At 50.4% G+C, this 70243-nt stretch overlaps 2 protein-coding genes and 1 long non-coding RNA gene across 4 annotated transcripts; 2 read left to right on the top strand and 1 right to left on the bottom strand.

Annotated features, from left to right (window-relative positions):
- Positions 1–20459: 20459 nt before the first annotated feature.
- LOC136291778 (uncharacterized) lies at positions 20460–21847 on the top strand. Its single transcript, XR_010721717.1, has 3 exons — positions 20460–20509; positions 20648–20780; positions 20887–21847. It is a non-coding gene; the product is annotated as an uncharacterized lncRNA (long non-coding RNA).
- Positions 21848–30911: 9064 nt separating this feature from the next.
- Positions 30912–49503, top strand: SYNDIG1L (synapse differentiation inducing 1 like). Of its 2 annotated transcripts, none has more exons than XM_066188496.1 (4): positions 30912–31053; positions 42739–43203; positions 44454–44591; positions 46155–49503. In XM_066188496.1, the coding sequence occupies exons 2-4, from the start codon at positions 42775–42777 to the stop codon at positions 46311–46313; spliced, it is 726 nt and encodes a 241-aa protein (XP_066044593.1). In that variant the 5' UTR covers positions 30912–31053; positions 42739–42774; the 3' UTR covers positions 46314–49503. The 2 variants fall into 2 exon arrangements, with proteins under 2 accessions (XP_066044593.1, XP_066044591.1); XM_066188494.1 differs by lacking the exon at positions 30912–31053 and adding an exon at positions 38824–38887.
- Positions 49504–55584: 6081 nt separating this feature from the next.
- On the bottom strand, positions 55585–62819 carry VRTN (vertebrae development associated). The gene is made up of 2 exons (XM_066186902.1): positions 62808–62819; positions 55585–59378 (listed from the first exon to the last, which is right to left on the bottom strand). The coding sequence occupies exon 2, from the start codon at positions 59375–59377 to the stop codon at positions 57350–57352; it is 2028 nt and encodes a 675-aa protein (XP_066042999.1). The 5' UTR covers position 59378; positions 62808–62819; the 3' UTR covers positions 55585–57349.
- Between the last annotated feature and the right edge of the window lie 7424 nt (positions 62820–70243).

Here is a 70243-nt window from a genome sequence, read left to right as displayed (position 1 = left end):
TGCAAGGAGAAGAAGCCTTTGTCTGTTGTGACTGGAGGCTCCAGGGCACATCACATTAACCTCAGGAGAGAGGGATGTTCTTGCAAGGGGGGCAAGCTTTGACTGTTGCAGGAGGCAGCACCCATCAGAGAATTAAGGATGAAAGGCAATGTTTATCTATTTTGTGTGTGACTCAGGGGATACAGGGCACAGAAAGGAGGTATATGCTTATGATGCATCTAGCAGTCCACCAGCCAGAAGTGCTTTTGGCCACTGCTAAAATTTCTGCCTCCCCCAGCCACTGAGTCAGGAAAAGGACAAAATCTGCTGTACTTTGAGCAATTGCACACAGCTGTTCCTTAAGCCAGTTTTCATTATTCTTGTTCTAGCTGGCTTGACCTTTAGCTAATTCCTTTTATTCATGGTCTGATCTTGGTTACTGAGAGAAAAAGCTTGTGTTTTGCACAGTTCTAGCCTGACGCTCTCCTACATCTGCCCCACTAGTCTTTATCACATGCTGAAGCAGAGGATGGTGAAGCTCTGTCCATTCAGAAATCAACATGGAGACAGGTGGTCTTCACAGCCGGTCAGCCATGCAAGGCTGGTGCTGCTCAAGCACAACGGTTTTCCTTGCTGTAGGGGATCATACATGACAAAGAGCTGTCACAGCCTGGGTTTGTGTTATTTCATCAAAAGAAGAACAAAGACCAGCGAGTCCTCTACATTGCTGAACTTGCAGGATTTCACCCTGGAAAGATTACTGCCTGGACACATTGCCAGGGTTTGGCTGGGAGCTATTGCTTGAAAGACACTGAGAATGTTCTCATGTTCTTTGTGATGTGGGGACCTCTTTAGGTGCAGAGCACTGGGACAAACTGTGGTTTGCATGGACAGAAGCTTGCTGGAGTATATCCTACTGGTGCTGGACCAGGCTGGCTTGGCCCCACGAGGTGCCATGGTAGAGGGTACAGAGGAAAGTTTGCTGTACATGCTCTGTTTGCAAAGCAGTGGCTGCCCTCTGCTGTGGGGAGCTAACCTGCTGTACAACAGCCTGAGAGCAGAAAACAGCCTCTTCCTGCTGAGGGCTGCTGTGGGCTGTCGAGTTTGTGCTGTGGGCTAGGACCTACAGGAGGTTTCCGTGTTGGCTCAGTCATAGCCCTGCAGCCGTGGCTCAGAGCTGCACAGCCACAGTAGCTTTAGGTGCTTCCCCTCCTCTCAACAGCAGCTGAGCAGCCACTGACTGAGGGAGTGGCAGGGCCCCTGTTCAGCTTCTCCTTGCCATCCTCTCCTGTGCCCAGGTGAGCATGTGGGGCAGGCTGTGTGGCTGGCTTCCCTTCAGCTCCCTGTCTGTCCACGCATGATTGCCACAAACTTCAGACATGGAAGATTTGTATTAAATATAGAAACTTTAGAGGGAAGAGCTAGTAGCATTTGGAAAAGAAAATTCAGTACCTGCCTTTGGTGACAAAGGCAGAAGTAATGGGGCAATGCTATTGTTAGCAGAATTTTATCTACCAATGTCTGCCAAAGCTTAGTGGGGAGCAGGAAAGCAGTTGAACTGTGTGGCAGATACCTTGGCCTCTTAATAAAATGTTTCCCCCTGCTGCCACTGTCCTATGTTCCCTGATAACAGGCACAGGCCAGAAATAGGACTGCCATGGTGAAAGAATTTACTTAATCCTCTTCAAGCTAAGCAAAAATGTATCAGTGAAGAGCCAATTCATAAGGTAGAGCTGAATTACATGAAAGAAAATTGTGTCTGCAAATCAAATAGAGCTCAAAGCATTGTGAGAGAGCACAGGCGAAACAGGATGGTTTGGGAGAAGGGGGAACAGCCCAGAGAGATGCTTAGAGGTGGAAAGCAGCAGGAGGTATATGCTGAGCCTCCCCCAGCTCTGCTGTGGAAGCACAGTCTGGTGGGTGGATGAAGCTCTCAGAAAGTGGGAGGGCACTTAGAGCTGTCCAGGTATTGTAAGAGGCAAAAGAACCTGGTAAGACGCTAGAGACTCAGAAAAGACAAGAACTGGTTAAGGGTTGGTGTATATGTAGAAAAAAAAGAGGGGGATGGAGGGAAAAAGAGTAGGTAGATAGACCAAGGGAATGAAAGGCCTGAGGAGAGCGTGTGCCCATGCCTGCTGGGCACCTGTCACCCCAAGATACAACTGTTGGGAGTGCCAGATCCATGAAGTCACTTACCTGCTCTTGTCTGCATTGGCTGAACTTTGAATGGCACCAGTCTGTGCAGAACGACCATCAGCAAACTGAAACTGCCGAAGTCTCAGGGGTGAAAACCTGCCAAAGGACTGGAACATTACCTGTTTTTCAAGAACTGGGCCCCACTAGCCTGGAGAAAAGGCAGCAGATCTGAAAAGCAAGGATGCACAGAGCCTTGGTGATTGTTTTATATGCTTAGGAGCAAGGGCTAGTTCTCCAAAGCAGTAAAGGCTCCTGTTGTATCCTGTATGGGTTTGAGGAACAGACTTCTGCTGCTTGAGAATGCCTACTTCTTTAGTATCCTGGGCTTTGCAGGTAGATGTCCTTTTGATCTGTGCTGGGTGAGGTAATTTTACAGGGCAGTAGATGAGACCACTCCTTTTGGGAGACTTCCTAAAGAGTGAGCCCTGGGGACAGACAGGGAGGTCCTAGCTCTCCTGGAGCTGCTCTAAACACTTAAGTAGTTCAATGGAACAGCTTATTGAGAGAGTTGTTTATCCCAAGGCAAAAGGAGGGCACACTTTGCACAGCATGTTCGATGCTGGGCACAGAGAGGTCTCACTTACTGCCTGAGCTCCTCACTTAATGATCAGATGTGAAGGGCTTGCTACACATGACCCTGCCAGCTACCTCTTGCCCAGAGGGACCTGACTGCATCCTTCCAGAGAAGCTGATTTATGTAACTTCTTTTGGAGTCTGTGCTCCTTTTGCCCCCTCTCTTCTTGTTCGTGTTTTTCAGATACATTTGATTTATACATGCTTGTTCCCTTCCTCACAGGAATGAGTTTTGGTGCGTGTCAGTTGCATGAAAGAAAAATTTATAGAGCAAGCTGCAGAGGAAAGCAGCTGGGATCTTTCTTAGGAGAACCGCAGTCGTTAATTATAGGAGTCTAACTAAACCTCAGCTCAGGCAAGAAGCATTTTCTAGATTTCCCTGCTTTCTTTTGTACCTTCCTGCACAAGTTGTCACATCAAAGTCAGGATTCAGGAACGACTGAAAACAACACCCACCTTTTTACATAAAAAAGGGATGCTGAATGCCAGGGAGCAGCTCTCTTTCTGGCTCCCTCTTCTCACAAACTGGTGTGAGGGGCACTGCGCCACTCCTCAGCAAGGGCTGCAGACAGCATTTGTCTGTCCCTTGGGCTTGCTCACACTTCTTCCCTGCCTCAGGCAGCATGGTGATTCAGCTGCTACCTTACTAAAATCTCTCAGGTCTGATCTAAACACCTGCTTTCTCTGCCCAGCTCAATTCTGTGCAGGCAAGCCTGTTCCTTGGGACAGCAGGTTTCCCAAGAGTACATTTGATTAGTGGAGTCACTGTAGAGCTGGGTATCTGGGTCCCAAACATCTTCATGTGTGCATCGCCAGCAGCACTGGAAATGCTGTATGAATTTACCCCAGGGGAAGAGAGGGAGGAGACATAACCTGGCCATCCTTAAAATCCTCATGCTTTTTATCCGTGTGCCTCTCTGATATGTTTTTGGCTGATGATCCCAGTACAGGCCATAGTATTCAGAGACTGCCTACACAGATAGCTTGTCTTAACTTGGCCAACATGACCTTTGCTCATGTCACCTCCTGATCTGTAATGCTGAGATAAGAGTATCAGCAGGAGTCTGTCTGCATTAACAGCTAAGAGATACTAAAAGGAAAGAACTGGGAACATACCTAGGGTAGATAAAGCTGGTTTAGTGTCTTTGACAAAGAAAGTTGCTACATGTTTTCCTCAGAGTTTCACAGGGCTGCCAGGACAGGAGTGTGCCTAAGCAAGGGCACTGTCATCAGAAGCTGATTTTGGAGCCCCAGATGGATGTTCATGGCCTTTTGCTGGGGCTTGGACAGGGGGAGAAAGGGAGGCACTGGCTCACTAATTAAGAGGCATTCTCTCTGCTGTCTTTCAGCTGCTCAAAGGGGAAGGCAGAACCCGTGCCTGATGAGAGCCTCTCGCTGTGCTGAGACCCCTCTTAAAAGCTGCTAAACATTAAAAAAATAAAAAAGAAAAAAATTCTGTGAGCACTTTGATAGTCCTCACAAGAAAGTGAAACAGAAGAGCCTTTGGGCTGCACATAAGAAAACCTCTGTATATTGGTAGGGGAAGAAAGGCTGGTGAAGCTGAGATCTGGCAACAGTTCCCAGCTGGTGAGGGAGGTGCTTTTCTGCTGCAAGCTCCTTTCATGACTGATGCAGAGACAGAGAGAGGAAAAGCACAAAATCCTCTGTAGGCAATAACTAGCACCTCAACCCCCTCTGGGGTGTCAGTGGGATGGGGAGGCTGAGACAGTGCTCATCCTCTGCCTTCCTGTAGGGGCTTGGCCCTGGGCTCACCCCAGCAGAAGCACCCAGCCTCACCACATCATACCTCCTCCTGCGGGACCCCTTCCCACTGCGGGAGCCTCCCAGCCAGGCAGCTTTCCCCTGACTCGCATCCTCCCGGGTTTCCATAGCAATCGGTGGTGGCAGCTGTGCAGGGAAGTCAATGGAGGGAAATGAGGGTTTCTTCCTGTCCTGGGCCAGCTGAAGGCTGGGAGAACAGGACCATCCTGATGCTTCTGATGAGGGTAGCAACACTTAGGCTGCCCCAGCTCACCCCCAGCCAGGTCAGGGACAAGAATGTGATGGGAATGCACAGGTCCCAGGGCTCTGCAGGGCAGGTTTTGAGGGACTGCATGCACCCCAGAGGCAACCCCACACACACCCTGCCCTGCTAGAAAGCTACTGATACAGAACTGATGCTACTCCTGATTTTTTGTCTTCTTCCATAGCCTCCACGTCTTTCACTCCTCAGCCTGCACCATTTTTTCTCCCTTGGCACACTGTCAGTCAGTGAGATCAGAAATTAATCTTTAGCTTTAATGGAAGACACTTTGGATGGAGGCAGGGAGGGTGGAGAGTGAAGCGGTACAGGCAGCCTTGACAGCAGCATTTTTATTTCCAGGATGCTACAGGGCAGTGGAGTAAAACCTCAGGGAGGGAGAAGAGGGAGGGGAATACAGGTATTCAAGACAGTGCTCCAGCACAAAGAGAAGGAGCATCCTGGGTAAGTTCCCTCTACTCTTGGCTCCGTGGGGAGACTAAATTTCATCATCTGCTAACCTATCCCTATTCCTCCATACACAGGAGGGGAGGAAAGGGGAGACCTGCCCATGCAAACCAAATGGAAAACTGGAGGGGGTACTTGCAAAACATAAAATGAAAATGTTCATTTGAACCCCAAATACTTCATATTATTTAACTTTTTTTAAAAATTGAAAGATAGGTTACTTTTGAAATGGAACTGTCATGTTGAAAGAAAGCCAAGCCACTTCTTTTGTAAAATGCCCAAACATAATGTTTTGACATTTTCAGGAAAAAAATTGTTCCATACATTTTTAGATAAATCTTGCTACAAATGTGTCTGAAAAGTTGGGCATCCTGAAAACTGCATTTTGAGGCAAGCTTTGCATGTGCCAAGCATGTTTCACATGTTCCTGGGCACAACTCAGGCATCTGGAGCACAGCAGTGCGGGGCAAACCCCAGAGAACTGGACAGGGAGCAGAGCTGCTTGACACAATTTGGGCAGGTCCCATTTGTGCTCAGGGCAGCTCCATGTGGCTGCCTTGCAGTTTCCCCCTGACCCAACTCCCACCAGCACTTCTCTGCCTTCAGTAGGAAGCATGGCACAGGTACCCACAGGACGATATGCCTGTTCCTGCTTTTGGCTCAAGCCTCAGCTCTGCTGTAGGGGTGAAATCTGGGGCCCTGATTATATTTGTCATATGATAGGGGGGAAAGGAACTATAAATAAGCTAGAACCATCCTTCAATTGTTCATGCAGCATGGTGAAGGAAACATAATCTAGCATAATCGTGTTCATAATCAAGGGGAACCTTGGAGAGCTTGAATGCAAGATTTATAGACTGGAGAGAGGGGAGCAGGCACAGACACCAAATGCTGTGTCCTGTGTAGCCTATTGAGAGATTTATGTGCTTTTCAGCAGCAAGATTAGATGTCAAGTGGAGATTACCATTTACAACACAGTGTGCCACTGCAGGTTGAGACCTCTGGTGTCACACAGCACGTCTGGGCTGGGCACCGGCTTCAGTATGGCTTTGACCATCCACACGCCTCTCACCAATTCCCACGCCAGGCCTCAGCAGGTTAGAGAGGCTAAGGGCACAAGTCTGGGAGGAAATTTCATAATTGCCCATGCCAGACCAGGCTGCACTGTCTGGGGCTTCTTTTGAGCTCAGTAACACAGACTTTTACAAAATATGTCCTTGAGTTGGGAGGGTGACCAAAGCTGGTGCCAGGCAGAACCCTCTGCTGCATTTCATGGCTTACATAGCTTAAAGCTTGGCTGTCACAATAACCTGTTCTGGCACACTGTGAGACCCGAGAGTCTCTGACCTATTTCCATGAATTCAGTATTTTCCTGTCTTCACTGCTTCGTCTCCTGCAGCCTGGAGGAGGGAAAGAGAGGCTTGCTGGAGGACGTGTTAGGAAAATACATCTGCAAAGGTAAGAGAGAAAAAAAAGCAAGCAGCAGTTGTGACTTGAGCTGCCTGCAAATCCCTAGAGGGACTGGAGGACTGCTGAAAACATCTCCACTGAAGCACCTCACTCCTGAGAATGCCTTGTGTCACTGCAACAGGCTTGACACCAGGACGCCCAGACCAGAGCCCTGAGGACCTCTCAGCCTTGACAGCTGCCAAAGACATTTTCCTTAAGCCAAAGCAAGTTTCAGGGTTAATATCCTTCCCCTCTGTGGGGGCTGAAAACATTCCCCAGAGCCTGGTTCCTCCAAATTAGGCCATACATAGCAGCAACAGATAGTGATAAAGTTTTGTCTTGGGGCACAGGTCTTCTCTGTATATATTCCTGCTTTAATACAAAATAGCTCAAGAAATAAAGTTGTTTCCTGCCTGCAGCCAGGGCCAAGGCTCCTTGCAGCACCCAAGGACCATGGATAGGTACAAGACAGCCCCTGTGGCAGCTGTGTAGTCCAGAAAAGACAGATGGAGCTGCACTCCCGGCCCGCCTGCCTCCCAGCACCACTGCCAGCAAGCTTTTCAGAAGAGAACTCTGGTTGTTCTGACATTTAGAATAGATTAAAAATCGTTACAGGTTCTTCTGGAACATTTTAGAAGGTGAAGCTATTGATTTAAAAACTCAACATCAGTTTTGTGAGAGTTGAAACCTTCCTGGTTTCCACCTGTGAACACCAGTGCCTGGCCCTGGCTGACAGCAGGAGTACATTTATCACACTGCTCTCTGTCCCTGTTTCATCTCTGCCCTATGCACTGTGCAGGGTTTTGTGATGGAGCATTTAACTGCCCAAAAGCCTCTCAGTATATGAAGGTGGCATGATCAGCTAGGGACTGGTGTGTTTTGAGGTCTAAAAACAGCACCGTGGGAACCTGCTGCTCTTTGCTGCCTGGTGTTGGGAGCATTTTGGATGCTCCTGGATCCCAAGGACATGCCACCTTAGCCAAACCACTCCTATTTCCTTCACAAGGATTGCCCATAATGCAGGATGCAACACTGCCAATGTTTCCTAATTGCATATCCAGCTTACACTGTGGCAGGCTAGAAATTATTTTTATTTTGAAAATATATTTTATTAAAAATCTATGAAAATTTTATTCGCACCTCACAGAAATATGCCTGTAGACACTGGCCCCAAATTGAGGGTGCCAAACTCCATGATCTTAGGAATGATGTTGTGGAAACTGAGAGCACTGTCTGTATGACAAGTATTTGTGCTAGCAGAGAACAAGTAGCCTGGGTCTCAGCGCTCCACATGTCTCCTCCTCCTCTGTCCCTTGACTTTTTGCACTCAGAGGATCCTGTGGTCAAGAAATTTCACACCTGCTGTCATTTATATCTCCACCTGACTTTGCTGCCTCAACCTCAGACGTCATTTCCCCCAGCTCAGTGTAGCATCCTGCTCTGGTTCATCATGCTGATGGCAATTAATACCTTCACTGGTTTCACTCTAAGTACAGGCAAAGGTCCTTCTCTTCATGCCTCCTGTTCATACTTGCACACTCACCTACTCCAGCTTTGGTTGCAGAGTTGGAGGACTGCACAAATTTTCCCCAATTAAGCTTTGCCCTGTTAGATGCCAGGACTACTGAGAGCAATTTGTTCCTGTCCAGCTGGCCTCTCTAGGTCATGAAGGACATCCATCCTACCTTGGTGAGTACACAGACTTGCTGCATACCTTGGACCACTGCTGAGGACAGAGATGCTCAAGCTTATGTGCCCCTGCCATGGCATGCATTTGTATTCTGGCCCACCTGCAGAGCTCACTGTGCTGTGCCACAGCCCATTTCACATGGTGTGTGGCAACAAGACAGCCAGAAAGCAGTAGAGACTTCAGTTCCAACAGAATTAGGCAATACTTCCAGCAAAGACGTTTTTGTCATGCTGAGGTGTGAAAGACATCACAAAAGTGCTGCACATCTGACACAGGGTGACAGCAAACTTAAACACACCCATGTGCTATGATGGCTTCAGCCTGACTTTGATTGTCTTTATCAGTCTGGGTGTTTTGCACTTACGATGAAAGAGCAGTGGCAGTGAGGTGTCAGGTACCACCAGCACAGGCAGCAAGGGCTTGGGAACCCCCTGCCCTCCAGGTGCTGAGCAGGAGGATGAGCATCACACACTGCCCCAAGCCCTCATGTTATGTTCATTGCCAGATGACAGCTAGCTGGCATGACTGAGGTCCCCAGCATCCCTGAACTCCTCAGTATCCCCATGCCCACTGACAGCAGCAAGTCCCTCCTGTGGTGACAATAATGCAGCAAACTGCAGGAGTGCTCAACCCCTCAAACTTCTTTCTCTGTCAGCAGAAGTGAAATGAAATTGCCTCTGCTGCTGGCTCTGGAGCTAGCTCATATCTCCTGGCCCTTAATCAGGGCAGATATGAAATTTCTTATCTGTTAAGTAAAACGGTGCTGCACTTCAAACCATCCAATTATTTTTTCCAATAAGTGTGAGTGAGGGGGCTGGCGGGGCCGGCTGTGGGAACTTGTACTGACAGCAGTGTGCTGGCAGAGAAGGAGCCCTGCCCTGGCAGGCACTTCAACCCAGAGCAGCCTGCACAGGATCAGCTAAAAACAACCCAAAACACATATTCTCCTGGGTTGTGCAACCCAGGAAGGGGCCTGGGGTGGGCTGCTGTGGGGGCAGGCTGGCAGGCAGGTCCTTTGAAGCTTGTTGCCCATCACGGTGGTTTCCAGGAATCCCCCCTGCCTCGCGGCCACTGCATGGTGTCTCTCCCTTTGGCCTGGAGTGTGGGCTCTGCAGGCTGTGGGCTCACTGCTTGGCGCTTGTAAAGCAGGGATAACAGGTTCTCTGTCAAACATCAGTCTGTCTTCAAGGCCAGCAAAACTGTAATTGAAGACCTGCCCAGAGGAGACCCATGCACCTCCAAGGGGATGCTTATGCTCAGCCCCAAAGCCTGAGGATCACCTCAGGAGACCATGGAGGCCAACCCAACAGAGACAGCAAAAGTCAAAGGCAGTGAAGCAGCTTTCCCATTCCGGATCAGAACTGAACCCTTTCCAACAGCATCCAATGCCTGGGTCACCCAGCTCAAGCATTTCTCCATTCCCAGAGGGCAACTATCCACCTTTTCTTTCTTCCCTCTTGGAAGTCAGCAATAGTGTGGTTAGGTGTGAAGAAGGATCAGAAAAGCTGACCTTGTCACATGTAGGATTGACGTGTGGGCACCTGGAAACTCCAGACAGGAATGGGGGCACAGAGAAAAGGGAAGTATCAGAAGAGGAGGAAAAAAAAAGACAAACCAGAAGGTGGGAGAAGGGACACAGGAATCCTGCAGTAAGAAGAAAAGGGGGATGAGCCAGAGAAAGAGGTCTTGTAGGAGAAGAGAGGGAAAGGTAGCAAAAGAGAGATAAAAATGAGACAAACGGAATTGCCACAGAAGAGTCCTCCCTGCATCATCCAGCTTGAAGTCACACTGAGAGGCAGGTCTAACACCACTTTACTCAATGTGACAATAACTGCAGCCTCCTGCCATTTCCCCTGTAGCTGTCTCTTCCTCTTAAGGCACATGCTATGTGGGAATAAGTCCTCCTTTCTTTGGCACTCCTCTGCAGGCTGAGCAAGCTCCACAGGAGAAGTACCCAGAACTTGGGCTCTACAGCAGTGAGGCTAAAGACAGGGACAGCACTGTCAGCCACTGCCTGGACTTGGGTTCTCCTTGATGGTCCTTAGGGGCTCAGAGCAGCCCCAGCCAGGTTTTGCTTCCCTTCATCTTGCACGTCACTGTTACATTTGCCTGGCACATCCCTGTTCCCCCAAGTCCCCTGCATTGCTGCGCCCCTTTCCCGAGCTGGTGCTCCCCCATCCCAGTGGCTGTGCCAAAGTCAGTCCTGGGGTCTGGTTCCCAGCTCCTCTAGCCCTCATGGGATCAGGGTGCCAGTCCTCTCTGCAGTCTTATGGATCCCTCCCAGAACCTTGCTGGACCCAAACAGTAATTCAAACAGTAACCAAAGCCCCTCTTCTGGGGAGGTGTGAGCAGGCACCAGCCTCAACTTTTGCTGGTGAGCTCTGTATTTCCTAAAAGAGTGATGATGGAGGCTTCAGAGACTGGAAACCCTGGAAATCCCCTGCAACAGTAGTTCCTACGACAAGCACCTATACAGACAGGCCTTCACACCAGCAGCAGAAAGAGGATGTTCAAATGGAATAGGGGAAACAGTTCCCAATAACTGTGCTGCCCTTCTCAAGCCATCAGACTGCTGCTCCACTAGGTCCATGCAGTTGCCTGAGAAGATGAGCAGCCGAAACACTGGGAAAGTAGAAGTTAAGCCTCAGCTTCATGAGATGACAGCTAAAATTTACTCCAACTTTCCAATAATGACAATAAAAAGTGCACAATAATTTAATGCAGTTCAGCTGTTAACATGCATACCATCCCCAGTTAATTGGGAAACTGTTTTGCAAGCTTCTGCATTAGCAAGAGAGGAAAGAGAAGCTCATTCAAGGCAGAGAAAGTTGATCTCTATCTAACTGATAAAAATAGAAGGTGACCAGTTTTTTCTCTAACCCTTTGAATTTCTTGCTTTGATTGAAACAAGGAGGTTTTCCTTTCCAACTGAGATTGTGGGGAAGGTTTTAGGAGAAAAACCTCCCATCTTTGCTCTCTGAAATAAGGAAAGAGGGTAGGAACTCTGCTCTCAATGAGTAGCTCCTGTGTAATGCTCAACACTGAGTGTGAATCAGCCCCATCAGCAAAACCCCTATTTAATATCTGTTGCTCTCATGGACCAGAGGAACAAGCACCAGCAGACCACCCTGGAAAAGCAGCCCTGTTCCTGAGAAAAGTAAAACTGGGTGATGCAGACTTTCACCATGGTGATACTGGTTCCCACCGTTTTCTAAAACGTTTTCTTTATTTACATGTTAGTTGCAAAGTGGATTTGCTCTTGAATCCCCTGACTGAGCAGCAGTGAAATTAATACAACAAAAATGTGGCTATGTAGAGCAGTTCTCCACTGACCCCTCAGCCTTCCTCTGATGGTAGTCTTTGAGTCTAAAGAGGATTAATTTGGTTTCCTTTCCCATTAAAGAGTACAGCTCCTGCTCACCCCCTGCATGCCAACAGCAGAGCTGAGCTTTTACTGTGTCCCACCTAATGCTGCAGACACTGCCTGGATGAAAAAACAGGCTGCAGAAAATCTAATTTTAGGGAAAAGGGAATAGGTGGCTCCTGATTTTCTGTGATGAAACTTCAGCCAAGGGTGCTCATCAGAGTCAGGGTCGTGCATCATCCCCAATCTTTTAATACCTCTGGGCACTTCACTAAAGCACCTCACAGGGATGAAGGATTTTCTGGAAGGAGGATATAAGTGCTAAAATCTGTCTTTAATATCTGGATGTGGCTGTTTGAGTCACAAATGGACTTCATCACTTTTTTTCCCTCTCTTCCTTTTTTTTCCCCTCATTACTTTGTGACACATTTTTAAAGCAAAAACACCCATGTACACAAGGGAGCAATTCAATATCTTGAAACCTTAGGCTAGTGTCCCTTGTGGAAGAGTGCTTTACATCCTGTGCACTGACTTTATTTCAGACAGAAACCCCATATTCGTTATGAAACATAATCAAACACCTATGAACTGCCTTGACCCAGACAAAACAGACAAAAAGTGATGGAAACATCCCATTCCCCTGAGAGACCAACCCCTAAGAAGATCTAAAACACATGCATCCTTCCAAAATGTCTCTTTTTCAGCAGTTGCTGGTAAAGGTCCTTCTGACATGACATTTCAAACAATTGCATTTCAGAGCAGCCCTGCTCAGGAGCACTCAAGGGAGGAGTCAGTCCGGGCTTTGCTTTAAATAATGCATGTGCCGGTGACCTCCTCTTTGCCAGCCTGGCAGTGCTGTGTGTGTGATGGCCCTTTGATGCTTCTGGCAGGGCATCCTCCTCTAAAAGAATTGAGGACAGAGTGTAAGAGTGTCTTCATCAACAGGGAAAATTGCATGCAGAGAATTGTGATCCTAAATTTTGAAAAGGAGACTTATAAAGAAAGAATTTTTTAATTAAGAAAAAAGAAAAAAAAAGAAAAAAAACAAAACAACAACAACAACAACAACAACAACAACAAAAACCAACAAAAAAGAAAAAAGAAAAAAAAAACACCAAAAAACCTATGTGACTTCTGGCTAGTAGCCATCCCTAGGTAATTCTTACATTAGGAAGTCTGTGGGCCTAATGCTACATGCTAAGACCTCTCCTGCTGTGCTTAGAGGCTATTCAAGCCTAACACACATTCTTCCAAAAAAAAGGATGCTGGCATGGTGGACAGCCCCAGCACACTGACTGTCATTATCTCTCACCAACCAAAAAAGTCTTTGGCAAGGCAGCCAGGGCTTCCTCCTGCCAGCAGCAGGGCACAGCAGCCAGCTCAGAAATGGTTCATCCTCCAGCAGTGATGCTGAAGAGCTGGGACCCACATCCCATCCTGGTCAGGGGGATGATCCTCCCAGGTCTCCAGGAACCTGTGTTCATGGGCAGGAGCTGTACTCCTTCTGCTGTTTGCTAACCAGTGGGGGTTTTGGGAAATGCTAACCACTGGCTTGTCACTTTGACAGCAATATTTTCTTGATGGCCTGTCGACTGCTGATAATAGCAACATCCTCACGCTTAGGAAAACAGGTCCCAGCATAATAAACCCCATGGTCTTGTCTAAGGTTGAGTGGGGGAGAGAGATGAAATTGAGTCATTACTGCTGCAGATTGTTCAGTGGAGTTGGGGGCACATTCAGCCAAAAGCTGGTGTCTTGTGAAGGCCCTAATCCCCAGCTTTGATGGGCCTCACAAACACACCATGGCATTGATGAGGTCTTGGGCTGGGGCAGTGAGGTGTGTGAATCTCTGACAGCAGAAAACAAAGAGGAAACAACAAATACCAGTGTCCTCTGTTGAGAGCACTGAGGAGGGGCTGCTTCTTCAGCTGCCATGATGGATGATCAGGAAGCACTGAGGCTGGTGCAAACTACTTTGGAAAGCAGATCCAGGTAATGATTCTGCACACCCCAAGGAAGCAGGGTCAGGAAAAGATAGGTCTGGCATTGGGGGTAGAGGTAGAAACAGGAAAGCAGGTGAAGAAATCTCTGCTCTGCCACCTGTACCACAGAGCTACAGGGGAAACAGTGCCATAAAATGCAACCTGGTTACGTACATTCTCACAACACTGGGGACTTCCCAATGATTCAGGGTAATTCTGCTTTGGCGAGGCAATGGCTTTGGTCAGAAACACCTCTCGTAGTAAATTGTGTCTTATCTGCTGAACCCCTTTGCCTGTTAAGACTTCCACTAGAGTACAAGGTAAATCAGTGAGTGAGAACATGCCCATGGACACAGAAAATAATTTTCTGAGGGATGAGAGTGCATTTTAAGGGTAAGAGAGACAATTAGTCCAACCAGCCATGGAGATCCAGCATCAATCCTAATCAAGTCACCTATTCCTGCTGCAGAACCCAGATGTAAAAGTATCTGGGCTAATGTGTCCTGCCTTAACCTGGCCCCAGCTTCAGACACCCATCTTTCTACTGCACTGATCCACCACAGGCTGGCAAGAGTTAATGTGGGGGGTTTTGGGTTTGTTTTTTTTTTTTTTTGTTGTTGTTGTTTTTTAACATGACAGACATGTCTTTTTCTACTTGCCATAAAATGCTTCAGAGGAAATCCAGAGACCACACAGTCTCTTACGGTCTATACAGACTTTGAATTTTATGGGCTCTGATCTATAATAAGGGCTCTGAATTAGAGAGCTGTTCCCACTGTGTGTGGAGGCTATTTCTGCTCCTTATAATTGTTTCCTGTGCCCCATGATGTCCATGACTGTGTTCACATCAGACAACAAGGAATAAATGTAGCATCCCAGGGAGAGAAGTGGGGCTAGGAAACTGGAGCTTTGGGTGTGCAACCTTGAAGGAAAAGAATGGGCTGTGTTATAGCTTCATACACTCTACATGCTTGTATCAAATAAAAGAACTGCAATACAAGATAGCCTCAGAGCCGTAAGAACAATGGAGAAACCCATACATTCAGGAGAATTACCTCTTTTTTATATATTGGTGCAAGTGGCCAGGATTTCAGCAGAACAAAACTGTGCTAAGCCTAGATACAAGACCCCAGGGAGTGAGCAGCATGGGTCCGTGCTTGATGTTTAAAGCTTTGAGAAGCTGGACAAGAGTAAATGGCTGGAGCCTGATAGATATTAAATAAGGGTCCTGAGAGCCTGGGTTCATCCAGACCCCATGTGAAGAACTGTGGCTTTTGGATTCACAAGCAGAAGTATCAATTTATCAACTTTTTATAGAGAATTTGATTTATGTGAATGAAGCCACTGAGCCTCCAAACTGCAGTGTTTGCTTTTATTCCAGAAATGCAAGTTGTTTGGATACACTCCTTTTTTTTTCCACAGGGATTCCTGATACACAAAAGAAAATCTATTTTCCACTTTTTCATTTCTCCCTACAAATATTGGGTAAAGCTAGCATGACTTTATATCATGTAGTTGAACCAGCACTGACCTGCTTTTTTAAGTTTGCCCTCTTGAGAAGACATTAAATTTCTCACTCATTGCAAATAGACAGAAATGTTGGATCTAGTTGTCTCTCCCTGATTGGGTATCCACACCCTTGGACCACTGCCATGAAGATGACCCACCGTGAGGACAATCTTCCATCCTCATTTCACATTGTGCCCTCGTGGAGAGCTGTGCATGCTTTCCACAGAGGAAGGAAAACAGAGGACTGGACTATGTGCTCCTCAGAACCAACACAAGAACAACCACTGGCTTTGTGGATCTCACATGTGGTGGCCAGGTGCCCAGAGGCACTGCAAGAGGAGTGGTGGGGAAACACTGAAACAAGAGGCCACTCCTTTCAATGTGGTGGCCTCCTGAACCAGGTCATGAAGTTTTCTTTCCATCTACTGAAGGCACTTGCTGCAAAGCGTGTCTGACTCAGCCAAAACAGGCCATGGGTGTTGGCAGGCTTCAGTTTGTAGCACTCACCTTGGAAACTGTTATGAAGACAAATGGTACATTTCACATCAAATCAGCACTTTAGCAGCCAGCAGTGGCTGAGCAGAAAGATTTGTTCAAACAATGAAGTGAGCCCTGTGTTCTTCAGAAGGAAGAGCATCTGTTCATGAATGCTTGACTAATTTCTCATTATCTTATTGAAACAGCTTATACCACTGGAAAAGCATCTCCAGCATGGCTAATGTTCAGCCAACAGTTGGTTATCTGCTTGATTTACTGAGATCATCAAGAATGACACAACCAGTGTAAGAACAGGTGCAGGTATTTCAAGAGGAGGGACAGCCAAAAAGCACTTAAAGAAGAGAGGTAACTAAAATCCCCTCCTTTAAAGCAAGGACAACAGGATGAACAGGAGCAGATCTGGTGGCTCTGTGGGCCTGGCCTGTAGCTATGGCCAAGGTGAGATGATGGGCTGGGTTTGTCCAGGAACTACTTGGATCAACTTCTGATAAATCTATCTGTTGTCTGGAGTCTGAGTAATGAGAAGGTGAAAGTTTCTGTGAGGCTTTGTGAGCTCTGTCTGCCTCTCATGGCATTTGCTATGATGGGGTCATATCCATTGCTGTGTTCATTTGCTGTGTCAGATTCCCTGCTAAAGAGCTACTCCCCTCAGTTTTCTGCCGCAGGCAGTGTGCTGCAGCCAAGGTCCAGCCTTGGAATGGACTCCCAGTGAGTCAGCCCTCGGCCACCTCAGCAGCAAGCTGGAGGCAGAAGAGTGTCAAAGTTTAGGCTGAATTTCACATTGCAGATTCCAGATTTGCAATGAAAAGTTTGCTATTGCTTCCAAAGGGAGAGTCAAGCTCAGCTATGGTTGGTCCCTGAGGCCAGGCCCCTTGAGTGATATTTTCCATCACAGCATAAAGGGAAAGCACTCTGCCTGTGTCCCTCTCACTCATTACAGAACCCAATGATTTGTTTCAACTTCTCCATCTGTGTCACAGAGATAAAGCAATTTGCCTATCACTGCAGAGCACTTGGTGATGGCTGGGTGGAAAGCACTCCAAATCCAGCCCTCACCTTGCTCCAGCTGTAATATCACAGCTTCCAAAAGGAGCTTCGCCGTGGGAGCTGGCCCTTCCTGTCATCCTTCATCACTTTTGCATCTGCTTGCATGGCGTGGATGCTCCCCAGCCAGGCTGGATCTCTGCTGCTCTGGCTGTAGGAAACCTGGAAAAATGAAATATGCCTGGGGTGTGAGGGGAGAGGGAAGGGACAGGTAGGAAACCGATGCCTGCTATTTTCACATCTCGGGTCTTTCATCATCGTTATAGCTGTAAATGACAGTATACAGTTTATTAAGAGATAGAAGTAAGGAGGAAGAAGAGTGGAGAGGCTAGAAGAAGAATACAAGAAGAGGTAGAAAGTAAGAAATAAGAGAATCATGGACACAGTTTAAGGAAAGGAGCACAAGGAGGAGCAGTGCCAGACTTTAGAAGCAAGAGAGGGACAAGGGAGCGATAGAGAGAAACAGAACCCGGCAGGGCAACAGGGGAGACAGGAGAACAGTTCTCAGGGAATTAGCTGGAAGAAGCAGAAGATGGATGCTTCCCCGCTGTTCAGGAGTACTGATGGATTATTGACCAAGGGAACCTAATGTGTTTCATACAGCATATTTCATAGCTGGGGAAAGCAGATGATATTTGGGAGAAGAAGGGGCCGGATCTGTTGGCAGCCTTCCTTCTGGCTTCAGACAACAGTAGCACCTCTAGGGTTAAATCTGGATTTCAGAATGCAGAGAGAGAGAACAGGGATTTAGGAGTCATTCAGCCTGATGGGACAGCTTTAGAAATAAAAATAAAGGAATTAACAGATGCAGAGAAACACAAGAGACAGTGAAAAATTGTTTGTCTAACATGTAGCAAAACAGGGGTTCTCACAGAGGTCAGGCAACCATCTACAGCTGCAGCCTGTGAATAATGCACTGACACTTATTTGATGAAGAAATATTCTTTATTTATATGAATCTCATGAAAATGCATATGAAATTACAGCATCTGCAAACACAAGCAGAGAATCTAGGATGCCTACACTGAAATAAAGTCACCAAAGGACAGACTCAAGGCACTTGGGTTCACATCTGAGGGCCAGAAAATACTATGATATTTGGGATTCAGCTCCTGACTGAGGCAATTCATTAGCTTTTTGGCCAAATGTCTCTAATCCTGTGACTTGATCCCAGCCTTTGGTGTGGAGAAACACCTTGCAGAGTTCACCTGGCCAGCTTCTTCCATTTCATTTCTCCCTCTTCCAGCCTCCGAGATATTTTTCCTTTCAGTAGGTTTTTTATCCCAGAACTAAGGTCAGGGCTGCATGCACTGGCTCTCCTTGCCAGCTGCCTGCTCACTGCCAGAAGGGGCTGCCTCTCCAGGCATGTAACAGCAAATCCTTGGGCAGCTTCTTGGAGTGTTCTCTCAATGGCTTGGTGAGTGTTGGGTTTGAAAGCCAGAGCACCATCAGATGCCAGCAGTAAGTCACAAGCAGCCTGTGGGGCTTTGCACAGGTGTGCAATGAAGTGCAGGCTGTGGTGGGGATGAAGGGTCTCATTGAGTGAAGTGCAAAACCAGGGCTGCTTTTCTTCAGGAATATGGTGGCCTCTGGATTTCTTGGTGCTTCTTGGGTGACCCTCCTGATCTGCAAGCAGAGGCCAAATTGCCATGAAGAAGAAGGAGTTGCACATGGCTGCTTAGCCTACAGCAGGCGGCATGCTGGAGGAGGGTGGGCAGCAGCCAGCCAAGATGGTTTCCATGTTTGCTTGTCACCCTTATCCTTCTTTCACACAGGCATTGAAGTCTGCTGGCAGTCTGTGAGCTGGAGCCAGTGTCTGGCATGCTTCCAGCCTGAAGAAGTCTTGGGGAGCTGAGAACCAACACAGCTCCCCAGGTAGGTGCTGGGATATCCCAGAGTCAGGAATGCAGCTGAGGTCCTTGGAAGGGTCAGCTGGGACAGCTCTCCAATCTGGTAAGGAGCTGGGCTATCTCCCTCATGAGCATAGTGTCTTTTGCATCCCCAGCATCAAAGAGTGGTGAAGGGTGGATGATCACCACCAGACCCCTGGATGAGCAGAACAGGTGGCTTCTCCCCCTGTGAAGAAGAGGCAGCAGCTGCTCCCCACTGGTGGCTGCACTCTTGTGTTTCTAGGAGAAGCTGTAGAGGGGGGAAGATGGACACAAGACAGGATAGCAAAGGTGAGGCCTGCAAGATCATAGAGACCTGCCTTGTGACCACATTATGGCTGTGGGTTGAGCTGCTGGGGATGGCAGCTGGGGGAAGCATCCATGAGCAAGATCGTGTCTGCGTGGATGGATACCTGAAGGAGGTTGAAGGAAGAAGAGAAGGTGAAGCAAAGACATTAGTTGGGTACATCCTAGCATCTGTGGCTGTATGCTGTCTCCTTCACCGGCCCTCTTCTACCTCAACACTGGGACCCTTGGAGAAGGCAAGGGGCTACAAGGGCAAAACCATGGGGAGCTGGAGGAGTTCCCACCAGCTCTGTAGCCACTCACGCCCAGGGAGATCATGTTCCCAGTGGGCCCCAGCACCAAGTTGTCCCACTTCTCAGACCTGGCCAATTTGAGGCAAATTTAAGGTGGCATTCCTTAGCCTCTCAAATAGGCACTTTTCTTGACTGGTCCTTTCTGCTTTTTTACAACTCTTAATGAATTTCAGGGTTTGCCCCTTGTAAAGCTAGGACTAGACAGAATTTTAATGAATATTAAGAGTAATACTTTTAATTGAAGGATAGGTCTATCTGATGTGAAATCTTGGCTCTGCAAGAGTCAGTGAGAAGCTTGCCAATAATTTATTTGAGCCAGAATCGTACCCATTAGATTTCAGGGCAATTTCAGAGCTCTGGCTATTCCACAGGTTTAAAGAGAAAATGCCACAATTTCTTGTAATAACCCAGCTCCCTTTGATGGGCAAATTAAAGGAACTTGGTACAGAACAAGAGGGAAAACAGGATGGTGAAGAGAGTGCTAAAGTGCTACCATACCAGCAGGGTGACATTCTCCTGGTGATGCCCCTCACACTGTGACAGAAGCCTGAAGGTGGAGTGAGCGCCTTCATCCATCCCTCTCCTTGCACACCCAGCTCATGTCCAGGTTGTGCCAATCGGTCGAGCCTGGCCTTTCTAGAGTCTGGCTTGCTCCAGTGCATGGACAACTCTAGCTCCAATCAGGTGCTGGTCAAAATCATGCTTTGACAAGCCTCTGCTTTGCAGCTCCCAACCATGCTCTTTTATCTCTGCTTTCTTCAGCCCATGCCCAATGGCACCTGCTCCTCTCTCCAGGATGTGATATTAATTGCTTTCTCTTGGTTGGCTTCTTCTTGAATCAGGTTTGAATTTCTCATCCTCAGCTCCCTAATTCTATCCTCCCTCTCTTTTCTGTTTAGCTTCTGATCATTCTTCCTGGTGTCCTGACCACCATAGCTCCAAGCTGTCTCAAAGGCACTTCTGCTGAGTGCTATTCTGAGTGTACTTCTGGCTTTGTGTTATTATGTGCATCATCCCAGATATGCCCTCTACATTTCCCTTTTTCTTGTCCATGCAATACCTGCTGCCAGCATACTGCCTGTCACTGACATCTCTGGGTGTTAGAAAATGGTAATTACTTCAGTAATTACCATTACAAATTACATTGCAGCTGGGTGAGAAACAAGAATAATACCAATCGTGCAGTGTCTTCAGGGCCCCGCCCTTCCTGCTCTACAGCAGCACTGCTGAAAGAGCAGAGAGAACTAAGGTGAGGACAGAGGTTTGACAAGATTTGACAGGCAGTTCCTGGGTGGATGGAGAATGGAATTTTAAGACATCCACAATAAACATCGATGAAGGCTTTAGGGACTAATGAGACCAACTCAATCAATCCACTGCTTTACAGGTGGCAGAAGTGATGATATGATAATGAAGCTCCAGCCAGTAAGCCGGTGTGCTGCTGCTTCCAGAACAGCCCGCAAGGCACAATGGAGAAGCCCTGTGGAGAGGGAATTACAATAATTGAGCCAAATGGCCATGTAGGTGTTTACTGCTCTTGCATGGTCATCAGGGGGTGCTGTAAATTGCACTACTGGCTGAAAACAAAGAATGTACTTTGGTCCCCCACCTTCCCTGTTTCCACAGCCAGCAGAGATGCTGCAGGACCCTGATGCTTTGACAGCACGCTGGTATGGCTGCAGTGCAGAGCCATGATACTCGGTTGTGAAGAGCCAAATCAGAGCAACTTTGCAAAGCTGGTGCATCAGTCTGGAGCAGAAGCTATTTTTTAAAAACATGGGACCTTTGGACCACTGAGAGATGCTGCAATAAGGAATGATGTCCAGCCACATGTCCTGGACATGCTGCTATGAGATGACCCTGGTTAGGACACCTGAATCCAGAAGTTATATAGTCATTTTGGTGCTCAGGCCCAGACCTGTGACCCAAGCCCATAGGGCTGCACACGTGGGTCTCACCAGCTGGTGTAGGGAGGTGAAGGAAAAGGGTGGGCAGGCCTTTGGAGCAGCAATGATGCCATTTGTGCTTATGGGTTTGACATGCTGTATTAGAAATGCAATGATGAGAGAGAGGCTTGTAAAATATTTTTATTTTGTATTCTCACCTTTTAGAACTGTTTTTATGAGATTGTATCTGTGTGTCACAGATGACAGTGTCCTGAGTCGATTATAGCATAGTCCCTCCAAACTATACCCATTTCTGTCATAGCCTGGCACATTCAACACTTGAAATACTTTCCTGTTTATAAATGATCTCTAGTCTGAGGTTGAGGCAGTTAATGATATAGCTAAATCTATAACCCTGAGAAGGGACCCAAATAAAAAACAGGTAAGCTGTATGGACTTCTTGCACAGTTTGCTTTTATAACCAAGCATCCACAAGAAAACAAATATATTGGCCACTTCTCCTTAGATTCAAGCTCCCCACCATGGCCTGTCTGCTTGTGAATGTACTTTGGAGCTGGTCTGACTCAGTGTGGTACCAAAACGGCTGCAGATGCTGCAGCCTTGTCACAGGCCCATCTTAGGGATGGATGTCCTGAGGTTAGGGAGGCAAAGCTGAACGGGCAATTTATATGACTGCTGTTTCCCTCTGGACCCCACTGCTATTGTATTTTTGTCTCTATCTCCAGGCAATCTCACCTCCCAAGGTTTGTAAGACTCTTCCTCCTGCCAATCTAGCCTCCACAAGGTATTTCAACAGCTGATGTGAATGATTATTGGCCTGCTATGGATTTCAGATGGTGCATCAGTGACACCCATGACAGCTCTTGCTCTTCAGCAGAGTGAGTACTGTCCTTGTCCTGCTGCAATGATTGAGAGGGAGCTTCAAATGTAAGCAACTTGTTTTTTGTAGTTCATCACTTTTTCTATAAATATTTCCCTTTGAGATGTACTTTCTCTTGCTTCCTTCAGATCATAGGTGGTATATTTTGTAAAGTTTGATAGTAATTTTTGACTGATCTGTTTCTTCAGATAGCAGGGTAGTGTGTGTTTAGCATGTTTAGCACCACAGGTATCTTCTAGATTGTATTTTTTTCTTTTCCTGCAGTTTGATACAGTAACTCCAGCCTAGCCCTCAGCTACTCTGCTCACACCCAGATTCGATGTTGTCATTATGCTGGAGGACAATTTGGTCATGAAAAGTGGTTTTAAGCTGGCAGCACAAGATTTAGCAGGGCCCAGAGCCTGGAGGAACCATTGCCTGGAGAGCATGAGACCCCAAAGACAGCCACAGGAAGTCCATCCTCCTATAGCACATCTGTCACTGCTCTGCACCAGGGCTTTTCCCCCATCTCTTCCAAGCCTCATCCCAGGGCAGGTCTGAGAAGGAAGGGTGCTTCCCAGCTACACAGAGGTTTCTGAACAACCTCTTATGGTATCCAGCCTGTGACCTTCTGCAGGCTCCAGCAGTCACTTTAGGACTGCTCATTGTAATCCCCCACAGAAGACTCCATCCCTGAATGGGTGTCATAGCTCTACCAGCACAAAAACAAGGCAGCTGTGACCAACAAGTGGAATCAGTTGTGCTTCAAAGCCCATGGCAGCCCTCTGGGAAGCAGAGTTATACTACCATCAAAACATAGCTGTGGCGTAGGCGCCCAAAACTGTTCCCTGGCAGCTCAGTGCATCCTTGGCTCATATCCCAGAGCTACATCTCTCCCATTTTTCCCTGTGATAGGTTGTTCCTGGGGTTCTCCTCACCTTTACCTCCTATTTCCTGATAAGTTTCTCCCACCACTCATCAAATTTTGATGTAATTTGAGTATTTTGGCATTGGAATAGTGGCAATGATCCATTAACATTGCCTTGGGTGTGCTCACTGTCCTCCAGACTCACCCCAACAGATGGCAAGCAGCCCCAAAAACAGCCTGGCTTACCCCATGGGGCAACAGCAAAGCTGAAATGCTGGAGAGGGCTGGTCTGGCCAGAGGAGCTGATGTTGTCCCAGAGACATGACACTTCCCCTGGCCAAATGTAATGGACTGAGCCCACAAAAGCTGCAGCCCTCAATGAGCTGCCACTGGTTCGTTCCCTTAGTCCCCTGCATTTGTTGCCCCCAACTCATTCATCTTTGTATTGCATCTCTTGTGCAACATTAGCCCTTCACCTATGACACCCCAAACTCTGCCAGCCTCCAGAACCCTTTTTTGCAGGGTGAAAGGTCAGTGCTAGCTCTGGTCCCTGCCAAGGTACAGACAAACAGAGGCCTAGTGACACACAGGCTGGTCTGGGTGGTGTTGGCTGAGTGGCTTGGGCTGCCAGAGCTGATGTCCAGGCCTGATTAGCATAGATTTGCACATCAAAAATTTTGTTGGGAGGATGCTGGGGAGGTCATAGAAAAGGAATACAAGGTCTTTCTGTGGAAAGACAAAAATGGAAATTTTGACCTTGTCTGAGGATCAGGAATTGGCTGAAGAGCCTGGTTTGACATTAATGAGTTGAAAGCAGAAGAATGGCCTCTCTGGAGGTGCCTGCCCTCAATTTATCCATTTTCTCCCTACTAAAATCATGGCACTCCTGGGGATGACAGCTCCAAAGCCCATCTCAATTTGTCACTTGAATGAAGTGTTTGATCTGAGAATTATTGTTGTTGTTGTTGTTATCATTATTATTATTTTAATATTTGAAGGTTGATAATGCCTTTGACACTAAGACAGAACTTATGAGCAAGACCAGTTCCCATCCCAAGGCTTCGGGAGCACAATTCCAGCTTCCAGTTAGTCACAGGACATTAGAAATGCTGCTCTTAATGAAGAACGATATGACGCATATGTGGTATGAGTCATTATAGTGTTAACTACTGTTAACTTCAAGCCCAGACATCACCAGAATTGCTTTCCTCCCTGAAGATGATTCATGTGCCTCATGTGTGACAGCTCAGTCATTTTTTTGCTTATTCGAGTGAATTTCAATCCTTTTTCAGGGTTTGGGGGGCAAAGTCCTTCTGTTCCTGTTTGACAAGTTGAATTTCCCTAATATATTCACACAGTTTCTTAGAGATCTGATACCAGAAATAAGGAAACATGGAGAAATCAAGAGATTTGCAGGTCTGTGTGCAAGGGGTTGCATCAGGGAGCTGCCCGGGTGCAAGGTCCACTCCCCACTCCCCACAGCCATCAAGTGGAGGGAGCCCTCAACTGCTCAGGAGTAGAGCACAAGCCCCCAGGGGAGGGCAGAGGGATGCTAAAGGGTCTGCAGGAGACTATAGGATCCCAAAGACAGGGATGCAACCCACCACTGCCCCTCTGAGCCAGCAAGGGACTGAACACTAATGGGGAAGGTCCCTGTGGTGCTCACTCAGCTGTTCGCTGATATTTTCATCCTAACCCTGCTGCCTGCCTTTCGTCTGGGGCTTCAGCAGCCTGGTAAACCTTCATTTCCAGAGGCATTACCTCCTGCTAATAGCTGCATAAGGAGGTCCCCAGGGATCACTCTCCCAGGCTCTAAAGAAGGTTTATTCAGCAATTAGTCAGTGGGAGACCTGCTACCATGCAAGTGATGGCCACCTCAGGTAGTAGCTGTATTTCCTGGGGTTGGACTTAAACCTCTGCTGCTACATCACAGCATGTGGACAGTGCGAGAGCCCCCAGCTGCAGTGGCTGTCCAGGTCCCCACATGCATAGGCTGGGACACATCCTTGCTCAATATGGGTTTTCTTGGGCAGAGCAGGACAGTTCTGAAAAATGAGAGGGAACAGAAAAAAAACAGTAAGTAGAAGAATCTTCAAGGAAGTGAAGCACCACAGTCCAGGCCCTTGTGAGAGAACAGGATTGAACCCTGTTGGCTGAAAGCCAGCTGTGGAACATGAGGAGTTTTCTCTTTGTCATCTCCTCTGAAAAGACGGCTGAATCCTGCTATTTGCTCGGTGCCCTCCAAGGCCCTAGGGACTGCAGTCTATACCAGCAGCAAAACCAGCCCTGGTAACAGGAAGGCTGGATCACATCTGTCAGCCATTGACCTCACTTCTCTCACAATCAGAGATGGGCAAGATTTGCCAGGCAACCACATGTCACAGATTCTATTCTTGGGAAGAATTATGTCAAAGTGAAGTCTTCAGTTTATGACTTAAATTCAGCATAATCGGATGCAGAAGTGCACAGACAGGCCTCAAACACTCTGCCCTGTCCCAAGCACATCTACATTTTCACATCTGAAGCTCACTGAGCATTTTTTTGTTTCATGCTACATGGGAGTACAGATTTGAGGTCATGTGGTTTTCCCCCTTGATTTTCTTCATAACTCAGAGTTTTACCTTCAACAGTTGCAGAAGCACAGGGAATGAGGCTGGAAGAACTGTTCTGAAGTCATCCATGGTGGACAAGTAGTCCCACCAGCTCAGCATTTTTAAGAGACTGTTATCTTTCATGGCCAGATTTACCACAAAGCTCTGGCTGCGGGCGAAAACAGCCAAAGCATATGGAGCAGCTATTCTGGGTTTAGAGCTGCTTTGCTTTTCCAGAGCAATGCAAAGCAGCTAGACAGCACACAGGGTTCCCTTCCATATCCCACTCGTCCTCCAGATGTCTGCTATTTCCCTGAACATATCCTCTACATGACGCGACTGCATCCATACACACCACCTCCTTCTCCCTCCTTGCTCCTTTCATAGTCCTGAAAATCTCACACTGCTCCCCAGCTCTCCCAGCCTACATTGCAGCTGGCTCTGCTCCAGGAGCATCAGCTCTGATGGAGACACTTGGAATTCATGGAGGTCTCTTGCCTTCATGAGGACTTGCCCTTTTCCACGATGAACTCCATGTTCTGTCTTCCTAAGGCAACTGTCCAGGAGAATGGGAGTTTCTTATGCTATGAGGAGCTCAAGATTCTGCCACGTACTTTAGGCATCCAGCAAGATTTCATAGTTGGAGCAAGGAAAAGGTCACACTGAGTATCCATTCACAGCATGTCAACTGGGAGCTTAATTACTGCAGAATTCAGGTGCTTTCCAAAAGTACCTCCTTCCTCCATCCATCGCGTGCCAAAGAACAGTGCCTGACACATGAATACTGCTTCAGCACCACTCACAAGGGGTAAGAGGCCCCCCCTTTGACATGGCTACATGAGACACTCGGAGCCGTGGGTGATGGGGAGCAAGGGAGGAATAGGAAGGAATTCCCTGTGGATTTTGCCACACTGAAGCTTTTTAATCTCCAGCCTCCTCAGAAGAGGTTTGCTAAGAAGGAGAAAAATGACACTAATTCCAGAAGGATGCTATTCATATATATTGCAAACACAGGCTTCTCAGGAGCTTTAACTACATGTGAGGTTGGAGTTATCTGTGTTATCAGGTTTTATTCACATCATATCAGAGTCCTGACAAGATCTGATGCTGGGCGCTATGTTTTGTAAGGGAACTGCATCTTATGTGTTGTTTACTGCTGCCTCCGAAATGGCCAGACTTCCTCATAAACACTCTAAAAACTTCATTCTGCCCTCCAGAGCTTAATGCTTCACTTTTACAAAACACTTGGGGTTTTTAAACTGTATTTTTCACAATAAATGATCTGAATCTGCCTTCTAATTGAAAAACCTCAACATATCCCTAACAGCTGAGTCATTACCAACACAGTACTGTAATATTTTTATTATTTTCTGTATCCCTCTATGAAAGCAGTCTGACAGCATGTTCGGGGTTTTTTTCCTCACCACTGTACATTAACCAGATGGTTTTCGCTCTATTGTCCACAGATACACCCACATAATTTTTTTGCCTTCATGCTTCCAGTTAATTTAGAAATCACTAGTGATTATGAAGCATTGAAGTTGTTCCTTCCAATATGTTTTACCTTCCCCCTGTCCACGCTTAATTTCTTCTCCCATCACGCTGCCCAATTAATTAGCTTTGGCTCATCCCTCTGAAGCTTCTCTCTCGTCTCTAGATTGCACTAATCTGATCATTTTTAATAGCTGCAAGTATAACTTTAATCTGCTCTCCTCACCCATCTTAAATAGGTACTTCAAATCCCCTCACATATCTCACTGGCACAAGGTGCATTGAGTGCCTCTGACAAGTGAGTCCTGCCTCATGTTCTCTTGTCCTGCTGATGCAGTCACCTGAGCAGCAATGACCAGTCATCTCAAGTGTGGTTTGTTTCCCTTTCATTGTGTTTTCACTCTCTGTTTCTGTTTCTTTGAGGATGCTCTACAGCTGAGCCCTCACCTTTGCGGAGACCTTCCAGTTATTGGGCGTTTTAGTAGTGTCTGTCCATTTCTGGCGCGAAATCTTTCATCTCAGCACTTCACTCGTGATTGCTTGGCAGGAGTTCAGGCTTTTAGTCTTGAGTGATCTGGAGGGTTTTTTTGGCCGTCAATAAAGTAATGTTACCAAATTTGTCGTGGCATATTTATCTGTTGCTATGTCTGTAGTTAAATGAAGCATGTGAAGCTCAGAATGTATTGGCAGGCAGATTTTAATGTTTGAGAGAACATAATCAAAAACAAAACCCCACCTTTCCATGCCAGGCAGGCCTGAAACACAAGTATAGCCTTTTCCTCTTGTATTTTATGTCTCCAGCAACATTTTTTCTAATTATTTTTTAAAGAAGTGTGTTGTTTGGATTGTATAACAAGTCCAATGGGATAATGCATCAGCTAATATTTAATGTAATGAGATCTCATTTCCTTCTGCTGGATTAGTGGTGAACAGAGTCTCCCTTGCAGCTGGGAGCAAAGGGCCATTTTGATATCGATTTTCATTTCATTCATCCCAGTGGATGCATAAATACAACAAGAAGTTTCAGTGGAGTGGGAGGTTCTGTGCATTTTGCTATATCCCCTTCAGAGTCTGTCTCTTTTCTTTTTCTGAGCAGGAAAGTTTCCAACTGGCAGTTTATCCTCAGTGGCCCAGAAGTGTTTTATCTCTGGCTGACTCTTCCAGGTCACACAGCCTTTTGCCTCATGTCACCTCCCAGGGACACTGCCCATCTCTAATCTGGACTGAATGGCTGTGGTTACAAAAGCAAAGCCCCAAACCACATAACAGGCTGATTTTCACCATACATCCACAAGCATGTACATATCTATGTACGCATACATTTCTCTCAGAGCTGCTTGAGATCAGAGAGGCTTTGATTTGGGATGCTAATGTCACCTTCTCATTGTTAAAGCAGGAGAAACAGTGCTGCAGTTCTGCTGCTAAGCAGTGTATCTGTAAAAGTTGGTGAGGGCTAATCTTCTGCCCAGCCAGGCAACTGCTGCACCTGCACATTACTCCAGGGATATGTGTGGCTCTGGTGAAAGATGGAGCAGCCATCCCCAGCTGATGGAAGGAGCTGACCAGAACTGTGCAGGGACAGCTGTGGTGGAGGTGACCATGCACACCATTGTGGCAGTGTTGCCTCTGTGAGCTATCCTCCATGCTCCCAGCCTTCTGCATGTGGAAAAGCCAACAAAACTCTCTGGGCCTCAGCAAGCCACGAATGAAGATGCCTCATCCAGCAACTGAACTTTTCTTTCACACTATCCCAGGACAGGGAGAGATGGGGTTTTGAGCATGTCTTGCTTCCCTATAACTCCACAACCCCACCATCCTTGACAAGAGGCTGTTCTTGAGCAATGAAGCCTCTTTGCCTTTAATTACCCCATGCTGGCTGGACGGGACTGCATGAGATCTCAAAACTGGGGCAAATAGCAGGACTGGCAAGGAGGCAGTCAGTGGTGACCACATTCCCACAAGCTCCCAAGGACATGAGCAGAACCCTTACGTGGACTTTTGACTCAGGGAAGGCAATTGGCACCAAACATCTTTGTTCCCACCCATGTGACAGCGAGTGCCACTGACTCCCCTGCTTCCCCACAGGGCTACAGCTCACCCGACATCCACACTGTATCTTGACATGTGCACAGCCAGAGCTTTACTTCACACGTGCTGGGACTTTGCTGCAGTTAGGGTCATCAGAGCTGAAGGAACCTCTATAATTCATCTGCTCTGTCCCTGTGTCCCAAGTCACATCCTGAGGTCGCTTCCAAAGTATTCTTCTAATCTGGATTGACAGACCTAGGGTGGCAGAGATGCAAAATTTCCTTTACTGCACCCTTAGCCCTTTCCTGTCTGTCCCACTGCCTAGGGACATGGGGACAACTATTTCCTTCTTAGATTCCTCTCAAGCTACGCTGGCTGTGTCTGGCCACAGGGACCTGTTTTCCCTGGAGATCACTCTGTTCATAGCAGCAGCCTTTGTGCTCTGGCTGACATCCTCAAAGACAGCTTCCCTGCTGAGGCCCCCAGTCTGGGGCTTGCATTCTGGACTCAAATCCTCCCCAGACCTTCTGGGGGTTGCCAACAGTGGGACACAGATATAACCCCCACAGAGGGAAAGATGGTCACCTGTCACAGCTTCTTTGGGGAACACATGCACTTCAGTCCTGTTGTTAGCCCACGTAATTCAGCCCTTTTAGCTTTGCAAAAGGGTGTCTCAGCTGCTACTGGAAAGATGTACAACTATCTGAGAGCTGGAGCAGAGGGGAGGCCACCCTGCCCATCTCCTTCCCCAGGCAGTGCCCCAGCCCCTCTGGTACTGGGACCTTGAGACCCAGTTGCCCTGGTACATAGCCCATCAGCTGTCAGTTCAGCTCCTGGAAGAAGCTGGGATATATTAGAGACAAGCCTGAACCTTCAGAAAGTCACGTTGTACTGTGAAGACACAGCGTAGTCCCAAGGGAGCCTCACTGTGGGCTGCAGAGGGTGACAGCTGGGTGGTATTGCTGGTGAACATGGGTGCCTGTGGGTCGCACCTGGGTCTGCCTGCCACGGGCTGCTCCTGGCAAAGCAGCACCGAGGATGGGTGAAGGCAGGCGGCTCTCTGCCGCTCAAGCAGGTCGCTGTGGCTAGACCAGGCTCCAGCCGCGTGTGTATCTGCCAACAATCGTCTCGGTGCTGGGTGGTCCTGAGGAGGGGAAAACTGTTGGGACATCTAGGGAGTTTAGGAATAGCAGGGCATCGGTGCAGGGCTCAGGGAGCTGCCGGAGCGTGAGGGAGCACCACCAGCTCCCCGGGACATTTGGGGGGGTGGGGGGGAATGGGCTCAGGAAGAACGGGCTGTTGGGGCTGTGGTGTTGACTCTTGCCGTGCTGGTGCAAACCCGGTTTACCTCCACTAATCGGGGTGATGCCCAGATGTATGGGGGGCAAATCAGACTGCCACCCTGGTCCTTACAGAGCAGGGCAGAAAAATACCTGACTGAGCCAGCAGACGAGCTGGCTGTCCCTGGGGTGCAGCCCCCACGCCGGGCTGCCTGTCCCCTCAGCACCGGCTCGGGCAGCGAGAAATCGCTTTTATCCTTTTCCTTTAAACTCTGCTCGCTGGCACCGGGTCTTTCCCTTGCTGGGGGAGTGGGAAGGGCTGTGCCCTGGGAAATGCAGCGATCCGAAGAGAAAGGAGAGAGTTTGTGCCGCGTTATCGGAAGCAGCAGCAGAAGCAGTCACGTCGGGCGCAGCGGCGCGGCTCCCCTAAGCCAGCCCTCGAGCCGCTGATCGCACCAGCGGGCGAGCGCGGCTCTGCGGGCGCGGAGGTGAAGCGCGGTCCGGCCGCAGCCGGAGCTCTGCGCCGCTCCCCGCCGGCACCGCGCGGTGCCTCTCCGCTGCCGCACCCCGGCACCGGCCGGGGCTCCGCCGCTCCCGCCGCTCCCCACGGCCGCGGCCGGGCCCGCCGCAGGGCCGCCGGGCGCCCACCCGGCCACAGGCCGCGGCGGGGCTGCCGAGCCGCTGCCGGCCGCCGTCATGCCAGCCGCCGCCTCTCCACTCCCGCCGCCCGTGCTCCAACTTGGCGGGTGAGCCCTTCTTCGACACGCAGGTAAGGACCCGCGTACAGCTCTCGGGTGGGGGCACCCCCGCCGGCACCCGGGCGGTCGGCGTTCCCGGGGGGTCCGGGAGCTCGTCCCCAGCGTCCCCAGGATGCTCCAGTGGGATGGCAGCACGTCCCCAGGGAAAGGCAGCCTCGCGCCGAGCTCGAGCTGGGGCCGGGGGGGCTGGGGGGGGGGGGTCAGAAAAAACACTGGGGGATGTACAGATGAAAGGGTACAACCTGGAGAAACCAGGACAATTTACCTCATCAGAGGCTCTGGGGTGGCCAAAATGTAAGGATTTCAACCAAAGTTTTGGAGGCCAGATATGTCGGGGCAATTGCCATGACATCTTGGACCCAGCCTGCCTTCGGGACTCCCTACCTGGGTGGCAGCTCAGCCGCCGACTGAAGTTTGGGGGTGGTTTTCCTTCTGAGAAGGCTCAGCAGCCGGCGGGAGCCACGCCACTGCCGGCCATGCCCGGGATGCAGCTGGTCAGGGCAACAGTCCGGGGACCTCGGTAGATACAGCTATGGACGGTGCCGTGACTTATGCCAACGACACAACTTCCCTGAGCAGCACCATCTCTGCATAGCCCTGAGGATGACCTCCCATTTTGTGTCTGGGGGAAGAAGGCACTCGTTCAGGAGTTTCAATGGGAAGCACTTTCCTACTCTACCCAGTGCCTGTTTATAATTCCTTCTCCAAAGCTGCTACGGGTTTCACAAGAGCCATGCTGCTGTCGCGAACCCATTTTACTGGGCTCCTTCCTTTGCTTCTGAAAAAGATAAATTCCCCTTTCATTTAGCTTGGATCTGCCACCAGTAAAAACCTTTTCCCCTGAGCTAGGTAGCACTAAATAAATACCAGGGAAAACCAGAGAAGTGGGGTTTGAGCCTGCCTGCCACGCGCAAGGAGAAAAATAGCTTTGGTCTCTGAGGGATAGTTGCTGGTTACTTTGTAGATTGTCAAGAGGAAAAATTACCCAAGCCAAAATGCAGTGACTGCATTTCTCTGGCAAAAGTTTCTTGTGTCATAAAAACAGCTGGCAGAGCTAAAGCTTTGGGGAGCTGAATCCACTTCACTTTGTCTCCCTGAGCCACCGTCAGAGGCAGGTAATAAACACCATTATTAAAGAATGAGTAATTTGCTGCAGCTCTAGCACGGTGAATTTGTACAGCAGATCTCTGCTTTTGCATGGTACCCAACTCCTTCCTGCCCTCAGCCCAGCCTGCAGACATCACCATCACTTGCAGAGAAGTGACCAAGCACTCAGAAAAAAACTGGGCATTAAAATCTTCCTCTACCACCTACAAGCTCCCTGGAGTAAGCCCCAAAAGGGCCAATCCTGCCCAGCCAAGGAGCTTATGGCAGAGCAGTCAGTGGGCCCCTGGCACGGGCATGGGCACTGCAGGCCATTTTGGTTTGTCTGCCCCACTCACAGCCCCTCTGCTTGTGTTGGGATGCGCTCACATCTTTCCAGGATCTTCTTGACTTCACTAGGTACCCCAGAACTCCGCCCTTTCTGCCCCCCCTTTTTCTGCCTATTTTTTTAAGTTCTGGACCTGAGGCTGGTAGGTACCACTGCAGGAGCTGAAACTCCATTACTGCTTTCAGGGTGGTAATTTCAAGCAATGTCTTCAGACAAAATTTCTCTATTTGTAGAGTTGGAGATGGGCAAATGATTGACTTTTCTGAGTGAAGGGCCAAGGCACGCCATTAGAGTGGAAAAAAAATCCGTTACAGGTTTCCTCCAAATTGTCCTTCTGTTGCTGTTTCTCTGTCAAGTGAAAAAGGCAACAAACCAAACACTTTGCTCAGCCTGAAAGGGAAGACTACAATGATCCCCAGTGTTTCTTGGGTGCATCACTTCAAACAGGTTCTTTTTGGAGTAAAACACTTCAGGTATATTTTGAAAACCAGAGCTGGTTGCAGAATTTGTCCCCAAGATATATGTCTGAAAGTTCAACAGCTGGTGTGAAAAATTGGCCCAAGGTACATCAGAGATTCAATGCCGTGTGTGAGAGCCACATTGATGCTGCTCCTGGGCTGTCCAGAGGTTTCTCTGCAAATGCGTCCTGCTCTCCATGACTTCCATGGTGGCACAAAAGGACAAGAGGGTGATGCTGAGGCTTGAACCCAGCAGGAACATGCTGGGAGGGAAACATCATGAGCAGAATGTCCTCACTCAGCCCACGTAGGACCAACAGTGCAGCCCACCCGGTGCACAGCTGCCTCTTTCAACACACTATGAGTCTGGATGGGTGCAACAAGCAAGCTGAATCCTGTCCCGGGGGGGTGGTGTCATGGGCTGGGAAGAGAAATGGGCCAGGAAGAAATGGAAAGCATTCATACAGCAAATGAAGGAGAAGTGCAGAGGATGCCTCAGCAAGGCGACTAGGCACGGTCATGGAAAAGAAAATGTGATATTATTTTGTAACAGCTGTTTCCATATTATATGGCAGAAAATTTTGCACTGTCCCCTGCATGATCCTGGAGTCTGATACTGTGGGATGAACAAGGGTTGTGGGATGGCTGGGGGCAGCTGCTGCCTTTCCTCGCATTATATTCCTGATGATAGAATAAACCAGTGTGAACTGCCCCTCCTCAAACTCAGAGGGCACATCTCCACTTGAGAATTCTTTGGCAATATGGAAGAGACTCTCAACATCTGGTTTGGATTGCACTTTTTGACCCAAGTAATAATTTTAACACCTTGAAGTTTGCCTGGGTCTGCAGATGTTTGCCAGATGGGAAGACAACAATCCACTTATTTGCTGGACCAGGAAATCATCTTACTGCTGATAAATACACACTGATTTTGGAAACTTAGGGTTTGGAAAAGGAAGCTAGAAAGGTGTCATCTCCACAACTTACATTCATTTTTGAAGAGAGAGCAGGTCACTGGCAGATGAATTAAACATCTGAACTACAGAGGAGCCTTGTGAATCCCCAGGAGAATCAGGACATAGTAAGCAAGGTGGAAGTAGCCCTGAGCCGAAGGCAGGGAGGCATGGATAAAGTAAACAGGGCAGTGGGGAAAGGAGGGTGCTGGATGCAGTAGCCTTCAGGGTGCTAATGAATCGTTTGAGTCCGGATATGTTCTGAACAGAGACAAATGAGCAGTCCTTAACAGATGCTTTACATTGCCAGCTTCAGTTGATAAGAGGGGGATTTTCAAGGAGGTATGAGGAGGGAGTTAGGTGCTGTAGCTAAGCTGCTGTATCAGCAAGCTACAGCTATGAAGGGGAGGACATCTTTCTGTGCCCCCAACAACTGCTGCCACCTTCAGTGCTATGTCCCTGTCCCCATTTTGGTCTCGGATGGTGTAAGTCTCTCACCCGGAAGAAAGCCAGGTCCCATCTGCCTGACCACTTCTGTGCTGGGTGCCAGGACATTCAAGGGAGATCATCCCTGGGATGCAGACCTGCAGATGGTCCCAGGCTGAGCTGCAGAGCCAAGGGGAGCACAGCTGGTCCTGGAGGGGAGCATGAGGCACAGGTCTGCTCCAGCACAGGGCATTGATGCTCTCAGAGTGGTCTCTGGGGAGGATGGGGTGCAGCGTCCCGTGACAACAGCAGCCATGAATGGCCTATGGGACTTCATGAGCAGGAGAAGAGCCTTGAAGTAGAGATGATGGGACTGGAGAAAAGGGTATGGGTAAAATTGCCTGCTTGGAGAAGAGCATGGAGCCATTTAGGATAACCACTGTGTTCAGTTCAATACTGGGTATAAATAGTGACAGAGAAAACCTGATGTGAAATTGAAGACTGTAGTCATTAGCAGAGGAAAATCAGCCATGAGCAAAATTACAATCTGCCAGCAAGAGCTTCTGTGCATCTTGCAGCAGCAGAGAGAATGTCTTGGTAGTAAACACATCTTGAGGGACCTGTGTGAGCAGTCCAGTGGGATGCTTGTCCCTGTGACCACTCCAAGAAAGGAGCCTGATCTTGGGTGAGGGATTGGACTGCCTCTGTCCTGGAAGCTTTGGAGCCCAGGTGTCAGTGAGTTTGGCTCTCAGTGGCTCTGTATACACGGATGTTTCTAAGTATGTTTTCTGCTTTGAGGGCAGGATGCCAATGCCCCTCTCTCCAGAGAGCACTCTTAGGGTAATTCCTTAGGGTGGTCCTGAGCTGAGGAAGAGAAGGTTGAAGCCCAGACCCAGTCTGAGCTCTTGTTTCTCTAGGACAGTGATATAGATGCTGTAGCAGGCAGGGGGGTTAGTCTCCCCTGACCCTGGACTGGTATTTTTTGGCTCAGATGAGAAGTGTGAGCCCAACAGCCTCCAAAGCTGTCTTCACTGGCTGATGCCTCAAAGGGCCGGAGATGCCGACAGTCTCAGGAGCAACCACACCTGGGAGTCACTGCCCTGACCTCCACTGCCTCCCTGCAACCCTGCTGGGTCCCCCCCCACCTCATATAGGAAACTGAAGAAGGCTTATTGTTGAGGGTGCTGCAGGGCTGCTGGTTGTTTGTGTGCAAACTCATCAGGAGTGCTTTAAGGCTGAAAGGACTGTCCCAGTGTGGCTGTTGGAGCCTTCAGAACTTGCCCATCTCTGATCCTGTCCTGGTCCACTTTCCTGGCCCAGTGCTGCCAGCCAGGTCACCCACTCTGCTCTGCCTCAGCTGGGCACCCCATGGCCACTCTGCTGCCTTCCAGCTCCGGGCCAGCCGCAGGAGCAGCCCCCCTGCACTGCCCGCTCTGCTCCCTGATCCCACGTACACAGGATAGCCTGCAGAAACTTCCGACAGCCACCTTATTTACTTGTTTGCGTCTTCTGCTCAAAAAAAGGGATGCCGAGAGAGTCCAAACCTGCTAATTATACACCTAGCCACCCACACCACCATGTGCTTTGTTTCCATCACCGTCCATGCTTCCTTCTTCCCGTATCGCCGGCTCCATGAGCCCGTGCCTGAGGGCCACAGCGAGGTGTATCCCGGCAAGCTCGGTGAGCTCAGACCCCGGGCCGACGCCGTGCTCACACTAGACGAGCCAACACCAAGCATGGGGTGTTGGGGCACAGTAGCCGCCCCAAGCGATTTAGACATACAGGCACCGGGCCCAGGCTTTGTCCGCGGGCGCCGTCCCGGCCCCGCGACGCTGAGGGTCGGAAGCGGTCGGGCCCCTCGGCCGGGGCTGTACGGGCAGTGCGGGGCTGTACGGGCAGTGCGGGGCTGTGCGGGCGGTGCGGGACTGTACGGGCGGTGCAGGGCTGTGTGGGCGGTGCGGGGCTGTGCGGGCGGTGCGGGACTGTACGGGCGGTGCGGGGCTGTACGGGCAGTGCGGGGCTGTGCGGGCGGTGCGGGGCTGTGCGGGCGGTGCGGGGCTGTGCGGGCGGTGCGGGGCTGTACGGGCGGTGCGGGGCTGTGCGGGCGGTGCGGGGCTGTGCGGGCGGTGCGGGGCTGTACGGGCGGTGCGGGGCTGTGCGGGCGGTGCGGGGCTGTACGGGCGGTGCGGGGCTGTGCGGGCGGTGCGGGGCTGTGCGGGCAATGCGGGGCTGTACGGGCGGTGTGGGACTGTACGGGCGGTGCGGGGCTGTACGGGCGGTGCGGGGCTGTACGGGCGGTGCGGGACTGTACGGGCGGTGCGGGGCTGTACGGGCGGTGCGGGGCTGTGCGGGCGGTGCGGGACTGTACGGGCGGTGCGGGGCTGTGCGGGCGGTGCGGGGCTGTGCGGGCAGTGCGGGGCTGTGCGGGCGGTGCGGGGCTGTACGGGCGGTGCGGGACTGTACGGGCGGTGCGGGGCTGTGCGGGCGGTGCGGGGCTGTGCGGGCGGTGCGGGGTTGTGCGGGAAGTGCGGGGCTGTGCGGGCGGAGCGGCGGGCGCTGCGCGGCGCGGCGGGGACACCTGGCGGCCGCCTGGCGAGCGCCGGACGCGGCCGAGGCGGGAACACGGCAGCCACGAACAGCCCGCCTGTGCGCAGCCTGTGTGCAGGCGCTCCCGGTGTGAAGCTGGGTGTTACGGGGATGCCTGCATGGAGGCGATGGAGTTTCCACTGCTCCCCTGTTGATGTGATGCGCACGGGCAGTGTGTCCAGATTACTGGCATCGGAACTGGGGACGGGGGGGACGGGAGCCCCAGCCCTGTAGAGCCCCTGGAAAGGCTTCTCCAAAACCAGCCCGCCTCTTCTCTGCCAGCCCCAGGGGTGGATTTGCTGCTTCCTACCATTAGGAGCAACACCTTAGTTCTGAGCATAGCTGGCTCAGAACACTGCCGCAGAGAAACATTTTTATCAGAGACAATAAAGACCCAATTTCCACCTGGAAATTGCCCAATTTGACTTGTGATCCTTGAAAAGCAGCCCATCGCATCCCAATTCTCAGAGCAATTTAATCTCTGTTGGAGCCAGCAGCCCTTTGGTACTGGTTTTCCACCTGTCAGGAGATCAGAAAAAGCATTTTATTCACTCCTTTCCAGCTCTATCAAACCAGCTGCATCAAAGGTGTGAATCAGGTTCTCTACATCACAAATGCCTCAGCTATCCTCCCTCTAATCCAAGTCCACAGGCTTTGTGTCGCCTTTTTCCTTCCCTCCTGGTCCTCACTAACTCTTTCCCCTACAGCAGCTTCATAGTCCTTTCCTTTTCCATGTCAGTGGCCAGGGTCCAGCTCTCTGTCTGGCTCAGATGTCACTTTGCTTCCCCTGCCCCATGCTTCTTGCCCACCATTTCCCTTCCCACTGCTGTCCCTACTGTGCTCTTTTGTTTCCCTGGGTACCATCTCTGCCAGCCCCATTGGCCCCGTCATGTCTCACCACCTTTCCCTCCTGCCCCACACTGAGACCTGCCTCCCCAACATCACCCCTCTGACCTTTCCAGCCCCTAGGCCACCTCACCTGATGCTCGTGCCACAGCAACCTTTCCCAGGACTGGTGAAGGCTTTGTTACACCCCAGGGATAAACAGCCCCTCTATCTGCATGCTGGTGCTGTGCCCAAGACAGCAGCAGTGGTGTCAGATGAGCACCAATGGGAGGGCTTCAGTGTTGGCTGGAGCAAAACTGCTTTCTGCAATCATGTCTGTGGGGCTGATGAAAGCACTTCCTTCTCCCCCTGAGCTGTGGTTCACCCTGCAGGGCTCAGGGCTGAGACATGCCAGGTATCCATGCTGCTGCACCGGCTCTTATGGCTGAGAGAGGGTTTGGTCCACGCCTGCCAGACACATTGTCCATGAGCTTTCACAGCCCTTCCTTCACCTCCCTTTCCAAAATGACAACTGCCTAGGCGATTCTGTGCCTTTGCTTCTCAACAGCCTTTGTGAGATGGTTTTCTCTTGGGCAGAATCACAAGCTTGGATGCCCAGAGGCAGAGGTACTGTGCCCTGACTGGACCTGGGCCTCTGCATAAAAGATCCAAAGCACCTCCTGATAGCTTCTAGGAAGGTCTGGACTCAGGGACAGATGCTCAACAAATCTCCTATGCTTTCCTCTTTCATCAGGAGTGGGCCCACATCTGTCCTATGGCAGCTGTACATGGCCATGGTGCTGCTTAACATCAGCTGGATCAGGAGCAGGCATTCACACTGTCCCCTGCTGTCAGACCAGCCAGGACACGGCAGTGCAGCAAGACACCAGTACCTGAGGGCACCGACCTCTCCTGGTTCTGTCCTGAAGGGGAAAGCCTTCAGCCAGGGTGGGCTAACCTGCTCACTCTGGAGTCTCGGGACATGCACCACAGCCACAACCTGCTAATGAGCCCGGGAAGCAAGACAGAGTGTTTGCTTGACAGAGCAATTAAATGATGATTGATTCCTGGAACAGCTACTTAATTCGTCATTTACTGGCTTATCATAGCCGGCATCTGTGCCAAGGGTCCCTCTGAGAACTGCCTCAGGGGATGTGGTGGGGAGGTGAGATGTGTGAAATTTGCTACCTCTTTATTTTCATGCCTTATTTTGGCTCATTTTACCCAGTACTTGCCTTAAGAAGCTGAGAGTACACAACACAGTTGTGCATTTCCCACTCTGCTGGGAACTGCTGGAACCGGGCTGGGGAGTGTGGGGGCCCCGCTCAGCCGGCTGGTTCCAGGAGCAGCCGTGCACAGGGGGAGGCAGTTCGGTAGGGAGCCAGCAGCTGTCAGGCAGCAGCAGAGCTGCAGCAATGGTTCAACTCAACTAGGGCACCGCAGTCTGCCTCTTCCCAGGTGTGCCCAAGTTGTGCATGTATGCTTGTATGTGCACGCCCTCCCTGTGCACCCAGCAGCACGTCTGTGTGTGTGCATCCTTCCCATCCATCTAGCAGCATCTCACCACCATTACCTGTTGCCAGTACAGCCCAGACGAGCCCCATGGGGCTGATGGATATGCACACTACCCAGTCTTGCTGGTAATCAGGACAGCGAATGGCCACTCTTTGACAATTTTGTCTTTTACTGCTTTCTTGCCTTAATCTTTTGACTTCATTCCTCTTTCCCCAGCCTTGGTTATTAAGAGGCTTTCTTTATTATCAGGCTTATTTTATTACTAGGCTTCCTTTTTTAAGTCCCTGAGTGGCTAAATTCCCTGTAGGATTCAGATAACCCAAATGGGGCTTGGGGACAACTGCAGGGCTGGTTGACTCTCTCCTTCCCTGTGCATGTGCGTGCAGGGCTGATCCTCACCCTCTCTGCCATTCCCTCTCTAATGTCATCTCTTGATGATGGCTTGGTGGCCCTTGTCTCCACCTGCAATCCCAGACCATTCAGTACATGGTCTCTACGTGATGTGCTGATCTTGGTGACTGAGGCATGGGAAGCATCTCTAATCCCTCTGGTACTGGGACTCTTTCACATCTTCACCATTACTGGAGAGGAGGGTTTCAGCCTGGCTGCTTTCCAGCAGGGCTGAGCACACTGCTGTAAGCATGTTGTGACACTGGCCCTCATTGTGCCCTCCTTACTGCTGACAAATTCCAGGACTGGGCATGAAGCCTGCAGTTGGTGGCTCCTTTGCTTATTTATTGGAAGCACTGTGAGAATTTCTTCTGCATTTTTCCCCTTGTCCCTACAGTCTCACACTGAGACCATCAGTCCCAACTCCCAAGAGTGGAAGGCTGCAAGGAAAAGAGACTTTAGTACAGGTTAATTTTTTATAATTTCAGAGGCTATAGGACTAGCACAGGCTAAATCCTTCTAGCTGTAGCCCAGCCCTATCCATACTTTGTGCAAGAGCGCCAAGATCCTGGCTCTGCTCTAAGGACAGCTCCAGGACACTTTGAGGGACCCAGAGAGGTTTGAGCACACCCCACTTCCCTGGGATGAAGCCTCAACCCTGCCCAGCCCACATTCACAGATTTTCCCATGCTTCAGGAGTTTTTCCAAGTGATTCTTTTGCTACCCACACTATTACTCTTCCAAGGTATGTTCACCCTAGGATGTTTGCTGCCTGCAAGCCCTCACTGCCTTTTCCCCACAGCCCAGGTCAGTGAGACATCTCCCACCAGCCCTTCTGGCATCCTTTGGGACTCAACAGCATCCATGTTCAGCAGCAGTCCAGCTGCATAGACGTGCTCTTCCCACACTGGTTCCCTGGCACCTCCCAAACTGCCTTTTAGGTTTCCAATTCCCCCCAGCTCTTTTCCCTTCTTTCCCCCTCCCACGCTCTGTTTCCCAGCACTTGCTGCTGTGAATGTATGGCTTTTCTGTGCAGCTCTGCTCCTTCTCCAACCTGTTGCTGAGGACCCAAAGTGAGAAGCACAGCAACTTCCACACAGACAGCACCTGCTGCCCAGTGGCCAGCAGCCTGCCCACAGTCTGTCTGCTGGTGTTTCCCAACACATTTGGAACTGACTCCCTTCAGCAGTTCTCAGCAAGATCCTATTCCTTCCTTTCCCAGCTTGCTGCCAGAATCATTTCTGTACTAAAACTTCAATTTTCTCTCCCTAGCACTGGGCTCCTGCTTTGGCTGCTGCTCTCAAATGACACTTGGTGACTGGTCTCTCCTTAGTGTTTTCTTAAAAATTAGGTTATTTTATTAGCAATCTAATTTGCATGGTAAGGTAAGCAAAGAAGAGGATCGTGGTTTCCTGAAAACTGGGATGTAGCTTTGAGCTTCTCTGTGTCCATGCAGAAAATAAAACCATCTTTGCTACAAATATGCATCTCCCTTAAATATTTTGAAAATACTTAATGGCCATCTGCTGCATGAGCCATTTCCGGCTTTATAAGTAGAGGTGGGAGACTGCAGAAGGCAGGGAATGGTTTTGGGAAGGGAGAAGTGAAGGGCATTCACCAAAATGCACAGTGTTTTAGCAGCATGAGAGGGCTTTTGAACAGTTCCATTTTCCTGAGTGGATTTCCAAAATGTGATGACCACTGCCCAAACAAAGCCAATGGACAGGTCCATTTAAAACCATGCACAGCTCCCAAACCTGCATGACGTGGTAGAGTTTGGCCAAGAAAACAGGACCACTTGGGTTTTTCACTTTCTAAAGTCTTCAGTTTCTCTATTTATATTTCCTTCTTGAGATTTAAAGCCAAGGTGATGTGCTTTTTATCAGAAAACCTAGTGCACCTCAGGGATTCCTACAGCTGGAGGATTCCTACAGCATCCTGCAGAGGAGTCAGTGATCGAGGTCTCTTAGGAGGAAAGGAACACTTGAGGTTGCAAGGCAAAAAGGTGGCATGGTCTGGGAGCTGGGAAAATGCTAAAGAGAGTAAAACCTGGGGCTCAGGTAGTGAAGAGTGCAAAGTAATTGTTTCTCCTGAGAATGCTGATATTTCACTGTACTTTTTCTTTGTTCAGGGTGGGTGGGGAAGCCAAATGCTCATCTGAAGGAAAGGGGTGGAAGTATTTCATCTGAGAAATTTTCATGGGGAAGAAAAAATGAGAGCAGTACAAGGTCTCAGCACTCTGAAATGGAGGAAGGGAGAGGGAGGTGAATTTCCCTGAGGAAGAAACCCATGTTGACATTTGTAGCTGAGGATCTCATTTAGACTCAGCAGTTTCTGAAGCTGGTGGCCCAGAGCCAAGGCTGGCTGGCTGCTGCTGTATCCAGGGGTGGAGCTGGTTTAAACAGCACTTTGATGTGATGGATCATTTACTTAAAATGTCACCGTTTGAAAATGGACTAAACCCCATGGAGTTTCCCCTTTAATATCTATATCTTTCTGTTCCTCCTCACAGCTGGCTGTGCACCCAACACTCCCACCCCAACCTAAACACAACCTCCATGTCCTCACAGGACCCCCCTGGCTTCTCTTGGTGGCTCACTGCACTTGCCTCAGCCCCAGCTGAGCCTTGGATGAGTCCTAGAGACTGTCCCATGCACTGAAAGCCAGTTAGGTGTATGTGTAATGTCCAGAGGGATACAATTCACCATGGGAAGTCAGGGAGGCTCCTTGAGTGATTGTCAGTCTCTTATCTACTTCTGTGCTGTCAGTCTTTGTCACAGCACACATTATGAAAAGATTCTGTAGGTCCTTTCCTCTCAGGCTGCACATGGCCAACTTAAGATGCATTATAGATATAGCAAGTCCTCATGTTAATCCAGCCTGAATCAGATAACCTTACTGCAGGACTGCATCCTTATCTTGCTAGCACCTGGGGAGATAGCATTCAAGCTGTGCAGAGGAGGAGAGGGGTCTTGTTTTCTCCAGTCTTGCCAAATTTTTCTGTTCCCACTAGCCTCTCGACATCGGCTGTGCATGGGTGAGAGGCTTTTCTGCTCCCCCACCTTGCTGAAATAACAGCCTACTCCCTCCCACCCCCCTCTTCTCCTGCAGGATCTCCCCACCACCAGCAGCAGCACTGCCGGCAGCATGGAAAGCGTGCGTGAGCTCCAAAACCCGCTCTTGGCCAAGTCCAATGGCCACCTTCACAGCAGCTATTCTTACCACCAGCATCACAGCCAGGACTACCCCGGTCATCGCTGCCAAGGGAAACTGTATTCCTACATATTCCAAAACACTGGTGGTGCCAGGACTCACCAGCTGCTGGATGCCAGTTCCCTGCAGCTGGCTGTTGAAGCTTTGTATGGCCCCAGTTTCATCCTTGTGAAGGATGAGACTGCTCTCAAGGCCAAGGACAGCAAGATGGAAAGCTGCGAGACCACTTTTACAGAAAGCAAAGAATCTCCATCTGAAGCTCCTGAAGGGCATGAGGCGCAAGGGTCCTGCCTGGTAGAGAGTGACATCCGCATCCAAACTGTTTCCTATGAGGTGGAGGAAGAGGAGCTCCAGGAGTATGAGGTGAGCTTGGACAGGTGGGATAGCCCTAAACTCCTGTGGTCATTCTTTCTGAACATTGGCTCAAATTCATGATAATTTATTCTCCCTTCTTTAGCCAGAACTCCCCCCGCAATATTTCCATCTCCTGCCTCACCAGCCTCCCTGTGCACCCAGTATTTCTTCTTTCTCCTTATTATTTCTGCTCCTTTTTCCTCACTGCTAACCTCAGAAGAAGGTCAGCTTCCCTAAGAGCAGCCTGGCTGCCTGCTGCTGGGAGCAAAAGGGAGGTGGGTCTCTGCGGGACCCTTGGGAAATGGGAATGCTCTGACAAGGGCAGCCTGCCACTGCTGTGGCACTCGAGCTAAAGAGAAACAGCAATTCTTGCATAACATCAAAATTCACATGTGTGACGGCAGCAGCTTTATATATATAAAAGAGAAAGTTTTATATATATAAAGACAGGATGAATCCTGCACAGGAAGAATGAGAGCTGACAAAGCAGCCTCGTTGCTGTGCTGTGCCACACTATGGTTTGAGCAGTGGTGCCAAGGCTGGCAAACATCATCCAGGATCTTGAGAGGTGGGAGAGGGTCCCAGAGCTCACTGGAGCTGGTGCCTGATGACTCAGCACCGCTCTGCTTGTTTTGGTGTTGGTGATGTAGCCTGATCAGATGGCAGCAGGGATGTCCCCACCTCTGTGTCCCTTCCCCACCAAGACACATCACTTGCAGGGTAGTCTGAGGCTGGCCCAGTGGTGCCCAAAGGCCAGAGGGCTCACCACAGCCACTGAGCAGTGACTCACTAAGGGGACAGGGCATGCTACCCCTGCAATGTAGGCTCCACTTTAAATGCATTCCCTCACTTCCTAAATTAGTCTAGCAGGATATTGATCTCCTAGGCTCTAATGGGGATAAGTCACTTTGTTTAAGTTTGTTTAAGCTGACAAACAGTCAGTTCTGCCAAAGCTGAAGATATTTCAGTTTAAGACTCTCTCTAATGCAGGGAAATCCCAGACCCCCAGCATTTGCTCTGGCAGGAAGCCGAGAATCCACTTCACTCTTGAATTTGCTGAACTACGTTGTTCCTCATCCAACCATGCTGAAGAGTCTAAAATATTTTTGAAATTTACTCCTTGAATTTGCCAGTGGGAATTGTATGAGAATATGTGACAGGATCGGGCGAGAGTGGGAGCTGGGAGGCGAGGTGCTGAGATGCAGCCTGCAGAGTGGCACGGGGAGGTGGGCATGTGCTGAATCCATCTGGTTTTGCAGAGTGACTCCTCCAGTGACAGCGAAAGCGAGGATCATTTCCTCATGCTTCCCCCGCGGGACCACTTGGGCTTAGCCCTTTTCTCCATGCTGTGTTGCTTCTGGCCCCTGGGGATTGCTGCCTTCTACTTCTCCCAAGGGGTAAGGAATCTCTTTGCTTGCCTACATGTGCCAAGTGCTAAAGCAAGGGCCCTGAAAACCATAGGTGGCCCGTGGAGGTGACCAACACGTTTCTGAATGTAATCATCTCTGTGCCATGGCCATAACTCTGAAGGTTGAGACAAAGGGTACTCCTGGATGTCTCCACGGTTGTGGGGTTGGAACCCCTCCAGTTCTGGTGTGGGTTAGTGGAGGTCAGTGCTGCATACTTATCTTTGCTTTTTCTTTGGGTTTTCTGGCTGTTATTTCTCTTGGCCCCTTGCCCAGCTTCTCACCCTCCAGCCAGGTCCAGGAAAATGGCATTTTCCCACCTGTCCTCCCATTCTTCAGTAATGCAAAGTTCTACACCATGACCCAGACTGAGGCAGCTCAGGAGCCAGGCTGCTCTGGAGGCTGGACACAAAGGGGAGCTTGGTGTCCATATCACACTACAGCTCCTCTCTTGCACTTATTTCTGATGCACATTGGTTAACCTGTGGGAGCTCAGAGGAGTTGCTGCATCCTTGAGGGCTTAGCCCAGAGTCTGGGCTCACTTAACATCGCTGTTGACCCAGAATAATTCATGCAGAGCCAGGGGATTTACTCCACATTTGCATAGATGCTGCTGTACCAAGAATAGATGGGGGGAGGCATTAAGAAGCTAAATCAAGAGGATAGGAACAGAAGTGGAAAAATATATTACATGAGTGCCTGGCACAGAGTTGGTGAGAGGCAGGAGAAGCATTAATTGATTAGGATCCAAAGGAACAGCTGATTTCACATTTTTCCATGTATTACAAAATAGCACAGTGCACTCTCCACATGATGATGTAGGTGGGGCAGTTTATATCTAGCTCCATGTTCTATAACTACCCCCTTTGTTCACTCACTGAGGCAAGGACTGTATCTTTGCTTGGTGTCTTTGTACATTGAGTGCATTGATGCTCACCTGGCAACTTGAACTCAAGTAGTGGGTAATAATTAGAGCAGCTTGGAATATGCCCTGAGCACTCATAGAAGCTGGAAGTTGCCGTCCTTCTCCAAAGAGATGGGGATCTGTCTCCACAGCTGGTTTCATCAGCCCTTCAACAGCAAATAGGCTTCAGCTGAAAACCCCCCTGCAGGAAAAATCAAGTGGCAGCACAGCTGGACCAACAGACCATGCCATCAAGAGTCAGCTCCCTGAGCCTAGGCAGTTCTTGTTACATGTCTGTATAGGGTGCACTGGTATCTGGTCAGTACCACACAGCCATCACCCCATGCACAGAGGTCTTACAAGGGTCCAGCCACCCACTCACAGCTCTGGCTCTGTGCCCAGGTGGGTGCTTACAGACAAGTAGCTGAAGCCCATGCTTCCCTTGGAGGCAAAATCCACGGGGAAATGTGTGCAAGCGGCACTGCTGTTCTGAGCCCTCCCAGACTGACAGACACCTTGCTGTCTGTTCCCAGCCTCCATGGGCTGCAGTGGCCAGACAAAAAGCACTGGCTCAGTAATGAAACAACTGCATGCTGGTTAAAGGCCAGGTTGGTACAGCTGTGAGCAACAAGCATTTCTTCTCCTTTCAGACCAGCAAGGCTGTCTCCAAAGGAGATTTTCATCTGGCCAGTTCAGCTTCCCGCCGAGCTCTCTTCCTTGCCGCGCTCTCCATAACCATTGGCACAGGAGTGTACATCGGGGTGGTGGTAGCACTGATTGCTTATCTCTCAAAAGGAGGCCACGTGTAGCTGCCACCTGCATGTCACTGCCATCCTTGGCCACTGACCCTTCTGGGATTGAGCTTTCCTGCGGAGCACAGAGCACCAGTGCCTGCAAGGGCTGCTTGCACAGCAGGGCCCCAGCATGGATGTCCTGTGCAGGTTTCTTCCTCTTTCAGACAAACAGTAGACCCTGTTCTCCCTGAGGCTGTGGCATGCGACCATCTAGCAACAGGGAACTGAGCACCAGCCTGGATGCTGGGACAAGGAGGAGCACGTTTGCCTGGTGGAAGATGTGCAGAAGAGAAACCACACACTGCTGCTGGGCTGGTGCAACCACCCCAATCTGGGGCTACAGCTTCCCTTCTCAGCCCTGCAGCTGGGAGATCTGTCACTTGCCCAGGCCTGGCCCATGAAAGGTACACACAGGGAGAAGAGGGGATATGGTGCCAGGGAGTGACTGCTGCTTCTTCTGGGAGGCCAGAGTCCTGGTGGGGTCTCCAGACTTCTGTGATGGGGACATTCTCACTTCAGTGCCGTGGGGTGGCCTGACCCCTCAGCTGCAATGGAGTAGGAGGACAGCATGGACAAGACCAAGAGGCATACTCTCTGCATGCCTCTGCAGACAAACCCCTGATCCACAGGAGAACATCCCAGTTGCTGGTTTATCCCAAATCAGAAACAAGGAGAAAGGCAGGCTGGTGGTTGAATACCATCTCTCCCATTGTTAGTGCAAGCTGGTAAAGACAGCAAGGTTTTCTCTGTGTTAATAGTGACTGCCATGATGATCCCAAGTCAGAGGCCTCATAAGGTTGCCATCTCAGAGTGCTGGACTCTCAGAAGATTTGTAATGGAAATCTCTACCTAAGAAGTGTCCTGGGAGGGGTGCTGGCCTGAAGGATTCCACTCCTTGTACTAGGTCAGGGCCCTACACACAAAGAGGGATGGAAAGAAAAGACTGACAAAACCTGCAGAATCTGGGGTGGGAGTGCTGTTTGTGAGGGGACGAGATCCAGAGAAGGAAGAGACATGGAAGGAGCCCGAGACACAGGGTGACCTCAACACGCTCCTTCCCATGCCTTGGAGAGAGGTATCTCCATCCATCCATCCATCCATCCATCCATCCATCCATCCATCCATCCATCCATCCATCCGCCTCTAGTAACAAGGAAATACCAAGCACACCCCCCATACATCTTACTTTTGCTTATTTGTATATTGTCAGCAACACATTAAATGCTTCTGAGGTGGGTATGAAGGCAGTAGTTGCCCCAAAGGGCTGGTGTTAAGAAGCCATGCCTCACCCACCACTCTCCAGCATCCGCCTTTGACCATCCCTCCTCTCTCTGGGTCCCCTGTTGCCTCTTTTCCCCATGTGCAGGAGACTGCAGGCAGACTCTGGGCATCCCTCACCCCCTTCCCAGAGTTTCTGGGCAGGCTGCAGCCAGCTTTACAAGAGATGCAGCATGTTCCTCCAGCTGGGTGCCATTCAAGTGTACATTTCATCCTAAAGAAGCATGTTAATGTCTGCGATTGCCATTGTACTTGAGCCATAAAAGAGAGAAGCGCATCAGAGATCTGTACAGAAGCTGGTCTGAAAGTTCCCATTATGTTTTTTAACATGGAAGAACTAATAAAAAAAGCAGGAGAAAAGACTCTGTTTATAATAATGTGGAGCTGGCTATCAAAGAGGTGAACTTCACAAGAGTGCCACACTCACTTAAACCTGGAGGTGTTTATGCTGTTCCTGAAGGAAGTTATAATCTAGCTGGTGTCCGGGTATCTTGGAGGGAGATGTATTTCAGTATAGATCACAGTGGGCAAATACCACTGAGAACAGGATGGTGGTGTAGGCTTTTTTCCCCTGTGTAGCTGGACAAGAATTGGGGGCAGAGACCGGAGCATCTGTGTGTAGTAGAAGCCTAAAATCTGCTTGAAGAGGGGCAGAAGAACACAAACATCAGGAGGAAATAAGCAGATCTTGCTTCTGATGGTGGAAAGAGAGACAGAATTTGCAGGGAAGGGCTGGCATGTCCAAAAGAGATGAGGTGGCTATAGAGAAGAGTAATAAGGGGCAGACTCACCTGGCACCCATGTGATGGTTTTCATTCCCCTCTCCTGCATATCCTCAGCCTTCTTGGATGTCCATCCCTCCAAATAACCCAGTAAGAGCATTATTTCAGGAGAGGGGACATCTGTGGGTGCATCTGCAGCAGGGATGACCAGTCCTACCATACCCCAGATCAGTGCTGTCCTAGCTAAAACCCTTGTCATCTCTCCCCTTCAAGTACCCCAGAATCAGCAGGGGTGGCAGGTCCAGACAAAATTATTTGGGCAGCCAGACCACAATCTACAATAAGATGCAGCCTTTGCTTCTGAATGTGTAATTCTTCCAGCTGGTTCCCTCCAGGGGCTTCCAAGGGTGGGGGGGTCCAGCAGTCTTCAGCCCACTTCCCATGGGCATTCCATCCCTCTGAACCCCAAACTGCTTCTTTGTCTTTTTTTAATTGGAGATGCATGGGGAAGGAGCAGGCTAAAGGGCCAGCAGAATCAGAGTCTTTTCTGCTAATAGCCTGAATCTCCGATGAACTTGTCAAAGCGGGGGAGAAGGGGCTGTGCCAGAGCATCCCTAAGGGTGGCATTATGCAAATGGAGAAATTAGTTGAAACAGCCTGAAGGGAAACGTGGAAATTGAAATCCGAGGAGGAGCATGATCACTGCTAAATAACTCATTAAAGACTCACAGTGTCCGCTGTAGCTGCCTAAGCAGAAGGGAAGGAAGCAAAAAAGCAACAAGACACAGCAGTCAGGGAAGGTTCAAGCTCCAGAAATTTGATTGAGCTTTAAAAAAAAAAAAAAAAAAAGTTAACTAACCTCTACCAGTGAGTGTGGAAGAAGTGACTTTTCACCCCTTTCCTCCTGTCCTCCCAGAGAAGGGGTCCCTCTCCCAACCAGGACCCTCAGCAGCAGAGCTCTGCAATGGTCCAGATCCCCGAGGGGATACTCAGAAATTTGGGAGGAAGGAGGAATAGCCTCAAGTTCTGGCCTGGCAACATGTCTAGCCCAGAAAGGAGAAGAAATGGAGGTAGCCTGGCAGGTAATTGCTGTGGGAGGTGATGTGAAGGGCAGAAAGTGCAAAGATGATCTTTGTCTGTGTAGAGGGGCGGTAATGAAGTGAGATCTCTGGTGGCTGATGAGGGAGGCTTTGGAGGTTCTCTGAGATGGGGATGGAGGAGGGTTGGTAAAACAGTGATGTCCTATAACCACAACCTCCTGTCCTTCTCTGCATCCCAGAGCTTTCTAAAAAATAACTGCAAGTGGTACTGAACAGTTCCATGACATAGCAGAACAACTCCCTCTTCTCCATTCATGATTAGGACATCTGTTTGTAACCAAGTTCCCTATCAGATGGCTGCAGGTGCCTGATTCCTGTGAACACATGTACTGTCCGGCACTCTCAGCACAGGCACCTCACCCCTGGCCTCAGCAACCCTGTACCATCGCCCTTCTGCCCTGCTCCCCAAATGCCCATGCCCTGGCTCAGTTGCCCCACCAGCCTTCATCCTAAACCAGTGACATTGAGAAGCAGACACACACAGTCACCAGAAAGCCCATTCCCTGCCCCCTTCCCCAAATCTCTGCACAAACAAAACACCCCTCTCCCGTTTCACATGCTCTGTGGCCTTTGGCTTGCCAGAAGTGCCATGACCAGGTGTTCCAGATGCCCTCCTTGCTGTGAGGACAAGGACTTGGGGACCAAGCCAGTCCCACTCCATGAACTGGCTGAACATCGGCCTCAATTCCTCCCCTGCCTTGGAGATGCTCCTTGCTCAGCCGGGAGCTCAGAGCAGCACTGTCTGAGGTGTGTGGGGATTTGGTTTCTTTTCACAGCAGTGGAAAACACACCTTCCAGCTTGAGCTCCTTTTGTAACCTCCACAGCATCAAGGTGAGTACTTCCTTTGGGCCTTTCTCTTCAGAAGCAGCTAGGGACAGGCTGGATAGAGCCTGTGCCAAAGGCAGAGGTGGCCTTTGAATCCTACCTCCTTCTGGGATACAGCCAGGAAGAAAGCTGCTGAGGCAAAAAAGCACCAGCACTTCAGCACAGATCGGAGCAATCAATACATCTGAGCTGTCACCTGCTCTGCTGCTACTGCTCGCCCCTCAGCAAGTGCTGTGGTGTGCCAAAACCGTCTCACTGGCTACAAATAGGACCTGGGAAGTAGTGATGGGGGAAGCTGGCATGTGGCCATGCTGGATCTCACTCTTCTTCCCACAGGGATGAGGTGAGAGAACAGCAAATGGGGAAAGAAACTGGTGTGGTTTGTGGGGGACTCAGAACCCCTGTGGGACACTGTCCCCAGCCAATGGGATCCACGAGGACACTGGTCCTCCCACACACCCCCAGCCAACCTGCCCTTCTTTGGGGTCAGCCCCAGGGTGCGTGATGTGGAAACCACCAGAGCACAATATGGGGTGTCCTTCCTGCTGCAGTCCCGGCACCCTCACTCCCTGGGAGGACAAAGCCCCTTGCAGAGGCAAAGCCACCATCTGCTCTTCTCACCAGCACCCATCAGGGGGGTGGGATTGCAACCATGCTGGTGGAGCAGAAATGCCTTTATTTCACCTCCTCATCTGGAGGATGGTGAGAAAAGAGACACGGGGAAATAAAAGCAGAGTGAGTCCTTTGGCTCACTTAATAACATAGTGAGTGTTTTTCCTTCACAGTAATGCAGTAACGAAGCAGCTAATTATCTGAGACAGGGCAAATTTTTATTTCTGTCAAAAAACAACAACAAAAAAAAACCACCCAGAAAGAACAAAACAAAACAAACAAAAAACCCCTAAAAACCAAAAACAAAACAAAAAAAACCAAACCAAACAAAAACCCAAACCCAACAACAACAAAAAACTCAAAACAAACAACCCCCCCACCTTTAAAAATCATGCAGCAGTGCATCTCTTCACCTAGTTTATCTTTTCCTCTTTGCTCCCCAGAAACAGCCTGCAGTCGAGAGAGTATAAGGAGGCACAGCCTGTGGCAATGTCATCTCTCCTGGGGCTGGTGGGAGAGGATTTTTAGAGAGAGAAGCCAATTAAGAGCTATCACTCAGGCAGGCATCAGATGCTGGGAAATCAGGAGCTTCATTACCTCTCCTCTCACCACACATGCAGGCACCAGCTCACTCTTCCAGACTCTGGCAGCCACACGTGCCAGAACACACACACTGCTGGGGTCAAGCTGCCCCCACGGGGCAAGAGGACAAGTGGTGTCAAGAGGGGACAGAGCACTAGGTGGGGACACCTTGCTGAGGACAAAGGCATATGCTGTCTCCATGGTCACTGGTGAGTGACAAGGCTTGCTGTGATGCCTCTGGAGGGCTTAGTTAATGAGAGTGACACAGGGGAGTGTTAGCATCACCCTCCACTGCTCAGCTATCCCTTGTGGTACCAAGGGACTGTACCCAATACAGCCCTCTCTCCACTGTTCCACTCCGAGTCCTGGTGGTGTCCAGGCACAGGGACATTTGGGGACCACATCTGCAGGCGTGCTGCTCCTCTGAGCTGACCCTGGTTTTGCTTTAGTTGATGTCTGGGCTGGATCTCAGAAGCAAGGAAGGACTTTGCAGGTGGACCACAAATGTCCTTTAGTAGGTGTATCTTGAAGATGCAATTTAAATATTCTCACTGGTGGTACTTCAGAAGCTTTGGAGACCCAAGACTAACAGGTGTCAGAAGCACCCAACTTAGGAGTTCCTAGGCCAGACAGGGCCTGTGTCTCCCCACCCAAAATCAGCAGGATCTCCCCTCAGGCCAAGCTCCCCTGAGCAGAGAAGCTGGTGCTGCCTCTCCAGCTATGTCAGAGAGTGGGGTGAGATGGGATCAGATGGGGGCAGTGGTGGAAGAGCCTCTCTTCTTCCCCCACCCTGCCCCACTCCTGCTCATTTCTGCTCAGGAGCTGGGAGCTTTTCTGGCTGCAGGGCTGCTCAACTTGCTCCCATCCTCTGAAGGCTTCCCAGCAGAAATGCCCCCAGCCTGCAATTGCTCCCTTTACTTTTGGAGACACAATGCTTAATCAGTTTTTAATCCTTTCAGTATTTGCAGACTTCATCTTTAAATAAATCTTGTTGCTTAATCAATGTCAGGCAGGATCAATCCCAGTTTCTCAAAGAAGTCAGAGTGCTGACAGAGTGCTGCCTTCTCCTGGCACAGAGAGCTGAGGGACAGCCCAAAGGGCAAGGGGTCCTTCCTGCCCAAGGCAGGCAGGCAGGCAGGCTCCCTGCCCAGACTCACACAGTTACAGAAGAGCCATGAAGACATAACTTTGTTCTCAAGCATCTGAATTCGGCAGGAGTGTGTGTCCATCCTGCTACAGCTCTCCTACCTTTCCCAGCACTACAGTTACTAAAGTGATGGAAAAGGGATGGGGAGATCAGTAAAGGAAGATGACTGGAGGAGAAATGAAATGCAAATATAAGTGCAATATCTGCTGAAATGGCATCCTCAAAATGGTATATCAAAGTCTAGACATAGGCACCAAACTCTTGACAGTATTAGGCTAGGAAAAAAGTTTGCTTCCTAAAGTGCTCTCATACCTGGGTACTTTCTCCAAAACTGCATTTATTTTCCAGATGTTGACTGTGCTAAAATAGCCTTACCCATCAGCTTACTTGTTTTCTAGAAGAGGAAAGGCTGGGAACACTGCATCTGGAACTTGGCCAGACTGCTGGGATGGAACCACACCGAGAGTTGTCAGGTGGCGGCTGGTCAAAGAAAGCTAAGACAGGTCTTAATGGGCTGTTGATATTTTAGAAGGTCAATTGTGCTGGAGGGCACAACCCTGAAGGATCTATGTGAGGACTGATCTTCCATATTTTCACTAGCAAGCTGGCATAGGAAAGAGAGGTACCTTAGTGTCATTTGCTAATGAGACAAATTAGGAGGGGTTTGAAGTACAAAAGAAGAGTAGAGAAACTGGGCTACCTTGAAGGCAGGAGTGGTGGAGATGGGATGAAATGCAGGGAAATGCAATGAGGTGTTGCCAGGAGGAATTGCTGCAGCAGGCAAGGAGGTCCTCAGCTGGCAGCAACCGGGGAAAGGCCTGAGCCATTGCTCCAACATGATAAAGGCAGATCTGATGTTTGGGTAATTGGTTCAGCAAAAAAAGTATTCATGAAGCATAATGGCAGGGCAGTGATGGGCCACAGCTGGACTCCAGAAGACATTTTCAGCCACAGCACATGAGATGAATTTTAATGAAAAGGAGGCAGAGCAGGTGGTAGAAGAACAGGGAACAGGACCTGGCAGTGGCTGGAGTAACCTGCTGGGACAGAGGCAGTGGTTCCCCACAAATACTGCTGGGGCACAGAAGGAAGCAGATTCTGTTTGAACAACTGAATTGGCTTGGCAGCACTAGTTGCCTGTAGTCTGGATCTATGGAGGGAATTATACAGGGGACTGATAAAAACAATCCCTTTTTTTCCTCTTCTCATCTTTTTTTCCCTCCCCACACAGATATTCTTGATAATGAATTGCTGCTATGCTCGTGAGCAGTTTTGAATGGTGGCTCTGGCTTCTCTATCTTCCTGCTGCTGCTACTTCTCCACTCTGATGATCTCAGCAAAGCACAGGAGCTATCCTGTGAAATGCAACCCTTTTGCCACCTTGATGTGCTTTTAAGACCAATACTATTGTTCTTTGCACCAACAAACAAGCCACCTGTGCAAAATCTGGAGGCAAAACCATGCTTGGGCTAACATGTACCATCTAAGTGCCCCAAAGCTTTGCTTGGGCATAATCAACTATTCCCACAGTACCCGGGCAGGCTCTGCTGCACTGCACTGCCCACCTTCTATACTCTTCCCATGGATGCAAATGAGATGCCTTAGTAGCAGGGCAGAGGAGAGCCCTAAATTACAGGTAAGTGAAAGACTGGTTCCTATGTGCTTTTCAGTTACCTTTTAATTTTCATCTTTTCTGGGGCCAGAATTTATAAGCACCTGTCTGTGAAGGAGTTTAGGTGACACATGAGCTAAACTCCACTGCCCAGGTGCAAGCGGAGAGATTCACTGCCTGGCAGTGTGATTGCAGAGCAGCAGAGCCTGCCTCAAATTCATCTCCCTGCACCAGCTCAGTGTGAGAGCAGCATGACATTTACAAATCAAGTGCTACAATTTCCACCTCATTTAAGCTCTGCTCAGCCACCAGTACCTACCATTTAGGTGGCCAACTGGCAGTGATCCAAGGTGGCCTGCTCCCATCAAGGCACAGGGAGGGAGATAAGTATTATTTTCCCCATCATGCCCCATCCGGGCATCCAGCTAAGGGCAGGAAAAACATTACATCTAGATCTCACCAGGGCTTCTAAAAATTGTCTTGCAAAGGGTTGTGGAGCCCAGTACCCAGAAAAGATTCGTCCTGCAACTGGCCAGGTGTGATGCATGCAGTACTCCCAGTTCAGGGAGAATTGGGTGATGTGAAGCAGAAGCCATTCCTTCACCCTGCAGAGCCCTGGGCCACACCACAAAGGCTCCCCCAGGCTCTCCTGATGCCCACCTGCCCCCAGCAACAGCTGATCCCTTGTGCTGCGCCATGCTGAGGGATGCCCCAGCCCTACTGTCAGGCATAGCCTGCCCCGGCCTCATGGCCACACAAATAGGGCCCATGTTGGCACCCACTATCAGAAAACCCACTCTCCCTGCTGCTCCCCTTGTCTCAGGCAAGGCAGGAAACACTCTGGGGGTCTTGCATCCGTTTTCACAGCTGCTGCCACTGCTGCTGAAATCAGCTATCTCCAGCCTCCAGCAGTTTGGAACACAGGTAATCTTTCTGGAGTAATTACCAGCTCACTCCCTTAGAGGAGTTCATGGATGAGTCCTCCCTGGCAGCTAATTACTTCAATTACTTCCTGACACAGAGCCCAGGGCTCTCTGCAGCAGCACACAGCACTGCTTGGCAGCTCCCTGCTCCTTATGTGCCTCCCTTCCCAAAGCAGCAAGTGCCCCAGAACCCTCCTCTGGGACCACAGAGGACATGCTGGAGTGGATGGTGGTGAGATCCCACCATCACCAAAGACAAGAAGCTAAATGGTTTCTTAAGACATGCCCGAGATGCTGGTTCAACATGACTGCCCCACCACAGGACAACCCTGAGCACCCCTCCCTCCTGCAGGCTGCTGCAGAAGAAAGCTCAGCAGAACCTTCTAGCATAGCCACCCCCCCCCCCCCCCCCCAGGAGGCTCACCGGGAGTAAAGCCAGACTATATCAGGAACAGGACTGGGCTGCAGCAGCCAGTGACAGGTTCCAGACACCTTAAGAAAAAAACAAGTTATTTGCAAACAAGTTTGGGAGGAGGGGGCGGAGCAGAACAGGGGGATGGATTTGGGACTGACACACCACATGTCTTATGGCATCTCCTCTTAACATGGTAACCAAAGCTCACAATACCCTGTCAAAGGCCTGAGAGTAAGACAAGAGTCAGTCCTGCTGACCCAGCCTCAGGAGCTGACCTTGAAAATGCAGATCTTGGGAATCTCTCCCCCCACATGTGTAAGTTGCTCTGACCTTTGACAGCTTCCTAGGAAGCAAGACCAGGTACTGCAGCTGTCACCACAACCCTTGGTGGTACCAGCCAGCCCTAGACATACTATAGCTTAGTCCTGCACAGCCATGCTGACAGACACCACAGAACTCGCACACTACGGGGATGAGGGTTTTTGGAGTCACGCAGAGACCTCCTCAGCCTTACTCCTCAAGATGGTCACACAGCAAAGGTGCAAACAGCCTCCCAGTACATCACCACTTCAGGGCAGGACCACCAACATCTCAGACATTGTCCCTGCATCCCTGCTGTCACACAGGGCTCTGCACACTGGGTTATCTCCAGCCTTGCATCTGTTCTGGAAAGCAAGCCTTAGGCTCTTACCACAGAGAGCACAGCTCCAGCCAGGCCTCCAGAGAGGAGACATCAAGCAGCAGACACTCCCCACCAGGAACCAAGAAGCGGAAGAGTACCTTCTCAGGAGCAGGGATTGAGGAGTACACAGGTTCTCTCTGCCCATTAGACAGTTTTAGAAAGCAGAGAGGGAGGGGAAAACCTTGCCTAGAAATCATGCAGCGAGAGTGAGAAACCACACAGGACTAGGAGTGGAAGAGTCTTTATTGCTTTGGTTTCTTACAAGATATAGGCGTCCATGTTGCTTGCAGCACAGCACAGGGGATGCAAGGACACTGGGCACACAAGTTGCAGTCTCTCTGCATTCTCCTAGACATCAGGGAACAGAGACCCTAGAAATGTAAGGCAGCTGCCAGCTGAGAGAAGAAAGGTTTGTGTGAAAGGTTATTGCTACAAGACCTGAAAGGTCAGGGACAGCTTCTCCAGAGCCTGCAAAAGACACTGACTCCTAGTTTAGCATTCCCAGCATACAGATTACAGTGAGGACACAAACAAGTCCCCTCATCTACCAGCCCCTGCTCCATCTAGGAAAGATCAGGGCAGCCAGAGGCAGGTATTTAAAGTCAGATTCACTCATCCCAAGTGAGGCTTTTATTCTCCTTATCTGGGAAAAACCCAGACCAAAGATGCTTCTAACATAAAGCTGAGCCGTCCCCAAACCTCTCCTCACCTACAGCTGAGCTACTACTACTCTGCTTACTGATGAGATGCTAGGCACCTCCATGCTCATCCTGCACATTCACATTGCTCATTCAAGCAACTGCCTGGGGCAGAGAGTTTCACATCCTCCATCTCATAAGGCCCAGCAGCATCCCATGACACTGGCACAGTACTACCTCCCTTGCTCATCCTCTGAGCACAAAGAGAGGAAAATTACTTGGCCCCTCTCCCTTGGGATACTCAATGCTTTCTCCTTCCACTCCTCCAGCCTCTGGGAATAGGCACTGTGAGGATGCTTCCACACCTGATTGAACCACACAAAAAAGAAAGCCAGAGACTAGGAACAAAACAAAACCAAACCAGAACAAAAATTAGCAAGGCCCCAATCTGGGCACCTCACCAGAGAGCCAAAGGGCACATCAGCAGAGGAGCTGTGGCCAAGGCAGCTGGCACTCAGGCATCCACCAATGTCAGCCCATCATGCAGGGCACGCTTCCACATGTAATAGGTGGAACGGGCCGTGAGTGGGAAGCGGGCACTGAACTCTTTGTAGGTTGGGAAGGTCTTCGATTCAAAGCGCTGCTGCAGGAACAGCTTGGCCTGTGCCTTGAACTGGGCAGTGGCGATCACATCCATCACAAACATCCGGCTGTTGGCTCTCTCCGACATGGCATAGCCTGAAATGGTGGTGTTGCATGGCATGGCAGGCACTGGCTTATCTATGTGCTTGGTGGCTACCTCCAAATGGCACTGCGGTTTGAGGCCTGGCTCTGCTCTTGGAGATGCCAGGGAAGCCACACGGTTCAATGGCAGGCTGGAGCTGCTCCAGGGCAAGCGATGCTGCCAAATCGTTTGGCCACTGCCCTTCCAAAACCAGTAGGCTGTGGAGGAGAGAGATGGATAGCGCAGGCGGTACTTGCAGAACGGCAGCTGCCATTGCTGAACCTGCCTCCTGGCCACATCTCGCAGCTGCTTTCTCCAGCAGAGAGAAGGCTGGAGCTGCAGGAGACTCCTGGATGCTGGCCGGTCTCCATTCCGTCTCTTCCTAACAGGCACACTGCTTGGCTTCAACTGCAGCAATGGCTTTCCTATAGCTAGAGTTTTCTGGTTATCCAAGGGTGACTGGGGGTGTTTGAAGTTGGGGTTCTCCTTAATTGCTTTTCTTCGCCAGTTATAGTAAGTGGACCTGGAAATGCCAGGGAAGCTGCGTTTGAAGCATCTGTAAGGCACCAGAGTGTTCATGGAAATGCACTTCTCCAGGTAGGATTTGGCTCCTTGCATAAAGATGCCTGCTTGAATGGGATCTAGGGAAGGACTTGAGGATTTTAAGCTCCCCTGTGGATTTGCTGGCTCATTCAGATCAGCCTTTTTTGGGATGACCCTGTGAAGTTCCTGCAGCCTGTGGGCCTCAGACAGAGCAGAGGCATCACCACTGACCATGCTCTGCATCTCATGCTTCCAGGCATAGTATGTGGATCGGGAGATTTCTGGAAACATTTGTCGAAAGTGCTGGAGGGGGATTATATTGCCCTCCTGAAAGCAGGACTGAAGGAAGTGTTTGGCTGCAAACCTGGCAGCAGCTTTCTGCCGGTGTTCACGGGACTGGCGCTTCCAGCGGTAGAAGGTGCTCTTGGTGATGCTGTAGCGGTCACGTAGGTTGGAGTAGGTCAACTGGGGGTCACTGTTCAGCAGCTCAAGGGTCTTCATGGGCTGGACAGGAGGCTCTGGTGAAGGTATTGTGGGTTCCAGCTCCTCCAGGCCAACCACGGCCACAAAGTACTGCGCTTTAAAGACCTGCTGGGAGAGCTGCTGTCCTGACCACATGATGTGTAGCGTGGAGGTTCGTGGGCCACACTTCCTGGGCCGGATGAGCCGGTTAAAATAGGGTCGGATCTTCAAGTTGCTCATGGGATAAATGGAGTAGATGTTACACTGCAGTACTGAGGCAAGAGCATAGACATGCCACATGTTGGCAAAGGTGCCAGGAAAACAGGTAGCTTTGATATCAGCATCAAAGATGGCTTCCAGAATAGCCATGGGGAGGCTGGTCATCTCCGGGGTCTCCTCAGTGCAGAGGGAGTAGCGGGCAGCCTGCAGCATCACTTTGGAATCAATCATGCCATTTAAGTAGTACTGTTTGTGCAGCAGCATCTCCACTACAGTACGCACCTGCAGCTCCAGGCTGAGGCTGGGGTTGCCCCAGAGCAGCACACTGGCAGCCTCAAAGAGGCGGTTTCCCTCACCTTTGCAAACGAGAGGCAGCATGTTACTTGGGGCATCCTCAGGATAGAGGCTCCTGGCTACCCGGTCAACCTCCAGCTCCTCTTGGAACTGACTCCCACAATAGCCAGGTAGGGAAAAAGATGACAAGGTCCTCTCTGCCTCCAACGCAGCACTGGTGAGGCCCTCCAGACCAAAGCATTCAGTGGCTTCCTGTAGCTCCTGCAGCACAGACTGCACCAGCTGGTGCCTCTGGATCATCCTGAAGGATAGCAAAAAGAAAGAAGTCACTGGAAATGAAGTGCACACTCCAGACTGGCAGTAGCCTGGCCTCCAGGTCTAGCTCCTGCCCAAAGGACAGGATGGGGGGAAAAAAGCAGAGGAAAGGCCACCATGCACATTCCAAGATTCGGTCCTCCAGGCAGACCTGGGAGTGGGATATGGGCTCAGCTTGCTCACCAGTGACCTCCTGTGGGCAGCACACATGGCACACAGCCTCCACTTGTCTAAGAGAAACTAAGGAGCGACTGCACGCATGGGGTGGGAACCCAGGTCACCTCCTACCACTGCATACCTGGCTTTGGCCTGGCATCACCCCTACAACCACCTCTCCCACTAGTAGTTCCATCATTTCCATTTTACTACTCCCCTGCCAGCACCCAGAGAGAGGAGTTTGTCTCAAAGGGAAAACATTTGTCATCTCCGCAGGAAAGGACCTGTGACAGAATCACCTTGGGTGGGGCCATGGACACACATGGCACAAGCTGTTCAAGCTCAACAGAAGAAGGGGCAAGGAGCTTGCCCTCTCCCTCAGAGCATGGCACTGCTGCTGCACCCATTGCATGCACCAAAAACTGTCTCAGAACCTGGGATGGAAGTGACAAAGCCAGTCCAAGCCACGGCTACTGCTGCCTGAGCCAACACTAGATGTCACTTGCTGCTCAGCCAACACACACCACCAGCTAAGGAGAAGGCACAAAAGGAGGGCTTCTCCTAGACGAGCTACCTGCCAGGCAGGAGGCAACCCAAAAGTACAGACAGAGTGCAAGCACTGAGTGGGTATTTCAGAGTCTTTATAGACTGCTCCTCCTTGCCTGAGCTGGTCCCAGTCCTGTCCTACCTCCCTCTGCCCATCAATTCCCATTCATGAAATACAAAGGATCAAACCTGCACTGCACTCTTTGTCCAGCTTTTGGATTCCTATGCGGTTCTGTCCCCACCACTTCAGGGGCTTTCATGAAGGCTGCATGGCTCTTAGCTCCAGCTTCATCAGTGCAGCTCTCTTCAGCATCCTTTCACTGTCAGCCAGCTCAGGTCTCTCCCCAGCTAGCCTAATCTCTCCCTCTTGGGCCAGTTTTCTTCCAGGAACCACAACACCTCACTCAAGAAGCCAAATCTCCTCCATTTTCTCCTAAGCTTCTTTCTCATATCATGCCTAACACTACAGCATCACTTTGCAGCCTGCTCACTTCACAGCCCAGCCAGAGCTCACCTTCTCTCAACATTTCACAGGTATCACTATGGACTCAGAGCTCTGTGGGTACATGAGGAACAGCAGAGGCAGGAAAAGCAGCAGCTCTACAGTAAAGCAGATATCTTGCATGAACTCTCCCAATTTTCAGCCCTGCTGCAGATATGGTCATTAGTGCTGCAACATCTATGGCCCCTGGCCATGACAAAACCACATGAGGTGCCACAGAATTACACAGACACATACAAGCTCTTCATCACAAGGAGCCTCCATGCTGCTGCTGCCACCCCCACCCCTTGCCTTTAATCAGACCACAGGTAGTCACCAATTGTATCCCTTCCCCTGCTCCAAACTCCTCCACAATCTCCTGCATGTCAGAGACCAGAACGTTCTTACAGCTGCTCCCACAGCTGTAGAGTATCAGTTACTAGAGACAAACACAGGAGAATGCACACAGCTGTGAAGCAGGGAAGATAAACTAGTCTTAAAATCCTGGTCTGAGAAGGTATGGAATTGTCACTTCAGGTCAGGTCTGCATTGCTATTTTCCTAGAAGTTAGCAGACATTTACAGTTTATAGAAACATACATGGTTTATAGAAATTTTGACTAAGCCTATGTTGAGTGACATGTGCTTGAGAAGTTGAAACAAAGGCACAATACAGGACAAATTATAGGGCTGACAGAGCCCAAGTCCTCCCTCCCTGTGGTCTGTCAAATGCTTTAGGGGCCAGACACCTCCCCTTGCAGCAGCCAAGGTCTGCTGAGCACTGTCCCACCAGAAGGGCCAAGAAAGGTAAAACACTTTTTTCTCCCTGGAGAGGGTGAGGACATAGTTGACATAGGCAAGAGAGCATCAGCAACAACCCTGGTATTTCTGTCCATTTCCCACTCTCTTATAGACTGGGGGAGATAGAGAGAGGGAGAGCTGGAGGCGTAGCTTAATGGCCATTAATCCTTTTCTTCAATAAATCCACAGCTTCAATGTCACTGTCAGCTCCTGCTGCCCAGAGCAATCCTAAGGCAGAACCCACAGCTGAATCAGCAGCAGGGAGCTCGTGGGGCAGGTGGAGAGGGGCTTGGGTAAATCAGAAGCAGAAGTCAGACAAGCTGGGGGCTTGGTTCCTGGTCAGATCAAACCCAGCAGCTCTCAGCACAGAGGACCTGATGCAAAGGGAATACTTCTCCCTGTACACCCCCAGGGATGCATGCTGAACACGATAGACAAGTGTTCACTAAACCACCTCAGCACCAAGAAGTAACCAAGGGAGCTTTTCGCTGCTGATAAAGGTTTTACCTAACCAGGCCACTTTTGCATTGTAACAGATAAGGAAACAGCTGCAGGTCACGTTCCCTCACCTAAACTGATGGGCCAGTGGCATCCAGTAGTGCAAGTTCCCCCAGCCAGTCCTAAAAATGCTCCCAACCAGCAGGAATCCAGGAGACTTTAGCCCCAACTGCCCAGGACTCCTGGTACTTCACAGGAGCAGGGGTGTCCATAGACGCCAGCCCACCTGGATTAAGCGGCTCACCTCCCAGCGCCAGCAATGGGTTCAGGCCACCCCAGTGGTAAAGGCTCTCATTTGAGAAAAGGATATTTGAACCAGCCGGACCGTACAGCAGGGGCACAGAAGTGGTAGTCACCAGAAACTGTCTAGGCTAGAAATATCACTGGAGGAGCTCCAGGGGTGAGCAGCAAAGGCAGCAGGATGCCTGCTCCATCTGCCAGCATCCACACGTCCACCGAAGCTCACAAACGGGGCGTCGCTCACCGGGAGAGAGAAAAGCATCAGACCCACCTTAACCTAGGCCGAAGCGCTGCAGCCAAGCCCGGCTTCGTCCGCCCCTCGGGCGGGGGCACTGAGCGCTCGCGTGCGGGCGGCTCCTGACAGACACCCCCAGCCCCGGGCACCCGCGGCTGCTCACGCCTCTCCCGAAGGCGGCGGAGGCGGCTCTGTGCGGCCGCCCCGCGACGGGGACGGCCCCGCACCCCGGGTGGGAGCACAGGCGGCCGCTCCCCTCGCCAGGAGACAAAGGGACACACAGCCCCAGGCCGGGGGAGACGCCGCCGGTGCCCGGGCAGCTGCCGAGCGGAGGCCGAGGGCAGAACGGGAACAGACGCCCGCCCGGGGTGGTGCCGCCACAGCGGGACAGCCCGCGGGTTTAGAAGCGATGGCGAGGAGCCGCGGCCCCGACGGCGCCCGGCACAGCTCCGCACTCACCTGACTCCGCGGGTCAAGTCACGCCCAGCCCGCACCCTGGGCCGCCCCGCACCTTTAAGGGCGGCGGCAGGAAGCGGCGCGGAGCCGCGGCCGCCCCGGTGCCAGCCCCGCAGTGACCCCCGGGAGCGGGCGGCCGCGTGCGGCGCCGGGCCGGGCCGGGCCGACCCGGGCCGCCCCTCCCCTCCCCGCCGGCCCCCGCCCTCCCCTCCCCCGCCAGGAAGCGGGCCATCCCCGCGGCCCCGGCCCAGATGAAAGCGGAGCGGGCCGGGGGTCACTTCCAAAGCTAAAGTGATAATGGCCATTGTGCCGCCGCCGCCTACTTAAAGGGCCCGCCGCCCCGGGCCGCCCTGTCCCGCTGCGCCCCGGAGCGCCCAGGCACCCTGCGCCCCAAAGCATCCTCCTGCCCCACACCCCGCCCAGGCTTGCAGCCCCATGGCGAGTGGCGGATCCCACTGGGGCCACGGGGTGGGAGCTGGGCGCCTGCGCGGGGCACCCATCGTGTCCCACGGGGAGCAGGCAGGTCCCAGGTGAGTGTCACTGCAGCCCGAGGGTTGGCACAGCCCGTATGTGTGTCTGCTCCTTTCTCCCGGCTCGCTCCTGACGAAGCCACGGTCCTTCTCTCCTGCTAGCTAGGAGATGCCCTTTCCTCTCTCCTTCCCAAGTGGTGCCCTTTCACCGGCAAGGCCAGGTTGGTGGGACCCCTGCGCTCCTAAGGCAGACAAAGCTGCCCGTCGAAACTTCGTTTGTCTGTGGGAGCCACCCAAATGACAGAAACCTTTTCCTCTCCTCAGCTCTGGGCAGCTTTCTGGACAGCCTTACACCCGCCTGCTGGTGCCAGGGCCCTCAGTGGAGCTGTCTTTCTCCCCATTATCTCTGCCCTGCTGCCTCCTCAGCCTAATCTCGGGGCCGAGGTCCCCCTCCTTAACTCCCACTCTCACAATGGATTCATCCTGCCTCTTGGGCACCACGTGAGGCTGTGCAAACAGCCAGCACGTCAGGCATCTCGCTCCAGCATCTCTCCAGCATTGCTAATTTGTCAACAAATTATGTTTGTTGACAAACCTCCACCCTATGGCCTCTTCACATGTCCAGAACTCTGGGGCTTCCTCCAGAACCTATCTTATCCCAACTTATACCACCCCAAACCAGGAACCCAGGGAGCCCATCTGGTCCTGGGTGTGAGACCTGGGTGCATTTTAATGACGGGGGTCATAGTTTGGTCAAAATGGAAGAGTTGGGATCTTTGCTGTGTCAGTGTTTCATGTCCCCTGTGTGTGTGTAGCTCTGGTTGCAGGCAGTATCTAGTTTCCTCTCCCTCTCCCCAGCCTATCCCTGGGGACCAGCCTGAAACCTGCCACAAATGCCCCAAATCCAGTGAGGGATGCAAAGTAACTCCTGATGCCAAAGACAGCAAGGGCTTCCTGCCCCACATGCCTCTGCCCTTGGGAACCTCACTGTGGCACTCATTTCTGCGTCAGCATTTGGCAACGAGAGGGCAAGAGGGCTCACGGAGACACCATGTATAGGATTCCTGTGCAATTCAGGAAGCAGATAAACACAGATATTTCAAAGGGTAAATGTGCCCAGCTCCCTCTCCTGCTGCCTTCCCTTCCACTGTAGTCCAGGGGCAAGCACTGCCACACAAATCAAGACATACCTTCACTGCCCAGAAGCACATATCCCAGAGCATTTTTTCCCACTTCTCTTGTCTCACATTTTATCCCAGGAATGTAGGGGGAGGCCAGGCAAGGAGGGTTTGACAGGAGGAAAGGGCTCACTGGAAGCTGTGGACTGGCTGCCTGAGAGTCCTCCCAGCCTCAGTTAGAGTCATCACTCCAGGTGACACTGAACCCTGGCCTTCGGGACTCAAAGAGGTCACTCTCACTGGACACAGAGAAGCTACAGTGCAAGGAAGAGAGACCTAAACCATTCCCTGGCGAGATTTATCCTCTTCAGACAATATTTCAAAGTCAGCTCCACTCTCTCTATCAACCTGTCCAGTCCCGGCTCTTTTCCCCTCTGGCAGGCTGGTGTTCATATCCACAGCTGCTGTGCTTCTCTTCTCATCCTTCATCCTTTTAACTTCTTCGGTTGCAAATGCAAAGCAGTGCTCACAGGGCAGTGAGACACTGGTAAATGCCAGAGTCAGCAGGGTCAGTGATTAACATAGGAGCTGGAAAACACACAAAGAGACAGCTTGGGCAGTTCTGTTATGCAGATGACTGCACACACCCGCTTCCAGCTTATAAACAAGTAGTTAGCATTTTTCTGTTCCTTGGAGGAGTTCAGTGGGGGACCAGAGTGCTTCCTGCTTTGGTGCAGGATGCTTCAGCATCCCAACCATGGAGACCTTTGCAGTTTAGCTATGATTTCCAAAAGCTTTTCTGTCTGTTGTGTTTTAACCAGCCTGCTTGCAGCCCATTCTCTCCCAGACAAAGCTCAGAGAAAAGGTGCAGAGATGTTCAGCTGTGGGGGGTCTTCAGACACCATGTTACCAGCCATGCTGTAAGGCAGGTTTTACTGCTCCAAGTTTGGGCACAGAGTCTTCTCTCAGGTCAAGGGCAACTTCCTTGTTCAGCAGACAGAATTGTTGTTGGCTTGAACCTCATGAGGAAGGATATCTCAAGGACTTGGTGCCAAGTTCTTTTATAATAAGACAGGACTTGCTCTGGTTCTGTCACTGGAATGTGACAATCTTGACAGTGTCACACTTGGGGACATTTAAACACTCAGCTATCCACCCCATCAGGGAAGTTCCCCAGTCCCACCTAGGGGACCTGCAGGAGTGGAGGGAGTCAGAGCACCCTACCTATTGTGGGGCTGTCCATGGGTGGACAAGATGAGACTATTCAGATAGGATGGGATATAACTGAAACACCTGGGCAGCCAAATGTCATTTGGGACAGGTCAGACTGTGGACCAGTTGCCAAAACCACTTCTGGAGCTAGAAAAGATTGATCCACACTACTTTATGACCCATTTATGATCTATACATGGGCTAAATTGACATGTCCGTCCTCTTAAAGCCATTGCTGGTGCCCTGACTCCTGTTTTTCCCACATTTTTCCCTCCAGAGCACTGCGGAATTTGAATCTCTCTGGGAAGTCATGGGAGCTGGGACTGTAGAGGGGCTGATGGAAATGAGAGCATGGAAGCTTCTAGGAGGGTCTTAAGTGTCTGCTGTCTTAGCTGCTTTCTCTCCTATGTCTGGCATTCCTCCACAAGGAAAGATCAATGAGTAGAGCTTGCAGCCTGAATTTGCAACAGAAATCAGGTTGCCACAGCTGCAATATGCCCACCAGTCTTAGGAAGAAGGAAGCTCAAGGGGTTCTGGTGCAATATTGCCCAAGAGGGACCTGGAAAACATGGAGCCCACAGCAATTTTTCTAGTAACTTGTTTCCTGTGAATGACAGAAGTCCTGTTTTGGCATTCACATTAGCTGCTACTTATCCCCAGACCTGAAACCACCTTTGAACCCACTGCCTTATGTCTATGCTGAAGCCCTTAAAGTGATGCTCAGAGAGAGCAATGGTTGGGCTCTGCAGAGAAGTCCTGTGAGGCGCACTCTGGTCTGTGCATGCCCAGGACAGTGCTGAACATCGGCAGAGAGGTCTGCTCACTTCATACTGAAAGGGAAAGTAACAAACAATAGGAAGTTTTCAGCCAGCAGAAGCAGAACTAGCGTGATTTAATAAGAGGTGATGTGAGGATAAAATCTGTTTAGTGGTGCTGAAGTGAGAACTGGTAGGCAGGGATATTCAAGTGCAAGAACCTCATCAAGGGAGAGCAGTTAACAGAAGTGACTTCAGCTGAGAAGAAAAAGGGGCAACATAGACAGCAGAAGTATTTGGCCTGAACTTTAAGACAACTAAAGGGCAAGGCCCAGTCAGGAGTTTCATCTCCCAAGGAAACTGGGGAACTTGCCTACACATTAGATCCCACCTTGGACAAGAGACTGGAGGTCCCTAAGTCTGTCCCATACTCTATAGTCCTTTTCCTTTGAAGTGAATCAGAACTCAGGGTCGTTCCCCATCATCCAGCACCATCAGTGCCACCTCCTTCCCATCCTGCAGAAAACACCAAGGGCTCTCATTGCTGTTATCCTCTCTCCAACTTAACTCTTTGTGGGACCTCAGGACATCAGTACTGTCTCCTGAGAGCCATTCCCTGTCCCACTCCTAATGGTTACTGCTTCCCACTTCATCTTATGGGTCATGTTCAGCACTGACCAGCGTAATGCACCAGAATGCACAGGAGAGCCAGGTCTGCCTACCCCCCATCCTGGGGTACCAGAGCCTTGACAGTAGGTACCACCTCTAATTTACCTCTGCTCATCTCAGAGCTCTTTTCCTTTCTGGCTTCTATCTGACTGGGCTCTTTTTCTTCCCATTCTATGAGATGGGAGAGAAAGTTTGAACTTGGTGTTGGCACTGTGCTCTCGCTCAATAAGGCCTCTGTGAGGCTCCTAGGTGCACGGGGGGAATTAAATGTGAAAGAGCAAGTGAAGTACCATAGCACTGAACCACTGAGCAAGGACTAGGAGTCCTGGCCGCATCCTGTGGTCCTGGCCATGGGTGGGAGCGTGGGGGAGAGCTGGGAACTGAAGGAGATTCAAAGTCAAGATCAAAGCATTTCCCTCTGAAGCCCTAACACTCTCCTTCCCTCCCACTTGCACATAAAAGCACTCTGCCCTCAGCGGGCTCTCCTCTGGGGAGGGTGTGTGGAGGAGGGGTCCCTTTTCCCCCTTTTGTTTTTTTCCTGTGTTACTAATAATTCTTCTTACAGGTGAAATGCTGAAAATCCTTGACCTCTCCTCCCCCACACCTGCTTCATACCCAGATCCAAAGGGCCCAAAATCGTTTCGATGACTATGAGTTCATGGCAGACCTGGACTGCTTTGGGGGTGTCACAAGCCAATGCCAGCATGGGGGAGATGCAGCAAGCAAAGCCTTTGAAGTGTACAGTAGAAAGACACTGTTAGAGGCAAAGCACAAGGAAGGAGGATTGAAAAGAAAGCAGAGCAGTTTGGCCCACAGGAGGGGGAAAGGCTAATTAAGACACAGAGTGTGGAGAAGGAAAAGGCAGAATCATTAAGATATCACAGCAGGAGCCCGTGGTGCGGCTCCATGGAGGTTTAAGCCATGCTGAGCCTGGCCTATGCTGTTTGCTCCCCCTTGTTTTCCCATTCCCACCCTCTGCTTTGGGGTGGCACAGGAGTGTGAGGGACTCTGTCAGTCAGTTCATCTTGCTGATCCAGCTGAAAATTAGCTGGTTTAGTTCACACCCTAATAAAACACAGAGCTGAAACTCAGGATGGGAGTTTCCATTACCCTTTCCTTACAAATGATCTGACAGTGGGCTAAAGCTTGTAGGTGATCCCACACTGAAGAAGCTACAAGCTCTGGTGAGGACAGGTACCTATGAGGAGACTTGAGATTGGAAACATGGGCAGGAAATGGTGGATTCAGTTTTGGAAAGCCCAGGAAGGGGATAATCTTCTGGCAGTGCTTCATTACGCAACATCACACAAAACCAGCAGCATTAAGAAAGACCCGGGAAAGAGGGAAAGCAAACTACACATTCAAGGCTGTAGTTTTATCTTTCTTTCCGTGATGACAGAAGCTGCTGCTTACTTCAGAGAACACCCAGGACCACTTTACCACACAAAGGCAGTGAAAGATGGGTTTGTCAGGCTTCTCCCTGCATCCCAGCTACACAGCAGGCACCGAGGGACCACAGAGAAATGGAAACATAGAGGGGCAGTGGGGAACGATGTGAGCCAGGGGCTGGGAGGCCAGGGATGCAGGAGGATCTGGCTTCCTTTACTGGTCCAGGGCAGAGCAAAAATGCATGGAACAGGCAGGGGAGGATGGGGGATGGGATGTTTCACACCTAGCAAACAGGAGCAGATGGGGCTGCGGTTAAACACCACAAGGAATTAACTTGCACTGCCTCAAGGAGCCCAGGACCTAGCAAGCCGGGCCCAGCTCTCACTTCCCTGGATTCATGGCATATACTTTGGTGACAGGTTAGCAGTGCAGAGGGGGTTTCTCTTGGGTCTGTAGCTAGTCAGGGAGCTGAGATATGGCCCTTCAGTGCAAACAGACCCATAAAACTCTACTCAAGTTGTGATTCCCCAATCCTTTCCCAAGCCCTGCCCCCAGGCACATACTGAAACGGCCATGGTGTTTGCTGGGGGAGAAACGTGAGAAGTAGAGCTGGAGTGCTGTAAAAGATGTAAATGTTTCTGTGCTGACAGCAGCTGAGTGTCTAGGGCACAGCCTCGGAGGGGGGATGGAGAGGCACCGAGAAAGCACTTCTCTTTTGTTCTTGATCTTGGCTGCCTTAGGAGGGTTCCCAGGGAAAATCGTGAAGCTGATACGCCAAAGGGAGCTCACAAGCGTGTGCTTTATCAGGTGGAGGTCGTGGGGTGCCAGTGACAGAACAAAGGGCAGGGAGAAGGAAGAAGTAGGAGGGTGGGCTTGGGATAGACAGTTGTGGCCATCTCATCTCTGTGTTAGATCCTCTGACTCCCCTGGTGCTGGAAAACCATTTCATCAGTCGAGGAGGGAAGGGAAGGAATATCCCCTCATCATAAAGTGGACAACAGAGCAAAGGAGTCAGTTCAATCCTGGTAACCACTGACAAGGTGAAACACACAATTGCCATAGCTGCAGTACTGCCCCATGAGAGGATGTGGCTGTTTAGGAGCAACCATCACCCAGGTCTGATGCAACAGCTGAGAAAAAAACCCCATGATTCTTTTAACATAAAAGTTAGTCATCACTGAGGTCAGGTTTTCACAGGGCTGATCTCTGCCCTCTGGAGCTTAACCTTTAGGTATGACTGATAGCATTGTGAATTCCAAAAGAGCTGAGAGAAGGAAGATGAGGGCAAGGAGAAAGGGGCACTGCTTAGAGACAAGGCCATTTGCTGAGGAAAATACTGATGTGTCTTCTTTCGTCTCTGAGAGCATATACACTGATTTTGTGTAGTGTGAGCTATGAATTATCTGGACCACTGAGCAGGTAGCAGCAGAGCAAAGATGAAGGAGATGAGGATGAAGGAAGGGAAGGAGGGCTGGGAGGCAGGGAACTGGTAGAAGAACAAAGCTACTAGACATCTGGGAAGAGGGACCCACAGGGTACAAGCAGAAGCCCAAAGTCCCTGCAGAAGAAATGGCATCAACAGGATGGTAGGTGAGAGACATGCGAGTAAGAAAGGCATGACAGCTCCTAGGATTTTTCATCTCTAATCACAAGGCTTGTCCAGAAATTTACTTGTTCTGAAACCAGATTCCAGCCCAAACACGGGGGGGGGGGGGGGGGGGGGGGGAAAGTTGGTTTCTCTATTAAAACTGGGGTCACTGAGGAGCCAAAGAGGGTCCATTCACTGACACAGCTCATTTCTTCATTTCTGCTTTCCTGAAGTCCCT

This window comes from Chamaea fasciata, unplaced genomic scaffold (assembly GCF_029207755.1).
Source record: "Chamaea fasciata isolate MVZ Bird 193981 ecotype frontalis unplaced genomic scaffold, bChaFas1.0.hap1 SCAF_7, whole genome shotgun sequence".
NCBI classification, from domain to species: Eukaryota; Metazoa; Chordata; class Aves; order Passeriformes; family Sylviidae; genus Chamaea; species Chamaea fasciata.
Note: the sequence above shows the minus strand (reverse complement) of the source record. Positions and strands in the feature narration are given on the sequence as shown.

Bases quoted from the DNA above. Each gene is read 5' to 3' on its own strand.
- SYNDIG1L (XM_066188496.1), top strand. From the start codon at position 42,775: ATGGAAAGCGTGCGTGAGCTCCAAAACCCGCTCTTGGCCAAGTCCAAT. The intron at 43,204-44,453 runs GTGAGCTTGGAC...CTGGTTTTGCAG, and splicing joins AGGAGCTCCAGGAGTATGAG to AGTGACTCCTCCAGTGACAG. The intron at 44,592-46,154 runs GTAAGGAATCTC...TTCTCCTTTCAG, and splicing joins CCTTCTACTTCTCCCAAGGG to ACCAGCAAGGCTGTCTCCAA.
- VRTN (XM_066186902.1), bottom strand. From the start codon at position 59,377: ATGATCCAGAGGCACCAGCTGGTGCAGTCTGTGCTGCAGGAGCTACAG.